This window comes from Miscanthus floridulus, chromosome 2 (assembly GCF_019320115.1).
Source record: "Miscanthus floridulus cultivar M001 chromosome 2, ASM1932011v1, whole genome shotgun sequence".
In the NCBI taxonomy this organism is placed as follows: domain Eukaryota; kingdom Viridiplantae; phylum Streptophyta; class Magnoliopsida; order Poales; family Poaceae; genus Miscanthus; species Miscanthus floridulus.
Window position 1 is genome coordinate 20,479,968 of NC_089581.1, and position 70,709 is coordinate 20,550,676.

Below are 70,709 nucleotides of genomic sequence, written 5' to 3' on the forward strand. Positions count from 1 at the left end.
GCGCGGCAGGCGCTGAAGGCCGAGCGGACCGGGGCTTGTGGTGCGGCTGACGCGGAGCGGGCCCTCCAGCGCGGAGCAGGCCGAGAAGAGCAGGCCGAGCGGTTGCGCAAGGCAGGCCGAAGCGGAGCGGTGGGCGCGAGGCAGGCCGAGCGGAGCCGGTCGCCTAGCAACGGGCCGAGCAGGCCGGGCGCGGGAAATGGGAAAGAGGGGAAAAGAGAGGCGGCTGGGCCGAATCCGGGAGTTGGGCTAAAAGAAGATGAAGTTTTTCAAATCAATTTCCTTTTTCAATTCTTTTTCTTCTCTTAATTCAAAACAATTTCAAATGTGATCCAAACAAGCATAAATATGATTTAAAATATACTTTCTAATTCCAACATAATTGAACCAATTTTTGGTAAGTTTCCAAAAATAAATTTTACAACTTTTGAAATACTTTTATTCTCTAATTTTCTTTTCTTTCTTTTCTTTTATTTCAAAGCCATTTTCAAACTCTTTTCGAAAACATTCCAATTTACTTTGGAGTTCTAGATCAACATCATTCATCACAATAAATAAGATGCAACAGCATGTATGCTCACACATGTTACTACCTTATGATGAATTTTAAATTAATGAAAATTTTTATTTTCCTATATTTCATGTGCACAAAATTCATAAATAAATCATTTTAGCTCTATTTCAAAAGAGGCATTTTTTTGGGTGTTACAAAAAGAGATGGATCAAAATTCTTGGACAAGAGAAGCACACAAATAGGGGGAGCAAGCTCGTGAACTTTGATTGATTGCATTTGATATGTGCATATTCATGTGCTTGCTTGCATTGCATAAGCTTTAAAATTCAATATGCATGCTTGTGTGGTGTATGCTAGTTGTAGAACTTGAATGATGATTTGATAACTAGCATGCATAGGATGATAGCTAGACACTTGGTATGCTTTTCAAAGTAATGCTAGTACCTTGTTCTTAATGTTGATCTCATGAGGTATCTAGTGCTTTTATGTCCAAGTGATATCTCACTAACCATGGTGCTAAGGATGAACTTAAAGGTGCAACTCCGATTGGTACACGCTTCAAAGGTTTATTCTATACACCTTAGCATCATTCTGTAGTAATTACTCTCCCACAATTTTAATCTATGCATATGTGCGACCTTGAAATCAAACACTCTAGCACATATGTAGGGGGAGCTAATACTACCATCTTGGGTTTGTGGTACTTGTCCAAAATCATTTTCAGATGGTAAAATTGCTTGGGCAAGCAACATGAATCCAAAAGACCTTAATTTCCATATCTTTATAGAGTTGTCATCAATTACCAAAAAGGGGGAGATTAAAAGGTCCTTGTGTGGTTTTGGTAATTGAGTGACAACCTAGGTGGACTAATTGTGTTTATGTGAGATACACAGGTGATTAGTCCACAGGTACATATGTGTGAGCAACATATGCCATGAAGGTGAAAATGGCTTGGAGATGTTGCAAAGCTCACACATGTGATGATAAAGGAGCTCATTACATATGAGACATGACATTGAGTCATGTGATCAAGGTGGAGAAGATCAAGACAAGACTTGGCTTAATAGACTTGGCGCCGATGGACGAAGGCAATGGTGAAAAGCAAGTGATGTCAAGATCGATGAACCAATATGATCACGTGATGATATGAAGTGGATCATATCATTGTTGATCATGTTGGTGCATGTGTTGCATCAACATTGGAGGAGATGGAATGGAATGTGCAAGGCAAAGGTATAACATAGGGCATTTCATTTCACCGGTCATAGGTGTGTAGAGAAGTTAATGACCGGGTTTAGGATAGATGGCCGTACTATCAAGAGGAGCAAACTTGTTTGCATATCGGTCATTTAGTGCCACTCGAGTGATCTAACTTTGCATCATCGCTAGGATTGAGTGGCGTGGCCAGTTGAGTGGCTAATCCTTTGAAAAATGATTATGAAAATGCTAACACACATACACATGGTGGTGTACACTTGGTGGTGTTGGCACATTTATAAAGGAGATGAAGTTGGAGTTGATGTGGATCAACTCGGCGATGGAAGGGAGGTGAGAAGGGTCTAAAACTCCACCGGCGGAGTGTCCGCCCATAGAGTGCGGATAGTCCGACGGTGCCACCGGCGCACTAGACAGAAAACATAGGGTCACATAAAGTGCACCGGACGCTGGTCATGCAGTGACCGGACGCTGGGGTCCTGCGTTCGGTCAATGGTGACAGACAGCGTGCAGGCGTCGGTCATCAACCGGACGCTGGCGCTAGAAGTGATCGGACGCTGGCCGTATGCGTCCGGTCAAGGTGACGTGTGATAACGTAGGCAGAGCAGTGTTGCTGGAGGTGACCAGACGCTGGTGCTACGTCCAATCGCGACCGACTGGACGCGTCCGGTCATGTCCGATACCTTACTAGAAATGACCAGACGCTGGGGTTGCTGCGTCTAGTCAGTTCAAGCTAGGGCGTCCGATCATCAGATGACCGTTGAGATCGGATGAACATCGTTTAAAGAAGGGGACACGTGGCATGCATCGCACGACCGGACGCTGAGGTCCAGCGTCCGGTCGATTGGACCGGAGCGTCCGGTCGTCCCGACTTTTGCCCAGTGAAGGGGTAACAGCTCTATTTGTTCGTGGGGTTATAAATAGAAGCCATGGTCGGCCTTGGGCCTGGAGTTGAGCACACTAGAGCCTTGGTGGCTTGTGTAGTAGTGCGTGGGAGCCCTCCATCTCACATATACTTGATAGTGATCATTCGATTGTGTGAGAGAGCGATTCTAGTGCGATTGCATCGTGAGGTTGCATCGAGTGGCACTAGGTGATCGAGTTGCAAGCTAGTGGTGCTTGTTACTCTTGGAGGTTGCCACCTCCTAGACGGCTTGGTGGTGGTCTCTGTCGAAACCCGCAAGAAGCTTGTGCGGTGCTCCGGAGAAGAGCTTTGTGAGGGGCATTGTGCTCGCCCCGCGGGAGCCGCGAAGAGCAACTCTAGTTGAGCGTGTCATTGAGCTACCCTCACTTTCAGGGTAGGTTCTTGCAGTGCCCGATGTGCGGGCTTGGCAGGTGATGCCAATTAGTCACCGAACCACCAAGTGAGCGATCGACACAACGGGGACTAGCGTGTTGGCAAGCATGTGAGCCTCGGGAGAAAAATCATCGTGTCAACCTTGTTCTTCCCGTTGGTTTGCATCCTCGTTACACAAGCTTGTAATTACTTTCATATACATTATGCTTATGTAGTTGCTCTTGTAATTAGTTAGCTTGTGTAGCTTACTAGTTACCTTCTTGCTTGTGTAGCATACAAGTAGCTCCCTTGCGTGGCTAATTTGGTTTGTGTAACCTTGTTAGTCACTTTGCTTAGTTTGTGTAGCTAAGTATTTGCGCTCTCTAATTTGGCATTGGTTGCCTTGTTATTGAGCATTGCTAGTGAGCATTAGGTGGCTTTGTGCTTTTGCTATCTAGCATGTGTAGGAGCTCCCTTGTTGCTTAAAGTACTAGTGGCATAGGTTTGTGTGACCTTGCTCCTGAATTGGTTAGGTGAGCTCTAGCTAGCCCGGCACCTTTGTTGCTTGATTAGTATCTTTAGAAGGTGCTAGAGAACATAGATAGAGGGGTGTAGTCTTGGCTAGACTAGTCGTTTTAATTCCACACTTGTTCCGGTTAGCTGACGCGATTAATTTTAGAAAAGACTATTCACCCCCCTCTAGTCCGTCATCTCGACCCTACAGCCGTGCGCGTGCATAGGCACGGCGGTGGGGCACAGTTGGCATGGCAGCGTGTGTGGCCTGCGCGGCAGTGCGCGCTGGCAAGCCAGCAGCGTGCCAGGCCAAGTGGTGACCGCGCCCAGGGCTAAGCCATGTGTCGTGCACGCTTTCTAAGGCAATTAGAAAACTTGTACGCAATGCTCCAAACACTAAACTAATTTTTGATGCGCACGAAGGTACTTAGGGCTATCGATCGGAGTCAAGATATCGTACCACTTCCTAAGCTGATCACTCCACAAATATTGCCAAAGGTGGCTTCATCGACCTCTTCTAAAACTTACGCGAACGACGTCAATTCAAACGATTTCGCGTCGAATTCCAAATCCGACCTACGGGATGTACTAGCTAGCTATCCTTGTCCTCGAGCGCATATGTTTATTGCCGTTCACAAAATGTTTTATAACATTTTTGTTTTGACCAAAAATTCAATTAGAATACTAAACAACGTTATGTGACACGAAACATAATATTCGCTTTCTTGTTTCATATAAAGTTTTCAAATGCCGAACATTGATTTATAATTCCTGTTATACACATATGCACATAAATGTGATGCTCATGCGATGTTTTAACAAAGCAGTACAACATAACACCGAGGGTGTTACAGACTGCCTCGCTGAAGAGACGCGGTGGAGTGAGGGGCTAGCCGCACAGCTTGCTGCCGCCCGTTAGGAGGTTGCTGGGCTTGCCCCCGTCGCTCGGGAGTTGGATGACCTCCAAGTTAGGGAGAAGGACACTCGCGATGATGCCCGTGAGACCAGGGAGAAGCTCATGGCCCTGATCGAGATGGCACGCACGGACACCGTGGAGGCCGAGTGGCTACAGAAGGAGCAGGATGGTTTGCTCTGGGCCATAGATGGGCTCCGCACGGAGTGTGACTTGGCTTGCTAGGAATGCACTGATGCCCAACAGCGAATCGACCTCCTCAAGGGTGAGCTTGAGGGGGAGAGGGATCTGAAGGTTGCGGCCAAGGGCGTGTTCGTCAAGCTCACCATGGAGGTCGGTCAGCCCTAGGAAGATGTCCAGCGCTTGGAGGCTGAGGTGACCCAACAGCGCAATGAGGTGCACAAGCTTCGGGTAGACTGGACGGTAAGCCTCTGGTTTCCCTTATTGTCGTTCTCCCTATAATCCATGGTAGGACTTTTGACATGGTCGGTATGTGACTTGGATAGGTCTCGATGACAAGCTTGGGGCTGAGGTGACGAAGAGCAATGGCCTAGAGAAGGAGCTCCGTGAGGTGAAGGCCTCCCTCCTGAAGGAGAGCAATGAGCAGGATACCCTATGTGTCATCGTCTAGCTAGTCTGCGATGACCTCGAGCTGCCCCCCAAAGTAGGAGATGAGCTCACTCATGGTCTGTGCCATCCAGATTATGGATGGAGCACATGAGATCACAAAGCACGTGCTTCACTTCGGCGTTGATCAGTCATTTGCGATCGCTCGTTCTCATTATGAGAACATTGATCTGTCGATGATGAGTCAAGGCTTCGCGCCTGGCTACACCAAGGCCAAGCTGGAGGAGATTGCGGAGATGGTGGCCCCCTGGCGCAGGATCTAGCTGTAAAGACCGAGGACAAAGCCATCCTCCTGAGGGGTTAGTTAGTTGGATGAGTGGGGCGGTGAACTTGTAATAAATGGACAAGTTTTTAACTTTTGTTTTGGCCACAAAGACTTTTGACCCTTCTCTTTTTTTATGTGTAAAAAGGTTGATGAGATCTGACCCCTTTTGACATTAAGGTTGTAAGCCTCGAGGTGTAGGCGAGAAAACTCTGATCACGCTAGTGAGCAGAATTGCCATAGCCACTGGGGCGTAGGTTTCTTGTGGTCTGACCAATTTTACTCAGCGTTTGTTTCTGCAACTCTTGCTTCTAGATCTTAAATCGTACTATCGGTGCAGAAAGTGACCAACAAGTAAATATTTGTAGTTTTGCCATATGTTGTGATCGAAGATGGCCTAGCACTCAATGACATAGTGTTTATACTGGTTCAGGCAACGTGCCCTACATCCAGTTTGAGTAGGTCGGTGACTTTATTCCTGAGCCTAGGTGCTCCAAGTTTGCAGTGGGGTTACAAACGAGAAGAAGAAAGATGGAGGTACAAGAGGTCCGGTCGGAAGGGCCGAGAGTGACGTGAACCCCGCTATGAGCTAAGTGTTCAAGCATGTGCTTGAGGTTCAAACCTGGCGGTTCTATGCTTAAGCCTTCAAATCTCTCTATTTGAAGACAACGCATCCTCTTTTATAGATGAAGAGGATGGCCTTATAAGTGAGAGGGAGAGAATACGCATGCTTCTAAGCCTTGTTGCCCATGCCGGTGGGTACAGGACGATGGTAGGCGCCCACAACACTGTTGGATGTCAGATGCATGTGGGAGGTTGTTGTTATCTTAGGGTATGGCAGACGTTGGCGCCTGCCACACTTTTAATACCTAGAGGCATGCAAGGGTGTTCACCATGTTCGCCTAGGACAGTAAATGCCGACACCCACAACACTGTTGATACCCAGAGGCATGTGGGGGGAGCCTTACCATATGGGAGTTAATGGCGCCCACAACACTGTAGGAGAAAATGTCAGCGCCTACAACACTGCTTGGGCTCTACCATGCCTAGGAGGTTGCAGAGTACTGTTTCCACAGGTGTACAGGGTACGAACCCTGGCATTGCGGTTTGACTTGTATGCCCTGCCTTACTTCCTCCATCCATTTCCTGGTCCTTACCGAGCGGGCATCCCTGGTCGGTTGGTCCTAGTCGGCTCTGATCGTGCCAGTCGGAGAAGAGCAGTGAGTAGGGTTTTGGCGCATCCCTGATCGGAGACGTCGGGTCAAAGTCGGAAGTAGTGCTTTGGCCAGGCCTTTCGGTCGGAGAGTTCGTCCGGAGGCGGGCTAGAGACCGAAGCGAGTGCTCCGGTCAGAATGGTGGGCCGGGGTCGAAAAACGGGCGTCGCTCCTCCTCGGCCAGACCTTCCGGTCGGTGATTGGATCACCCTTCTGGCATGTTGCTTAGATACTAGGGTTGGCTCATGAGTTGCGTGTTGTCTGCTTGGGCCGAGCCTTTGTCACAAAGCCAGTCCATGAGGGACCCTAGGTTTATGAACCCGACAAGAGCCCCCGATCCCCCGGGTGATTCGGGTAGAATTATCTGGAGGATTTTTGTCTTGACGGCGGGTGTGCGTGAGCGCACCCACGGGTGTAGTTCCCGAGCCCCTGGGTGATTCGGACAGAATCGTCTGGGGGGTTTTACATGTTGCCAGTGGGGGAGGTTTTTGTTTTGTTAGTGGGTGCGCATGAGCGCACCCACGGGTGTAGCCCCTGAGCCCCCGAGCGATTCGGGCAGAATCATCTGGGGGTGTTTTAGTGGGCATGCATGCGTGTGTTTTTTAGTCGAGGCGGAGTTGTCAACCAAGGCATCATTGCACAGCCGAGGCATTTTAGTTTTGAGGGATTGGGCGAGCTAGAGCTCATGGATCTTGGCGTCGGTGCGCGCCATGGGATCGAGAGAGGTAGTTAGTTTAGGGATTAGACGAGACGGAGCTCATGGGTCCTAGCATTAGTGCGCACCATGGGATCAGGCGAGTTGAAGTCATGGATCTCGGCCTTGGTGTAGCCCACGCAGCCGAGGCAATTAGTTAGTTAGTTTAGGGATCGGGCGAGGCGGAGCTCACGGATCCTAATGGGGAGAGTTTGGGGTCATAGACCCGGGCGTTTGGTATGCAATCAAAGCGTAGCTGAGGGATGGGGCGAGTTCAGGGTCATAGACCTAGGCGTTTGGTGTGCAGTCGATGCGTAGCCGAGGGACGAGTTCGAGGTCGCAGACCCAGGTTTTTTGGGTGTCTTGAGCCCCTGAGCCTTGTTGGGCTTTGGTCGGGTCGATTTGAGTTGTGTGCATTACCCCATCCTTGGTTTCTCACAACCGGAGGGGCTAAGCTTTGTCGCTTGCCTTGATCGCTCGGGCTTGAGGGACGCGCTCGGTGAGTTTGCTAACGGGTATGATCGAGTGGAATCTAGGTCCATCGTTCGTGATGGGGTTGGCATATCCCTCTTGCGACATTCCACTGCTCCTTTACCTACAACCCGGTAGATGCCTAGATCATTCTGGAGACCGACCTAGGTGGCCTACTGGCCTTCCCTCGATGGAGATTCTGTGGGCTTGGCAAGAGGTTTAGGATCAAACGAGAAGGTTGCGATGACCCTATCTGCTTTGGGGCAGACGGGGCGAGGGCCACATGGGGCTCATCTGCATTTTCTCCCCTGGCTCTATTTGATGTGGGGCGGTGTAACACCTCTGGTGTTTTGACCTAATACTAAAATTTGACATGTCATCATGTGCATTGCAAAGCATTCATATAGTATAAAGTTTGGAATGCATTCACTAAATAAGGTTTATTTCATAATGTTGTTATTTCATGTGAAGTGTTTCAAAAACCCTAAATAAAGATCATGACCACAAGGGTCAAAATTCATGTGATCATGTGAGATCATATGTCATTTGACTCAAATAACCCTAGTGAGCCAAGTTACTGGTCAAAATTCAAATTTAAGACAATAGGAAAATAAATCAAATTTGAATTCAACTTTAAATTATAAAAGTCCTTTTTGCCCCTTTTGGATATTTCAAAATCCATTTGGAATTTGGGGTTGTCACAAAAAGCAAAGTTGGAGCTTATTTTATAAGGATCAACTTTGGTATACAAAGTTTTTAAAGTTTACATATAAAGTTTGGAGTAATTTTGAAATGATTCAAATCTTTAAATGTACCCCAAATTTGAATTTCAAAATGGGGGCAGAATTTGAAAATGTTTCTTAAACCAAAGTTGTAGTACTTGAAAAGTTCAGTAACTTGTATTTTTGGAGATTTTCAACTTCTATAGAAAGTTTGAGAGTAATTTGTTAAATGAACTCAGTGGCAAAACTATAAATAAATTGAAATTCCACCGGAGCAGCTTGCCACCTCTTGCTTGCCGCCGCCGATCAGTCCTCGCCGCTTTCCCGCGCGCAGGCACGTCACCGTCGCCGTGGCGCCTCCATCGTGCGCTGTCGCAGCCGGGCGAGTGCATCCCGGCTATAAATAGCCTCATTGCCACCATCGTTCCTCCCATTTCCCCTTCTGCTCTGCTCCGCCGCCAGCTTGCTCCGCCGCTCGCCGTAGCCTCCGTCGAGCAGCATCCGTCGTGCCCAGCTACGCCTACGTGATCGCCTCGGCCTTGCGCCTCTCTGCGGCCTGCCTACGCCACTTGGGTTGGCCGGAGTCGCCCGGCGCAACTGTTTCTTCCCCGAGCCCGGCCGGAGCTCCGCCACCGTCAAGCTCGCCGTGGCCAGGACGTTCCTGAGTGTCTCCGACTCCACCGAGCACATCAACATGTTCGTGGTGAGTTCCTGATCGTGTTTCACCCTTCGCTTTAGACTCTACTGTGTTGTTGCCGGTGATACGCCGTGTGCCACCGCGTTTATCGCCGCCGTGGCCGCCATGGCCGTTGTAGTGTCATCTCCGGTGTGCCTGCTGCTTGTCCAAGGGTCGGGATAGGTCCGCCGTGAGGTGGTGATCACGTTGGTACCAGTCCCCTCACCGGAGCCTCGCCGACGGCGCGTTTTGCCGATCGGAGTCGGCAGCGCCGCCGCGCCCTGTCTCTGTGACGCTGACACGCGGGGTCGACCAGTCAGAGAGAGAGAACAGTGAGCTTTTTCTAATTTCTGAATTTTGAATAGTGCAGCAATTTTGCAATTTTGTAGGAATTTATTTACACATCCAAAAATTCTGAAAATTTGTGGGTAGCTTCTGTACATGATCTAGTATGGTTTAAAAATTTGAAACTTGAAATTTGAATAAATTTTTAATGTTCAAATATTCAGTCCATTAATTGAAAAATGCAATTTCCATGATTTTTGTAGGTCACTGTATAATTCCAAAAATTATGAACATTGTTTTGGTACACTAATTTGTCATGAGGAATCTTACATAAAATTTTCAGGTCATTTGGCACAAGTTCATTTTTGGGCTTAATTCCAAATTAATTCAAAAATAGATAAAAGCAAACCCTAAGTGTTTGATTAGGGTTGGATCTTGTTTTGGTCATGTTTTGTGACTAGTAGGGTTTCAAGATCCATTTGGTCAAGTCACATGTGTGGTTCTTAATGGTAGGATTGCAAGTTGGTTTTGTTGGCTTGCAACTGTACCGTGAAATAAAATCATTTGCGGGTGTTTTTACATTTCATGTACCGTGAAAGCATCATGTTTACATTATCATCATGTTAAAGCATATGTTATCATTTCGTGTAGAACTCGAGAGTGAAACGATCTTAGTTGAGCAAGTTCTGGAAGAATCCCCGGTTGTCACGGGATTCGATAATTGTGGTACTAATCCGGCACCTGAGATCGTCAACGAAGGCAAGCCCCGGTTTATGCATTAAACCCTTACCTTGTTTACTTTGAAAAGTTTATCACCTATGTTACCTATTGCATTAAGTTGATTAATTCAAATGTTACCTATTTGATGCATTGTCTACCTTGTTAATTGTTTACCATCCTTGAAGATGATTTCTTTTACAAAGGCGTAGAATGCTTAGTATGCTTTATGGTAGGCTTTCAAAGTAAAAGTTTTGATGCAATCAAAGATGGCATTCTGGCCAAGGAAAGAAAGAAGATAGAATGAACTAGAGACTAGTCAGGTGACTTATCTTAAATGTTGGGTAATGTTGCCGACTATGTCGCTTAAAGGCCACTCATTGTGGATCTTCTGAACAAGACACTTTGTAGTACTGGTCACATACCCCGGTAAGCCTACTTCGGCTAATCCGATACTAAGACGAATGCCCACGCACTGGGAGTGGAGAGATGGCGGGAGTAGCGTGTACCCTCGTGGCTAGAATGTGGCCGGATTTGAGGTGTGCTGTGCACTCGGGTGACGTGGAGACGGCTTAGTATAGGAGGATCCGGTAGCGAGGTTGATATATGCAAGATTAAGTTCTACATATGTCGTGTGATAAGGAATCCCCAGCTGGGACTTGAATCAATTCGAATTGCCGGTGCTCCGCGGATATGGAGACTCGATTCATTACAGAAGCAATGCAGGACTGGTGAATTACTAAAATATGAGAAAGAATGGAATGAGAAGGAATGGAATATGGGAAATGTACATTTAGTTGAGATAATGAACTAAGAGAACTTAGGGGTAAAACTTGGAAATAGAATCAAGAATAGTAAGCTTTTGGCAAAGAACTTTTGAATCTTGCTACATCCTTACCTTGACCCAACACTTGCATCTCTAAAGTCTTTCACTCCCTTTTACGTCGGGTTAGTCTTGTTGAGTACCTTTGTACTCAGGGTTTGTTAACCCTTGTTGCAGGTGAGTCGCATGCGCAGGCTTGTTTTGGTCCCTGCTGCATGTCGGTGTTTGAAGTCAACGACGATGAGGAGTAATGAATGGCCTTTGGACAAGGCACTAGTTTGTATGATAAATAAAGTTAACGTAATATTATCCCGCTACTATGGTTGTATGACACTAATGGTATTGTAAGTTTGAAAACAACTGGTTTGTAACTATGTTATCTTAAGACTTCCGCTATCTTTTACTCTGATGTATATATTTGAATAAACTGTTGTAATCTGCAATGACTATGATTGGGATCCTATTTGAAAAGAGAATCGTGGATGATTCGGGTTTTCCGAGGACACCCGATAGACCTGTTGAGTTGTTGGGAACTCGTGTATGCTATCAAAGGTCTGTTGAGACAACGATAGGTGCACGTGGGCCCGATTCCTTAGGAGGTTTTGCCACAGCTGGTATCAGAGCAGTTCCCATCTAAGATCATTGTAGGTTACTTTGGAAAACCTTCAAAATTGATTTGGACCAAAGAAAGTAAACTTGATATTTTAAAGTTCAAATTTCTTTCTTCTTACCTTTGATCTAGCCTCAATCCTGTCTTAATTGAAAGTTTGTGGCGGATAATATGTTTAGGTTTGTCCTATGTATTAAAAATCTAGTACTTATGATTATATAAATCTTTTGTACTTAGATTCATAAGATCGATTCATGCATCATACTTGAGCACCTTGCATAATAATTCCCCTTAATAGTGGTTGGGTAAGTAATGTCAATCCCATTCTTGCTAACCTCCATTATCCTCAAGCTATTCTTATAGTCCTACCCTAAATTCTACAGGCTATGGCAAAGACCAAGGTAACCGCACGCAAGTCCACGGGACCTCATGGAGTCCCTCGTCACTAGTTGGCACCACAAAACCATGAGCTTGGTGAAGGAAGTTCCAAGAACCTAGGAGATGAAGGATCTTCAAGCAACCCCGCCAACATCGAGAACCTTAACAAGGAGCTCAACACTCTTCGTCGAGCTCATGCCAAAGATCAAGAGGAGTTGGCGGAAATGCAAAGGGGTATCACCATGACCATGGAGCTGCGGAATGAAGCCTAGACATGAGAGGATGCGGCCAATGAACGCGTCCATGAGTTGGAGTTCTACATAGAAGACCTAGAGATGGACAATGCCATTCTTCATGAGAATGTCCACCTGTTGTACGCACAACTTCATCCTCCTCATGGGGATGGTGAAGTTACTGATGAAGAAATGATTGTAGCTCCAGGAGAAGTCGAGAATGAAGAAGAGGAGGAGGATCCTGAGGAGTTAGTTTACTTCTCAGATGAAGATGAGGTTTCGTCCGATATGGGCACGGATGCCGAAGACTGAGAGCTCGGAGTAGAAATAGTTCCTTTACTGCTTTCCTAGAAAACCAGGGTTGTCTTGTGGGATACAAGACATGTAATATAAATAAGGACCCTTTGTAGTATGAAACCTTTTAAATGCTTTCAATAAAGAATAATGTAAGTAAACATATTTCTCTAACAGATGCCTCGTCCTATCACCCGAACTGGTGCTAGTGGCTCGCATGACGATGATGAGTGCCCAAATCCTCCACCAATGCCCTCGACTATGGCAGATGCCATAGCTGCACTCGTCAACGCAACGGCAGAGAATGCCAGGTTGTTAAGGGAGTTGGCGCAGAACCAGCAGGCACCATACCCTAATCGTGGCCGTCGTAATAATGGAAACGACGAGTCAACCTATGTGGATTTTACTGACACACGTCCGCCTGTATTCTCTAAGGTAGATGAACCTTTAGAAGCTGATGATTGGCTTAGGACAATAGAGCAAAAGTTTGAGCTGATTCACTGTACCGAGGTTCAGAAACCAAGGTTTGCGGCACAGCAACTCCGAGGAGCTGCTGGTGCCTAGTGGGCAAATTTGGTAGCAGTACAGCCCGCTGGTCACCAAATCAACTGGAGGGAATTCAAGGATGCCTTCAGGGCACATTATATTCCAGACGGTGTGATGACCATGAAGTTAGAAGGGTTTTTGGCTCTTAAGCAAGGAGAGCACCCGGTGATGCATTATGTTGGGCGTTTCAATCACCTGTCGCAGTATGCTATTGAGTATGTGAATACAGACAGGAAGAAAAAGAATCATTTTCTTAGAGGCCTGAACACTAAACTTCAGACCATGATGGCAACTTGTGGTAACGCAACTTACCACGAGACAATCAACATTGCTATCGCTTCAGAGGAAAATTACTGCCGACACAAGGAGGCGAAGAAGAAGAAAATATTTGCTTCCGGATCGTCGAGTGGAAAGCGTCAGAAGATCGTATACCATCCTCAGAATCATGGCCGTGCACCATTCCGCCCACAACAAGGCCAAAGCAGGCAGCAAATCTTCATTCGCCCTGCAACTAATACGCCTTATACTCATCAAGCACCGCAGCAGCAAAATACTACAAATAATGCAAACCGCAATGCTACTCCCCAAAATCATAATTTTCCATGTTATAATTGTGGTAAACCCGGACACTTTTCCCGAGAATGTCCGTATCCTAGGAAGAACAATCCTGATGCACCCAAAGCCCCTGTTAATCATGCTCAGAATCAGTACAAGGGCAATGCTCAGAACAATCAGAAGGGTCAGGCGGAGAAGAAAACTAGAAGGGTATTCTATACTCAAGTGGAATCTATTCTAGAAGGAGAACCAGTTATAATGGGTATGTTTCCCATTGCTAAGCATCCTGCAATTACCTTATTTGATTCTGGTGCATCCCATACATTCATCAATCGTACATTTGTTGTGAAGCATGGGATAGCTATTGGGGAAACAAAAGAACCCTATCATATACAGTCGCCTAGGGGACTAATCTGTACAAGGGAGGTAGTTCAGCATGTACCTATTGATTTGGGAGGATATGAGTTCCCTACCAATATGCTGATATTAAAGGATCAAGGTATAGATGTGATCCTAGGTATGAACTGGTTAACTCAACACGTGGCTATCATAGATGTCCTACGTAGAACCATAAGGGTAAATGCACCTGGCAGCAAAACCCAACTTCTCATCCAACTTCCCTTTCCTAAGAGTACAGTGGAAACAGTCTGTGCAACTATTGTTAAAGGAGCCGAGGAAATTTCAGTGGTATGTGAGTTTACGGATGTCTTTCCCGATGATCTGCCTGGTCTGCCACCAGACCGAGACGTAGAGTTCAGAATTGATCTAAAACCAGGGACAACACCAGTGTCCAGAAGAGCATATAGGATGCCACCAAAAGAATTAGCAGAATTAAAAATGCAACTACAAGAGTTGTTAGACAAGGGTTTCATTCAACCCAGTTCATCACCTTGGGGATGTCCGGCTATTTTCGTGAAGAAGGACCAAACCTTAAGTTTATGTGTTGACTATCGGCCATTAAATGAAGTCACCGTTAAGAACAAATACCCCTTACCCCAAATTGATTTGCTTTTTGATCAACTTGCGGGAGCTAAGGTATTTTCGAAGATAGACCTAAGATTAGGCTACCACCAGATTAAGATCAGACGTGAAGATGTGCCAAAGACAGCGTTTATTACCCGATATGGACTATATGAGTATCTAGTCATGTCTTTTGGGCTGACCAATGCCCCGGCTCATTTCATGTACATGATGAACTCAGTTTTCATGCCTGAGTTAGATAAGTTTGTAGTGGTGTTCATAGACGATATTCTTATCTATTCTAAGAGCAAAGAGAAATATGCGGAACATCTCCGTATTGTTCTACAAAGATTAAGAGATCACCAACTATATGCCAAATTCAGCAAATGTGCATTTTGGATAGAGGAAGTACAATTTCTGGGTCATGTGCTATCTGCTGAAGGTATAGCTGTTGATCCGAGCAAGGTAGAAGAAGTCCTTAATTGGAAAGCACCTACAACTGTTCATCAAGTTCGTAGTTTTCTGGGGTTGGCAGGGTATTATCGTCGGTTCATCCCTGACTTCTCCAGAATTGCGAAGCCAATTACTGGATTGCTGAAAAATCAAACAAAGTTTGTATGGTCAACAGAATGTGAGAAGGCCTTTCAGACATTGAAGAAGTTGCTGACCACTGCACCAGTATTAGCACAACCTGATATCGAGATGCCATTTGATATCTATTGTGATGCATCTGGAGTTGGTATTGGCTGTGTTCTTATGCAAGAAGGTAGAGTCATAGCATACGCTTCCAGACAACTCAAGAAGCATGAGGAACATTATCCCACCCATGATCTTGAATTAGCTGCTGTTGTCCATTCACTAAAGATTTGGCGACATTATTTATTGGGTAATATCTGTCATATTTATACAGATCACAAAAGTTTGAAATACATCTTCACTCAGTCAGAGTTGAATATGAGGCAAAGAAGATGGTTAGAACTTATCAAAGATTATGATTTAGAAGTGCATTATCATCCGGGCAAGGCTAATGTGGTTGCCGATGCCCTGAGTCGCAAGCGTCATTGTCATTGCCTAATTGTAGAACCTATGCAGCGAACATTGTGTCAAGAGATGGAGCATCTGAATTTACAAATCATAGAACAAGGTTATCTATCCAATATTGTAGTTGAGTCCACTATCAAAGATCATATCATTGCTGCTCAACAAAAAAGTAAGGGCATAACCCATATTAAGGATAAAGTCAGATCTGGGAGACCAACATGTTTCAAGATTGATGAATCAGATGTCGTATGGTTCAATGATAGATTAGTAGTACCCAAAAATCTGGAGCTGCGAAAGCAGATTCTTGATGAAGCTCATTCTATAAGATACTCCATTCATCCGGGTAGCAACAAAATGTATCATGATCTAAGAAAGAGATATTGGTGGACCAAAATGAAAATAGAAATAGCTCAATATGTGGCCAAGTGTGATATTTGCCAGAGAGTGAAAGCAGTTCATATGAAGACTGCAGGTCCATTACATTCTTTGCCAGTTCCATCTTGGAAGTGGGAAGATATCTGTATGGACTTCATAGTAGGGTTGCCTAGGACATCTGCAGGCTACAATTCAATATGGGTTATTGTTGATCGTCTAACCAAGATAGCTCATTTCCTACCAGTCAGAGATAAATATCGAGCAGAGCAGTATGCAAAGATTTATCTTGATAGAATCTTCAGTCTGCATGGGGCACCCAAGACCATTGTCTCTGACAGAGGGTCATTGTTCATATCCAAGTTTTGGAAAAGTCTACATGAGTCGTTAGGAACTAAACTTATCCGTAGTTCTGCTTATCATCCGCAAACAGATGGACAGACTGAAAGGGTAAATCAAATTCTTGAAGATATGTTAAGAGCATGTGTTCTTTCTTTTGGTGCTAAATGGGATGAATGCCTTCCCTTAGCTGAATTCTCGTATAACAATAGCCATCAAGAGAGCATTAAAATGGCACCATTCGAAGCACTGTATGGCCGTAGGTGCCAAACACCTTTAAATTGGTCAGAAGCTGGAGAACGTTGGTTCTTTGGACCGGATGTGGTCAAGGAAGCTGAAGAGAAAGTTAAACTCATACAAGCCAATATGAAGGTAGCTTAATCTCGATAGAAAAGCTATGCTGATAAGAGGAGACGACCGCTAGAATTCAAAGTGGGAGATTATGTCTATCTCAAGGTATCACCGATGAAAGGAGTTCATCGTTTTGGGATTCGGGGAAAGTTGGCGCCCCGTTATGTCGGTCCTTTTCAGATCCAACAACGATGTGGACCAGTCGCCTATCGCGTCAAGCTACCAGATCACATGTCAGCGGTACATGATATCTTTCATGTATCTCAGTTAAAGAAGTGTCTTCAAGTACCTGACCAAGAGATTGACTTTGGTGATGTAGAACTGGAACCTGATTTGACTTATGCCGAGTACCCCATTAGAGTCTTAGATCAGAAAGATCGGGTCACTCGGAGACGTACGATCAAGTTTTACAAAGTATAATGGAAATCAACACACTGAAGATGAAGCTACTTGGGAGTCCGAGGATTACTTAGAAGAGAATTTTCCTGACTTCTTCGCTTCTATCTAGTTGCAATACCTTGTCTATATTGTAACTTGTCTCGTTTGTCAACAGAATGGAAAACCCCTCACTAGCCTTTTGAATAAAGTTATGATGTGTTAGCTTGACACATTTCCTTTTCCATTACTTAGCCTTAAGTTTTAAATCTCGGGACGAGATTTCTTTAAGGGGGAAGGGTTGTAACACCTCTGGTGTTTTGACCTAATACTAAAATTTGACATGTCATCATGTGCATTGCAAAGCATTCATATAGTATAAAGTTTGGAATGCATTCACTAAATAAGGTTTATTTCATAATGTTGTTATTTCATGTGAAGTGTTTCAAAAACCCTAAATAAAGATCATGACCACAAGGGTCAAAATTCATGTGATCATGTGAGATAATATGTCATTTGACTCAAATAACCCTAGTGGGCCAAGTTACTGGTCAAAATTCAAATTTAAGACAATAGGAAAATAAATCAAATTTCAATTCAACTTTAAATTATAAAAGTTTTTTTTGCCCCTTTTGGATATTTCAAAATCCATTTGGAATTTGGGGTTGTCACAAAAAGCAAAGTTGGAGCTTATTTTATAAGGATCAACTTTGGTATACAAAGTTTTTAAAGTTTACATATAAAGTTTGGAGTAATTTTGAAATGATTCAAATCTTTAAATGTACCCCAAATTTGAATTTCAAAATGGGGGCAGAATTTGAAAATGTTTCTTAAACCAAAGTTGTAGTACTTGAAAAGTTCAGCAACTTGTATTTTTGGAGATTTTCAACTTCTATAGAAAGTTTGAGAGTAATTTGTTAAATGAACTCAGTGGCAAAACTGTAAATAAATTGAAATTCCACCGGAGCAGCTTGCCACCTCCTGCTTGCCGCCACCGATCAGTCCTCGTCGCTTTCCCACGCGCAGGCACGTCACCGTCGCCGTGGCGCCTCCGTCGTGCGCTGTCGCAGCCGGGCGAGCGCATCCCGGCTATAAATAGCCTCATTGCCACCGTCGTTCCTCCCATTTCCCCTTCTGCTCTGCTCCGCCGCCAGCTTGCTCCGCCGCTCGCCGTAGCCTCCGTCGAGCAGCATCCGTCGTGCCCTGCTACGCCTACGTGATCGCCTCGGCCTTGCGCCTCTCTGCGGCTTGCCTACGCCACTTGGGTTGGCCGGAGTCGCCCGACGCAACTGTTTCTTCCCCGAGCCCGGCCGGAGCTCCGCCACCGTCAAGCTCGCCATGGCCAGGACGTTCCTGAGTGTCTCCGACTCCACCGAGCACATCAACGTGTTCGTGGTGAGTTCCTGATCGTGTTTCACCCTTCACTTTAGACTGTACTGTGTTGTTGCCGGTGATACGCCGTGTGCCGCCGCGTTTATCGCCACCGTGGCCGCCATGGCCGTCGTAGTGTCATCTCCGATGTGCCTGCTGCTTGTCCAAGGGTCGGGATAGGTCCGCCGTGAGGTGGTGATCACGTTGGTACCAGTCCCCTCGCCGGAGCCTCGCCGACGGCGCGTTTTGCCGATCGGAGTCGGCAGCGCCGCCGCGCCCTGTCTCTGTGACGCTGACACGCGGGGTCGACCTGTCAGAGAGAGAGAGAGAACAGTGAGCTTTTTCTAATTTCTGAATTTTGAATAGTGCAGCAATTTTGCAATTTTGTAGGAATTTATTTACACATCCAAAAATTCTGAAAATTTGTGGTTAGCTTCTGTACATGATCTAGTATGGTTTAAAAATTTAAAACTTGAAATTTGAATAAATTTTTAATGTTCAAATATTCAGTCCATTAATTGAAAAATGCAATTTCCATGATTTTTGTAGGTCACTGTATAATTCCAAAAATTATGAAAATTGTTTTGGTACACTAATTTGTCATGAGGAATCTTACATAAAATTGTCAGGTCATTTGGCACAAGTTCATTTTTGGGCTTAATTCCAAATTAATTCAAAAATAGATAAAAGCAAACCCTAAGTGTTTGATTAGGGTTGGATCTTGTTTTGGTCATGTTTTGTGACTAGTAGGGTTTCAAGATCCATTTGGTCAAGTCACATGTGTGGTTCTTAATGGTAGGATTGCAAGTTGGTTTTGTTGGCTTGCAACTGTACCGTGAAATAAAATCATTTGCGGGTGTTTTTACATTTCATGTACCGTGAAAGCATCATGTTTACATTATCATCATGTTAAAGCATATGTTATCATTTCGTGTAGAACTCGAGAGTGAAACGATCTTAGTTGAGCAAGTTCTGGAAGAATCCCCGGTTGTCACGGGATTCGATAATTGTGGTACTGATCCGGCACCTGAGATCGTCAACGAAGGCAAGCCCCGGTTTATGCATTAAACCCTTACCTTGTTTACTTTGAAAAGTTTATCACCTATGTTACCTATTGCATTAAGTTGATTAATTCAAATGTTACCTACTTGATGCATTGTCTACCTTGTTAATTGTTTACCATCCTTGAAGATGATTTCTTTTACAAAGGCGTAGAATGCTTAGTATGCTTTATGGTAGGCTTTCAAAGTAAAAGTTTTGATGCAATCAAAGATGGCATTCTGGCCAAGGAAAGAAAGAAGATAGAATGAACTAGAGACTAGTCAGGTGACTTATCTTGAATGTTGGGTAATGTTGCCGACTATGTCGCTTAAAGGCCACTCATTGTGGATCTTCTGAACGAGACACTTTGTAGTACTGGTCACATACCCCGGTAAGCCTACTTCGGCTAATCCGATACTAAGATGAATGCCCACGCACTGGGAGTGGAGAGATGGCGGGAGTAGCGTGTACCCTCGTGGCTAGAATGTGGCCGGATTTGAGGTGTGCTGTGCACTCGGGTGGCGTGGAGACGGCTTAGTATAGGAGGATCCGGTAGCGAGGTTGATATATGCAAGATTAAGTTCTACATATGTCGTGTGATAAGGAATCCCCAGCTGGGACTTGAATCAATTCGAATTGCTGGTGCTCCGCGGATATGGAGACTCGATTCATTACAGAAGCAATGCAGGACTGGTGAATTACTAAAATATGAGAAAGAATGGAATGAGAAGGAATGGAATATGGGAAATGTACATTTAGTTGAGATAATGAACTAAGAGAACTTAGGGGTAAAACTTGAAAATAGAATCAAGAATAGTAAGCTTTTGGCAAAGAACTTTTGAATCTTGCTACATCCTTACCTTGACCCAACACTTGCATCTCTAAAGTCTTTCACTCCCTTTTACGTTGGGTTAGTCTTGTTGAGTACCTTTGTACTCAGGGTTTGTTAACCCTTGTTGCAGGTGAGTCGCATGCGCAGGCTTGTTTTGGTCCCTGCTGCATGTCGGTGTTTGAAGTCAACGATGATGAGGAGTAATGAATGGCCTTTGGACAAGGCACTAGTTTGTATGATAAATAAAGTTAACGTAATATTATCCCGCTACTATGGTTGTATGACACTTATGGTATTGTAAGTTTGAAAACAACTGGTTTGTAACTATGTTATCTTAAGACTTCCGCTATCTTTTACTCTGATGTATATATTTGAATAAACTGTTGTAATCTGCAATGACTGTGATTGGGATCCTGTTTGAAAAGAGAATCGTGGATGATTCGGGTTTCCCGAGGACACCCGACAGACCTGTTGAGTTGTTGGGAACTCGTGTACGCTATCAAAGGTCTGTTGAGACAATGATAGGTGCACGTGGGCCCGATTCCTTAGGAGGTTCTGCCACAGGCGGCCTCGAGCCCTTCATGGGCCAGCCTTTGAACCTCGATCGATCGTTGCTCATGTCGAATGAGGCAACTACCGCTCCGTGATGCAACACAAAGCATTGTGATGCATTTCGCTGCACGTGTGATGGCTCAGTTCCCGATCCCCAGGGGCGGTTTAGGGCCCGAATTGTCCAGGGGGCATGGGCGTATGGAATGAATGCATGTATGGATGTATGAAATGATTATAAAGAAATAGTGGGGGTCGATAGAATTACCTTGATGACTCGAGTGACGGGGTTTGAAGAGCTCCAATCAGAAATGTCCGGCCAGGACCCATGCTCGTCGTTCGTGATGGAGTCAGCATGGCCTACATGGGGCATCCCTTTGCTCCTTACTTGTCTCTTGGTGTTATCCTAAGTCATTTGATTGACTTAGGAAGCCTGATGGTCTCTCCCAGCGGAGATCCCGTTTCGTGTTTTTCCAAGTCTCGCCTGGGGATGCAGAGAGCTACCCGTGTGTGGTGGCGCTTTGGTTCTTCTGCCCAACGTGCGGTAGTGGTTGACGTGCGGTAGTGGTGGGCCATGTCCAGGCCACGTCCCGTCTGATTAGACACCTTTCCATTGGGCAGGGCACGTCTCATCGGTCAGGGTGCGTCCCATCTGCATTAAATGGGAAAGAGAGAGGGTTTTTCGCCCGTCGTTTTGCCTTTCCCCGATCGGCGTGCCTTCCCCGACTGTTGTGCCCATTTCCTCAAGTAGGAGAAGGGAGAAGTCTTTTCACTCCATTCCTCTGCCTTTTCCTCATACGTTGCCTCTTCTCACCTTCCTTCTTGCCGAGAGTGTTTGAGAGCCACGGCGGTTCCTAGGAAAGAAAAGGGAGAGAGCGAGGGAGAGGAAAAACTCACAAATCCTTTCATGAACCTAGAGCAAGATGTCGGACTGGAGGTCATCCACAGTGAGGGAGTCGGTGTTGAAGGCCTTTGCCATGAAGGGGTTCCTGCCGCCGAAGGAGGTGGTGCACTAGAGGGCTCCTGGGAGGGAGGAGTTTTCGCAACCTTGGCCCGGAGAGATGGTTTCCTTTCTTGCCTTCCATGAGCGAGGGTTAGGATACACCATGCACTGGTTCCTACATGGACTCCTTAATGACTAGGGTCTAGAGCTACAGCACCTTAATCCAATGTGGGTGCTGCACATCACCGGCTTCGTCACCGTCTGCAAGGCCTTCCTCAGGATAGAGCCACACGCGGAGTTCTTCTGGCGGCTATTCTCTGGGCGAGCTTTGCCAGTGGGGAATCCGCCCGAGGTCGCGCCGGTGGGGGTGTCGCCTTGTAGGGAAAACCGAGCGTGGGGGGCTCGTATACCACGTACATCCCCTGTGACTCCAACCGAGGGTGGCACGGGGAGTGGTTTTATATTAGGAATCTAGTGGAGGCGTCGTTCCCAGCGTTCACCGATGGAAGGCCAGATAAGCAGGATAGTTGGTCATGGGGCTGTTCCCGTCGGGAGAAGAAGAATGTGGAGATCATTGAGGTGGAGCTCCAGAAGCTCATGCGGCGTAGCCTTGACAGGGTGCGGGTGTTCCACACCCTCTACCGCCGCTGGGTTACTCTATTGGTGGGGAGGGCACGGCCGATGTGGGACCCCGATCGTGCATCGCTGAAGGAGCTACCGGATGACGAGGTCTGGAGTCGCCTTGACCGAGTGCTGTAGCTAAAACCCAAAGAGAAGGTCAATGGGAAGCCTAGACCTCTCAATGCCTCGGTGGTGTCCAAACTGGTACGTTCCTCTCTCTTTACTTTGTGTTCTTTTCCCCTTTGCTTTCCTGCTTTTTTATCTTGAGTCACCTGTTGCATAGGGGCTTGATGCTTACAGGTCCCGACCGCACCTTCTAAAGGGGCCAGAGGGCGTAGCTCGGTAGGCCGCCTAGAACGAGGTGGCGGATGCCAGGAAGAAAAAGAAAGCCGAGGTGGCTCAGCAGAAGTATAAGGAGAAGGAGTTTGCCCAACACATGAAGGTCAGGGAAAATAAGAGCGACGTCGAGTCTGAGCTCGAGTCGAAGGATCCCATAGATGTAAATGACATGGTTTTCTCCGAGGAGGAGGAAAACCAAGAGGTCGTTATGACCTCAGTGGAGCATCATGACCCTACGGTGATGTCTGCTGGAGATGAGTGGAAGACGAAGAGCCATGCCATGGTTCCTGTGCCGAGGAAGCATGCGGCGAGCGCAGACGCCGCCGACGAACGAGAGGCGAAGCCAGCACGATCACCGTGCCCCTCAGTGGCGTCGCTGGTCTCATCCCCGCCTACCATGGGCATGACCGAGCAAGCCAGGTGGTCTGAGGAGCGGGATTCCATCCATGCATCGCTGGCATCAATGCTAGCGTGTGACTCACAGCGGGAGGATGCCCCACCTGCTGCTCCGGTCGGAGCATCCCGAGCCGAAGGTCGTGGTGACCAGTTGGTCAGGCAGGAGCTGGTTGGGGTGACTCCACCCCTAGTTGAAGTGAGGGGGCGTGGGTCGCAGCCTGGGAGCGATCCTCACCCTACGGGCCCATCGACGCCGGGTCTTGGCTTCAGAGTCATGCCGCTTACCTCCTGGTATGTTTTTCTTTGTTTCTTTTTTATCTTGTTGTTGAGTCTTTTTGGAGTGTGACTAACCTATACTTTTTGTCAGTGGCCAGATAATGATGGGGTTGAGCATCGCCCCAACTCCTATGCAGGAGGTTTGGAGGCCCACCCTACAGCGCGCCGCGGTGAGCGGCGGGAGGAACAGGGTGGTGGCGGTGAGCACTTCCCTTCCAGGGGAGGTGCTCCCCGGGTCAGTTGCTAGTATGGCGACGACGATGCTGGTGGCAATCCCGGTGGTGATGACAGAGGCTTCGCCGGTGGTGTCCCTCGTGGCCCCTCCTCCACCAGCTACGGTGGAAGAGGAGAAGGAGACCGAGCCTCCTGCCTCTTCGAGCAGAGGGCTGCATGGCTCACCCTCATGGTCAGAGCTGAAGGCACCAGGGGGAGATGCAGCTAGGATGGAGTCAGAACGCCTGTCGGTGGCCCGTGCAACTGAGGTGGTGGAGATGCCATTCGACGACGAAGCGGATGAGGTGGCGGAGCTGCTGGTGCCGTCGCGGGAGGTGGCGGTGGTTCAGTCGAAGGCTGGGCCCTCTGACAGGCTGCCGGACGGTGATATGGAGTGGCCCTACCCCAAGGACCCATCAAAGGTGTGGTTCGTCCTTCAGGATTCCCAGGAGTGTCTACTCTAGGACATCCTTAGGGAGAAAGGACTTGCCATGGAGTCCGATCTCGCCAAGCTATCGGTGAAGCTCGAACACGCCCTGGAGCAGGTTAAGTCCGCTCAGCAATTGGTCAAGGTCGACCTGCAGCTCACCGTGGAGGTGAGTTTCCCATGTTTGTCCTTGATCTCTTTGTTTCTTGTTGGTTACCTCAGCATGCTTGTTTTTCATTTTCGTAGGGTCTCAAGGAGATGTTATCCCACAAGTCCTATTTCCTCCGGATGGAGCATGCCTAGATGGCCAAGCTTGAGCATCAGCTGGAGTCCGCCAGCTGCAAGTCCCAGGATTGGGCAACTGAGGTGATTGCAGAGCAGGCGGAGGAGCAGCGTGCAGTGGAGCGGGCGACCGAGGTCAAGCGGGGGCTTGAGGCGATGAAGGCCCACTAGGCGAAGGCCGAGGCGGGGCTACCAAAATCCCTAGCGAAGACCGATGCAGTGCTCCAAAAATCCCTAGAGGCCCTTGAGTTAGAGCGGAACACCCTAGAGTTAGAGCGGAACGCCCTGGAGTCGGCCCGAAAGGCCCTAGAGTCAGAGCAAAAGGCTCGGTCGGAGGCAGACCAGGAAGTGCTCGTGCTTCTGGGCCAGGTGATGGGGACGGAGGAGGCGAATGCCCGACTACGTGAACAGGTGGCCCGACAGGCAGAGGACTTCTCCACCCTATAGAACTTCCGCCTCGGTACGTACCTTTTTTGTTTTTCGTCGTGTTGGTTTCTTCCTTTAGCTTGTTTCTAAGCTTGTTGCCCTTCTTCTAGAGCTGGGCAGAAAGGTGAAATTGTTGGAGCAGGGCCCGGAGACAGTCAAGGCGACGTTTGGCCAAAATGCGGAGGCGCTAGCCAAGTCCCTTGAGGAGCGACGTGCCCTCAAGGGGGAACTTGACCAGATCCGCAATGTCGCTTAGCTCATCGTCTCAGAGGTCTTCGGGTTGGCGCCAAGTATCAGTGCGCTTGCCATCCAGCTAGTGGAGGTTTCGGATGAGGTTTGGGCCCTTATCACACACGGGCTATTCTACGGAGCATCGGGGGTGTTGACCTTAGTGGCGACGTACCACCAGAACCTAGATTTCACCACTATCTGTAGCGGGTATGCCAATGGCTTGAGCATGGAGGACATCCAATCGCTTGGGGAGAGCTTGCTACGCATGCAAGGATGATGGCAGAGCAAGTCTCTGCACAGTGGGTGATGGATGCCCGCCATGAGGACGTGGCCGGAAGCATATGTCGGGGGGACATCGCCCAGCCTACGGATGGCATGGAGCCTAGGTCGGAGGTGGACATCACCCTGGCTTCAACCGAGCTGAATGTTGTCCCATCGGGGAGTGAGCAACCCATGACTTCACCGGTCGCACCGACAGCAAATGCCATCGAGCCGCCCCAATCGCTTGTAAAGTATAAGTAGTTTAGTAGATGTAAAAAAATTAAGCTTGTGGGGGAGCCCCCGTGTAAACATTCTTGTATACTCAATGAGTACATTCTGTTTCATTTTTTGTGATGGAGTCACCCCGTTCGGGGAAGCTTGTCCCTTCCGTTCCTAAGTTTTCCCTAAGCATAATTTTGTTTTTTATTCTTTGTTTCTCATACTTGCATGTTCATCCCATAGGCTGCAACCTTAGGAGCTCGGGGCGCGGCCCGTGAGGCTCAGCTGCTCGTAACCGTAGGTAGAGGCGGGGTGTGATCGGTCAGAATATTTTAAAGCAAAGTTACGTAAGGCAAATTAAAGGAACGAACTACCCTTTTGTTCGGGTAGAAAGGAGTTTCACCATATGATAGTAAACAAAAAAGGGAGGTAGTAGTGCACCCTCGTGGAGCCCTCGATCGACCCGAGCCAAAAAGTGTTCGGGTCGGGGTGCTCTTATAGGTGCAAACGCTAAGTAAACAATGGTAAGACTGAATTTTAGGGGAAGAAAAAATGACATAGCTATTCCAAGCGTTTGGTGAGAATGTCGTCATTGTCGTCCTTTAGTCAGTAGGCGTTCGGTCGGATCACTTCAACCTTCAGTCGTCCGGATCCTTGTTCGTTACGCCGCCTTTCTTGGCCACTGTTTCTTTGCCTTTTTCTTCCTTTGGCCCGCCGACCTGTCGCAGAAGGCGCTTGAGGAGCTCGTAGTCCTTGTAGAGGTGTTTGATGGGGTAGGCGTGGTTGGTACATGGGCTCTCCATGAGCTCATGGAAGTGGCCCGGAAGGTCCTGCTGGGGCTGCTTGCCCGTGTGATTAGCCATGGCGGCCAACGGGGAGTTGGCCGGTCGGCGGCGATCTTTTCTACTCTTTTTCCCCCTCTGCGTGGAGGGGCCATTGTCCTGATCCTGGAGCTTGGCCTTGCCTTTGCCTCGGCCTCCGTTGGAGCACGGCGGGAGCGGCGCTCGCTGGACGTGTTGGTCAAAGGCCCATGGTCCCACGCCATCTGGGTTGGGACTCCAGTCGCTGCTACGAGCGTCTCGGTTCGACCCGAGCCACTCGTGTATAGGCGGTCAGTGCGGAGCGGTCGCCAAGTCAAGATGAGGCGCAGATGCAGCCTCTTATGCCGCGCTTGGTGGCTGTAGCGGTGAGCAGGTGGAGCAATTCGTCTGGTGCGTCCCCACTCCCCTGGTGGGGAGAGGGGCCACAAGTCAGTGTCGCGATGTAGAGCTCTCCGCCTATTGAACGGCGGTGGTGTCCACTAGTTCTCGGAGGTTCCGATGGATCGCCTATTCCTAGGGGTCATTCGGCTTAGGACGGCCGCACAGAAGCATTGCCGCAGCGGTGATGTTCTGATTGGCCTGAGCGAACTATGGAGGATCGTTCCCCCTATCCATGGTGTTGCGCTAGACCCGACGGGCGTGACCTCGGGCGCCGCTCGCTGGTTTATGCACATGGGGTGTAGTGTGGTGTGCCGAGCGTACTGGCGCAGTTGGTGGCTAGATCAGCCGCTATTGTCGTAGCTCCTCACCATGCTCCCATGTGAGCTTGGGGGTCTCCGCACGATGGTCCGGAGGGGCGTGAGTCTACAAGAACTCTGTTACCACCGGTGGCTGTCCCGGAGCGTTCGCCATAGCGCACTCCAGGGACGGACGGTGGCTTGGCGCCATGTCGCCGATGCTAGAGCCGTCACTCTCAATATTGTCATCCATGAGGTCGAGGAAACAGGTGGGCGCATAGCTCGCCATCCCCACGAATTTGGATGTGAGAGGGGGTGGCATCGGCATCCTTCAGAGCCCCTGGGCATACGCGTCTTGGGGAAACGCGAGGCCGTAGGGGAACCGGTTGTATGACGGTCACGGCAGGGACAACGATGTCCCTATGGGTAATCGGTGGAAGATAGAGAATAGTAAGTAGATAACATCATGTACATTACTTACAATAGGGTTTAAGCAGAGAGTTTGCTCGGAATGAAGCGCAGATGCCTCATCGTTGAAGTCATCGTGCGTCCCAGAGCCAATGAAGGGCGTCCCTCCGATGGGCGCTGGAACAAGAGCCTCCTCGTGGAGGTGAAGTACGCTGAGCCGGTCAATGACGAAGTCTAGGCTTCTAAAGAGGAAGGCCTGGGACGGCTCGAAGATGGGTGGAACCTGCATCCCAACAGGTGGGAGTGCGGGAAACTCTAGTGAGCTGAAGCGAGTCGTATCGCCTGAGCCCGCCATGGCGAAGGTGGCAGAAAAGTGGGCCATCCAATGACTAAAAAGTGTTGAATGTACAACATCTTCCCCACGAACGGCGCCAACTGTTGGTGCAGAAAGTGACCAACAAGTAAATATTTGTAGTTTTGCCATATGTTGTGATCAGAGGTGGCCTAGCACTCAATGACATAGGGTTTATACTGGTTTAGGCAACGTGCCCTACGTCTAGTTTGAGTCGGTCAGTGACTTTATTCTAGAGCCTAAGTGCTCGAAGTTTGCAGTGGGGTTACAAACGGGAAGGAAAAAGATGGGGGGTACAAGAGGTCCGGTCGGAAGGGTCAAGAGTGACGGGTGCCACGCTATGAGCTAAGTGTTCAAGCGTGTGCTTGAGGTTCAAACCTAGCGGTTCTATGGTTGTGAACTAGTGAACTTGATCAATCTAATGAATCTATCTATTTGAAGAGAACACATCCCCTTTTATAGATGAAGGGGATGGCCTTACAAGTGAGAGGGACAGAATACGTATGCTTCTAAGCCTTGTTGCCCACGTCGATGGGTACAGGACGATGGTAGGCGCCCACAACACTGTTGGATGTCAGATGCACATGGGAGGTTGTTGTTTTCTTTGGGTATGGCAGACGTCGGCGCCTGCCACACTGTTGATACCTGGAGGCATGCAAGGGGTTTCACCATGTTCGCCTGGTACGGTAAATGCCAGCGCCCACAACACTGTTGATGCCCAGAGGCATGTGGGGGGAGCCTTACCGTATGGGAATTAATGACGCCTACAACACTGCTTGGGCTCTGCCATGCTAGGGAGGTTGCTAAGTACTATTTTTGTAGGTGTACAGGGTACAAACCCTGGCATTGCGGTTTAACTTGTGCGCCCTGCCTTACTTTCTCTGTACGTTTCCTGGTCCTTACCGAGCGGGCGTCCCCGGTCGGTTGGTCCCAGTCGGCTCTGATCGCGCCAGTCAGAGAAGAGCAGCGAGTAGGGTTTTGGCGCATCCCCGGTCAAAGACATGGGGTTGGAGTCGAAAGTAGTGCTTTGGCCAGGCTTTCTAGTCAGAGAGGCTGTCCGAAGGTGGGTTGGAGACCGAAGTGAGTGCTCCAGTCGGAATGGTGGGCCGGAGTTAGAAAACAGGCGCTGCTCCTCCTCGGCCAGACCTTCTGGCCTGTTGCTTAGATACTTGGGCCAGCCCATAAGTTGCGTGTTGTCTGCTTGGGCCGAGCCTTTGTTGGGAAGCCGGTCCATGAGGGACCCCGGGTTTATGAACCCGGTAGGTACACTCAATCATGGGTACGCCTAGATCATCCTTCTTAGCAAGGAATGGTGAAGTGAGGAGGTTGTCATACTCTGATTAAAGTGTGTTGATCATATTGACTATTCTTCTTGTGGCTGCTTAGCTTTATTCTTTCTCCTTCTCCTGTTATTCTTCTTCTTGGTCACTGTTGTCTCTTTAGGCAGGTATGGTGTCTGTGGATGTCCAGGAGATTGCATGATACAATTCTTCAAAGAAAACTTTTCCTTTCTATCCTTGATTGTGAAACAGATCTTGACACTGTCTGCGTAGATGATGGCTTTTGCGGAGCTTAGGAAAGGTCAGCCCAAAATAATAGGTGCCCTTACATCTCCACCTATTTCTAAAACAACAAAGTCTACAGGAATATATGATTGTCCCACTCGAATAATAGCGTCTTCAAGAACTCCCTTGGGGTAACAGAGTAACTAATCTGTAAGCAGAAACGCATATTTGTATACAACAAAGTATCTTCATTAATTTCATCATAAATTATCTTAGGCATGATGTTGACACTTGCTCCGAAGTCATAGATAGCTTCTTGAAAAATGTGAGGTCTAATGGCGATGGGAATGACAGGTCTTCTTTTCTAGCAAGATATAATCTATCCACCTTCCCATCGATAGTTGTATATAATAATATGTTGCATTGTGAATGTCGATAAGATTTGCACTTTCTAGATCTTCTGGTTGCCTCGGAATTTTACCTTTGTTGGACGGAGGAACAGCAGCAGCTAGCTGAGCTATTTGTGATTCTATTATTTTATTAAAGCTATGCTGGCTTTTAATGGCAGAAGCAAAGCTATCCATTCTATTATTTATGTTCTCTAAAATTTTATCATTGGTAGCTACCTTTCTAGATAATCCATCCATAAGTTTGGATTGGCCAACAATTAATACTATCAAGGGTGGTTGATTAAAATTATTAAAATTATTTTCTTGATAGTTACCTCGGTAATTACCTTGGCAGTTCGGCCTTTGTTGTTGATTCCATCCTTGATTCTACTGAGAACGAACGTAGTTGTTGTTGATAAAGTTCACATCCTCTAGGGTTTCAAGACAGCTATTTCCTGAATGCCCAATGTTGCCACACACTTCATATGTCATGCGAGAATCATGACTATGCATGACTTCTTGCTTCTCATTGGCTCGATCTTCAAGCTTCTTCATCAACAGGTCCATCTTGGCAGATAGCATGTCTACCTCCTTGAGTTGATGCATACCTCCACCCCTCTTGCGGGTTTGAACACGTTCTTCATTCCAACCTTGACTGGAGGCCATTTTTTCCACAAAAGCTGTTTGTAGCTAGTATGGTGAGTGACAGGAATGCGTATCCAGCAGCAACGTCCATAGTCTCACGGGTACTGTTGATCAACCCATGGTAGAAAGTCTGCATGAGTAGCCAATTCTCCATCCCATGATGAGGACATTCCACAGTGTACTCTTGAAAGTGTTCCCATGCCTCAGGGACAGATTTATCATGTTGTTGCTAAAAGCTTGAAATTCTCCCACGCAGAGCATTAGTCTTGCCTATGGGAAATAATTTTGCTAGGAAAGCAGTGTAGCAGTTATCCCATGTAGTATTTCTATCTTTGTTAGCATAGAACCATTGCTTTGCCTTCCCTAAGAGTGAGAATGGGAACAGGCGAAGTAATATGGCATCCTGGGTTACTCCTCTGATGGTGAAAGTGCTATAAATCTCTAGGAAGTATTGGAGATGTGCACTCGCATCTTCATGTGCCTTTCCATAAAACAAATTTGTTTGCACCATGTTGATGAGAGCTGGCTTGAGATCGAATCCATTGTCTCCAACATTGACTGTTGGTCCAGTACGGATGTTAGCCATAGTTGGAGCAGAGAAATCATGGAGAGTCATGTTAGCCATGGCTTCAAATTCTGGTGTTAAGCTTCGCCTTATATGGTTGTCTTCCGATTTTAAAGCTAGAACTTTCATGAGTTTAGTTCTAGTCCTTCTGATTAATGTTTCTGGATCTTCAACGTAGTTTGTCGAAAGATCAAAACCGATCATACATTACCCTGCATAAGATACACAAGTAGACAAAAAAAGGGTAAGCCTGTTTGAGCAGAGATCAATGGTTATCTTCAATCATATCAATAAGTATAAGTCTATCAATACTTTCTTTGCCTAGCTACCTTCCCCAACAATGACGTCAAAAATGCTTATTAGCATTTCTTAGCGGCGCTACTAAGAATAAGATTTTAAATCTAGTCCCTAGCAATAGCGCTAGAAATGTATGTTGGTATTTATTAATGTGTCACTTGTTTTTAAATAGCCACCTACTATAAATCTATACCTCCTAATTTTACTAGGTTGTCATCCCTAGTGATGATATTAGAGATACTTGTTGGTACTACGTAGCATTACTACTAGAATAATACTAAGCAGTTCTTTATTAATTATGTGACTATGAAGAATAAATAAATATATGAATGAAAAGGATATGCAAGCGCATAGATAATATACCATTGTAGAATTTTACCCGAGAGTATTTCAGGTATCGTATTTATATTTTTACCATAGGAAAGGTCTAGCATGGACATGTATTGATAACTTATACTATTGAAGAAGAAATAAACCATAACCAATATTCTACTCATAACAGGAGTAAGTTATAGGATAATATATATGTGTGTGTGTGATGAGTATTGATCAATGATAATGATAAATCACTCAGAGTACTCCTTTCTATAGCATTAGCAAGGTCAGGTAGAATATTAGAGGAATAATTTCTAAGTCATTCTTAATTACAAGTCAAAGAATACATTGATTAGTGTAATTATACCTAGTAATCATTGCTAAGATCATCGTCATATCTACACATAAGGGATATTACTAAGGAAGATTAAGAAGATAGCTTGCTCTTCCTTCGTAACCGAACCCTACGTGCGCCTATATTCATGGAGTGGACTACAAAGGACTCAACGGGAGTGTCACATCCGCGATCTATCATATGACCCAGAATATATGATGTGTCCGCAGGTAAACAATGTATAAGCACCACGCTACACAATATCGACCACCTATCCATGAATCCTTAGAGTGAGAGCTATACGAACTTATGCATTAACATAATGATAATCCAACTATATGAAGTATATAATCAATGTAGACCATGAACATTATAACAAAGAACATGAATAAGATGAATGCTGATATTGTCATAACAATTATAACTAGCATATAAAAGTAATGGAGATATAAAAGAGAGATGGGTACAAAGATTATACCAAACCACGCTCTTGACAAGATCGGGAATCCAAGTGAAGCCTGCTTGCCTCTCTGTAGACCTAGCCTAACTAGTTATGCCCTAAAATATGGTGGAACTCTGAGGATGATTAGGGTTTCTGTCTTCTTAAATGACTTATGCCTTTTTCAGGGGGTGTAAGGGCTGATATATATAGGTCGGAGCGTCCAACGTGAGCCCTTGATTAAACCGACTTAAAGGATGACGTAGATGCAACCTAGGAAGCGATGAAAAACCGATATAACAACGAGGGGCTGACAGATGGGCCCCAGGGGCCGGGCGGCTTACAGGTGGGGCCGGGCGGCGTCTCGCCCTCCGCTTCGGTGTGGAGTCCTCTTGAGTCTTCTGGTGTCCGTTTCGCTGCGGATAAGCGCAATTAAATCTGACACGTAGGTTTATCTTGACGGTTTTCTGGATAAACCCTACAGAAAATACAGATCCACCAAAACTCGTGGAATTTATTAGTTTAAGCCCATAAACCTTTATTGGTGATTATATTTATACCCTTATACATATTATATTAATAGTTTATAATGCTTGTTAACCATGTGCGTGACGCCAAGGATCTGCTGGGGATCAGGCCGGCGCCGCCGGGGCGGGCGATGTGTGGACGACGACGTCTAGCGTCGCGCGCGTGCCGCAAGGACACGGACCGGAGTCCGCGGATCACGAGCGAGGCGCGCCGCGGCCCGAACCACGCGCCCGGGACGCTAGGGGAGCGAGCGCGAACGGGAACGGGATCATAACATGCAGCCGCGTGGCCGCGGCCGTGACCTCCCGCCCGGTGTCCCCGACCCTCCATGACCAACAGCGCTGACAGCAGGTAATTAAGGCCGTCGGAGCAAAAACTGCGTGCTTGCATGCATGCGCGCGCCGGCAATGCGGCTGGTTAATTTGCACTTTATTGATGCCACATCCACCTAGTATTTGTGTCGTCGCTGTTCCGGTCCGTGTGGAAGAAGAAATCCAAATCACATTAATAGAAAAAAAAAACGCAGAAATAATGTATGATGAAAAGTGAAAAATTATGGGATTTCAAAACACAGAAACAGAAAATTTATGTTGTTTAGAACACAGAAATTTATAACATAGGAATCGTAGCATGTTAGACAAATATGGGTACTAATTACATTTTAGTGGTAAAAAGTTAAGATGAAAATACTAAAGGTGATCCTCTCTTACATTCGACATTCATGTGTTTACTAAATCTATTAGGCACTGATATGACCCCACAAGCTATGGGTCCCATAACTGTTACAGTACCTCAATTGTTATCCGGTCCTCCTCTCTTTCTTTTTCTTGAACGAAGACTCTCTCTGGTTCTTATCTAATCCTCGTTCTTTTTTGCTCATCTCGTTCCTCAACGCTGAGTGCAGGGGAGCGGGCATGCGCTCACCGCAAGCGCCAGGGGAGGGCGGCGCGTTCCTCCGTTCACTGTAGAGAAGCTAAGCAACCGACGAGGAGCCATGGTAGGAGACTGACGAGCGAGCCATGGCGGCAGTGATGGTCCAAGCAGACCAGGACACCAAGTTCTTCTCGCCTTAACTACTCTTTTTTCCCTCCACTTGACACACGCTACCTTGGGCTTCAGTGAAGAAAAACAAAACAATGGATCAGACTGACTGAATTCTTTCATTCCCATGAAATTGCTTGGCAGCTATAGTATTCTGGAGGAACGGTTTGGGCGATTCCTTAATTCCAAACGTTCACGTGAGTTTCCTTTCCTTCGATCTGATTCCTGCGATTTTTCTACGGTATTCCTTCAATCCAAACACCCTGGGCCTGTTTGGAACGTAGGAATCAAAAATACGGGAATAGGAAAAAATATAGGAATGGGGTGAATGTGTAGTGGTAAAACAGAGGAAAGAAAAAATACAGGAAATAACTAGAAGGGGTGTTTAGAACGCAGGAATATATAAGACAGGAAAAACGCAGGAAGTAACAAAGAAAAAAAAATAGCAACATGCTTCACTTGCATTAGCTGAAATGTTTGGGTCACCGACAACCTGACAGACTACGGTACGCTCCCTTTTTTCCTGTTTTCTTCATAGGCAGTGCATCGGGCATACGCAAAGGAAAGGAAACCAAGAGATCCCGGTAGATTTTTTATTTCCTGTGAAACGAGCATCCAACTACAGTAAAATGGAGGAAAGAAATCGATTCTTTCTGTGTTCCAAACACTCCAATCAACTTCCTTTCCTCTGGTTTTAGTTCCTACGATTTTCCTTCAAAAATCCTTTGAAACGCCGGGCCTGTTTGGAATGCGGGATTTTTTCTCTATTCCTACGTTTTTCCTGTGAAATTAAACTGATTGAAATTCCGACACGCGCCCATGTGATGTGACGTGTGTCGTGTGCGAGAGACCAACGTACCAAGTACATTACATGCCCAGAAACAAGTAAACAACTACAAGTGTCCGCGTCATCTACAAACGCAAGCGTAGAGACAGGCAAACTTCTGGTTTCTGGGCTGGTTTGGACTGATTGATACTCGTTTATTGTGAGAGAAAAATATTGTTGGTTGACTGGTTTAGACTGGTTGAAACTATCAAGCGAAAAGGCTGTTTGATTCCATCTGAAACGCTCTCGTCAGGTGACGCGATGCAATTGGCCCGGGCCCGGAGCAGAGCTTGGAGCGAAGAAGACTTGGGTTTCCCAACCGACGATTGGGGAGCTGGATGCGATTGCGGTCGGAATCATGGACATGGATCCATGACGTCCACGACAATTTTTAAACTTATGCTAAATTCGCAAGCAAGGATTTCCCCGCTAGAATACGACCGGGGCCTTGTTTAGATCACCGAATTCTAAGTTTTTTCGCTCTCTCTCCATTACATCAATTTTTAGTCACTTGTATGGAGCATTAAATGTAGATAAAAAAATAACTAATTGTACAGTTTAGTTGGAAATCACGAGATGAATCTTTTGAGCTTAGTTGATCCACGATTAGATAATATTTATCAAATAAGATAAAAGTACTACTATTTATCGGGTTGAAATTTTTTGCAATCTAAACGTGGCCCGGGGATGGTGAGGTGAGATGGCGCTCGGCCCTCCACTCTGTCGGCCCACGCGGGACGTGGATAGGCTGGATAGGCACGTCGACCGGGTGGCGTAATGTGCTAGGCACGGCGGGGGCCGGTGGCGGCGTCACGGGAGGACGGGACAGCCTGTACTGATGTCTACAGAGGAGAAATCGAATATGGTGTCTGGCTTGCTCGGCTAGTGGTATACGGAGCGATATCCATTAGCGTGGAATATCCAGAATGATAAAACGGTACCACTACTATTTTCTCTAGAAATTTTTTGAAAGCTCTTGATGGATACTGCCATACTGGATCAGGTAGTTGCGCAATGTAGTTGAGGCTGTGTTTAGTCATAGGAATTTGGATTTTGGGGTTACTGTAGCACGTTCGTTTTTATTTGGTAAATAGTGTTTAAATATGGACTAATTAGACTCAAAACGTTTGTCTCGCAATTTCCCACCAAACTATGTAATTAGTTTTTCTTTTTGTCTATATTTAATGCTTTATGCACGGGCCATAAACATTCGATGTGACAGGTAGTAACTTTTTGGAAGTTGAGGTGGAACAAGGGCTGAGCAAGCTGGCATACTATAGAAATTTTCACGTCAGCCTGTCAGAGATCACACCTTGCTGCACTTCCCTTTTGACTGTCGATAAAGAATCCGAAGTACTCCCTCCGTCCGCTCCACGGAACAATACAATTACGGTATCCGTCCAGAATAGGTCCCATTCTTCTATCTTTTTCGAGCTACTACCTTAACACCAAAGAAGACTTCAATCCAATGCTTTATTTCTATCTTAGTGAATCTCGATTCGACATTAAAAATATATTGATTCTTTCCCAATAAACGAAGACTATTTTCTGTAAATATTATGTATTTGATTCCATTATCGTACAACAATACTATATTTTTATTTATATTTGTTTATTGTTGATCCATCGAGCTCTAAGTTTAACCAAATTTATAGTAAATAATATTAATATTTATGTTCCCAAATAAATTTGATACGGAAATATACTCTATAAGCAATCTAGTGGTACTTATTTTATATCATGAACGTTTATACCTTTTATATAAATTTAATCAAATTTTAAATTATTTGGCTTCTCGAAATCCGAGAATTGCATTTTTTTTTTTTTGTGTGGATAGAGGTAGCAAGAGAGTGTGTGGGCCTTGCTGCGTCGGCGTGAGCAATCAGGCGCTCGGCCAGGCAGCTGAGCCAATTTGGCTCTTTCATGGGAGCAAGCTAAAATCCTGCTCGTGTAGTCACCGAAGTGCCAAATTCAAAGAACTAAATAGACACTGTCGCTTGCTATCCTCGCTCGATAAGACGTCACAGTCCTCAGGGAAGAAACTTATTAGCAGGCCCTACGAGTACTTCAGCTTACAGCATGATTCGTGACAGAACGTTAGCATGACAATAATAACACGCGACCTATATTCATTCAATCCCTGTCGCTCGCCTACAATCATTTACCGACGAGCTTCCGATTAACTATGCGACACATTGGCCACGCCCTATTCTTCGTGTGGCAAACAAATGTTTGGAGGGATGGATCGGATCGACGTCACCTATGACGATAATTCTTTTTTTTTTTGGATCAAGTGATTTCTTCCTGCATAACCTCTGACAAATGTATTTTTTTTGGATCACGAGTATTAGAATAAATGATTCGAACTTTGATTAAATTGATATAAAAATATATTGATGTTTATCATACTAAAGAAGTATTAGATCCGATAAAATATATTTATACATACTTTGACTCATAATTAAAAAGTGCACGACGGAGTTTACATAAGCGACAAACACGGGGACTTCTTATTTTAGTTGGGGCGAGAATGTGATTGTATTGTTTGTTTTGTGGTTGTCCGTGCATCATCAATGCCTGATATTTCTTTCAGACTATCGGGATCCTAGCAATCTGATCTTGACGTAGCTTGCCTATTGACTTAGGCTTGGTTTACTCGAAATTTGGGAATTTGACTACCGTAGCAATTTCGTTTTTATTTGACAATTAGTATTCAATCATTGACTAATTAGGCTCAAAACGTTAGTCTCGCGATTTCCAACTAAACTGTGTAATTAGTTTTTTTTTTGTCTACATTTAATGCTCTACGTATCGCAAAATTTGATGTAATAGCTACTGTAGCACTTTTTGGGAAAATTTTTTGGAACTAAACAAGACCTTAGCACAATTGTAGAAAGAAATCAAACTTGATGAATAAAAAAAGGAAGAAATCAAACCGAATCGTAGGTTTCGCCCGAGCGCGGCGGAACATGGGGCAGGGCTCAGGGATGCGCATGTCATCTGGATCTGGCACTCGACACGTTACCGTTTCCAAAACGAACGACACAAAGCGATAACGAGACATGCGGCTGCGATGCAGGCACGAAATTAGGGTCTGTTTCGTCTAGTAGCCACTAAATTTAGTAGCTTTTAGTCATTTTAGTAACTTTTAACCAAACGCTATAACTAAAAGCTACTAAAAGAATTTTAGTCATCTCCTCTGGAGTTACTAAAAATAACTAAACCGTTTAATAACTCCTAAAGTTTCGTAGCTCAAACTAAACACCCTTGCTCGCAGTTACACTCTTGCCGGAAAGGATAATGGCAACCACGTGCGAAATCACCGTGCTGTGATTTTTTACAGATCCACATGCGACTATCTACTGACCGGTTGGTTGATTGGCTGCTGCCAGACAAGCGGGCGAGCAGGGCCATTACTGCGCCGGGGCCGGTTTCCAACCCTCTTCCCATCATTCCATATAAAAAAACCCCGTTCGGTCCCACATTACATGACTCGCTTCGCTCGACGCTGCGGTTGCGGGGCGATGCCAAAATCGAAACACGCCTCCGCTTCCCCGTCTGGCTCGTTCGCCCTCTCCAAATCTTGTACCACCACCACGGACCGCGATCGATCTCGCTCGTATTCTCGCCCGCACCCGCCTCGCCCGCCTGTCTGGCTACCCTCCTCCTGGCCGGGCCGCCGCCTATAAAAGAGAGAGGCGGAGGCAGGCGCCTCTCTCCTCCTTCCTTGGTCCTCTCCAACCCCGCATTTCGTCCACTCGTGGCGGCGTAACTAGCATTCTGCTGCTGCCTGCATGGTGATGGAGGGGCGCACGGGCTCACTCTACGGCCGCCTCAACAGGAGCAGCACGCGGGGGTTCCTCGCCTACGTCGCCGCCGGGGCCGCCTGCGCGGCCGTCCTCGCCTGCTTCGTCCTCTCCGCCGCGGACCCGCCGCCGGCATCTGCGGCGCGCAACGATGGCGCGCGCCTCCGCCTGTCCTCGCGCTCGCCGCGCGTCTGGCCCGTAAGCTGTTCGCTCTTTTGCCTCCTCTCCTGCTCACGGTTCGTATGCTCTCTCTGCGTACCTGACGCTGTGCTCACGTCGCGGATCGGGATTGTGTTTTTTTTTCTCCCTCGCAGGACCTCGTGTTCAACTGGCGGGTAGTGGTCGCCACCGTTGTCGGGTTCCTCGGTTCCGCGTTCGGCACCGTCGGCGGTGTCGGCGGAGGCGGGATCTTCGTGCCCATGCTCAACCTCGTTGTCGGTTTCGACACCAAATCCGCCGCCGCGCTCTCCAAATGTAAGCTAGTAATGGCCTTTTGCCGATGCATGCATCTGCCGATTTACTCCCTGACACGCGTGCGTGCTCGCCTGGTTCGGTTTGGGCGCAGGCATGATTATGGGGGCTTCGGCGTCGTCGGTTTGGTACAACCTCCAGGTGTCACACCCGACCAAGGAGGCGCCCGTCATCGACTACAAGCTCGCGCTGCTCTTCCAGCCCATGCTTATGCTCGGCATAACCATAGGCGTAGAGCTCAGCGTCATCTTCCCGTACTGGCTAATCACTGTCCTCATCATAATCCTCTTCGTAGGTAATCATCGCTTGCCTTTAGCTTGCCGCTGTAAGCCTGTAGGCTACTGTTATGTGCGGCCCTGCTACTTTTATCTGTCCTGTGTACTGTGTAGTCGCTGAGATGGAAGCCTGTGCTCGTGTGACCGATTCATTGCAGGCACTTCGTCGAGATCGTTCTACAAGGGAATTCTGATGTGGAGGGAGGAGACCAGGATTCTGGTTGGTTCCTGTCACATTTCAGATGTCTGCTGTTAAATTACTGTGTATACTGACATCTCCTTTTGTTTACCCTCTATGTTGAATGATTGCAGATGGAGACACGCGAGCGAGAAGAGCAATCCAAGTCTACCTGCGCTGCAGGTGATGGTGAGAACTATACATCATTGCATGATACTTTGGCATCTTTGTTGATAGCGATTGGCATCAGTTACTTGTACGGCTGTACTTTGAGCTGATATTCATATTATGGAGTAACATGTTGTGGTCAAATATGAACTTGTTGCAGTGGTAATTGGTCCGAGTTATGAGGAGCCCCTCCTGACTCAGCCTCAGCCCAAGAAGAAGTCTGCATTGGTAAGCTACAAGCACTACAAATACCTATCATTGACGTTCGTGGCTTCCTAAGCAATTGTGGTTCTTAACGTAATCATATATTATGAATGTGCTTTCAGATCCACCTTTGCAACTTTGCCATGATTGGTTGACAGATATTATTCATATCTATTCAGTGATTCTTCGTGTATATATTAACATAGTTGGGGCCTAGGGTGACACTAATAAATGCTCTGAACATGCAAGAAAGCAAGAAGAAACAAAAGACAGTGTCACATGTCATCTAATCACTGGATTTTGCCCCCCTTTTTTATTTCAGGAGACTTTCCTGTTCAATTTGAGGTGGAAGAATATCCTTGTTTTAATGTCTGTCTGGTCATCCTTCTTGGTGCTGCAAGTTCTCAAGGTCTCCCTTCTACGTTGAACTATTTTTTATAATTCCTATTTAAATACAGTCCATCTTCATAGCAATGATTGATGCCTCTGAAGGATAATGACCTCATTTTCCCCATAAAAGTACAATCACTTTGGGATCAGTTACCTATGTTGACTGTCCATACCTAAGTTATTCTAGCACACATGTGCATACAAGACCTTTCAGTGGTCTTTCTTCTCCTTTGTCTCCTTTAGATGGAAATTGTTATTAACTGCCGTAAGTTTTCGAATACTTGCAGAATAATGCGAAATCATGCAGCACTTTCTACTGGGTGTTCAACGTTCTACAGGTAATGATTAGCTCAGCTTTGTGCTTCTATTTTTATGTCTGCCTGCCAGGCTGTCTTTCCAGTTGCAATAGTAACCATTTGTTCTGTTGCGTTTGGGCAATCATCTTTTTAAAACATAAGCCACGTTAGGCCTAGAGTTTTGGCATATCCATCAGCCACCTTTTGAGCATATCTCAACTCTCCATTGAGCATTAGACTTTAATTTGTTTCAAACTGAAAGCTGGGCGTTGATTCTGTTATACATCACATTAATCAGACATGAAATCCTTATCATTGATACTTTTTAACATTCTGCTAAATTATTTTAGGTTCCAGTTGCGTTGAGTGTATTCTTGTGGGAGGCCGTGCAGCTATGTAGGGAGAGTCGTGCACGGCGTATGAATGGGAACCTGGAATGTGTGTGTGAGGCCTCTATTGAGTGGTCACCAGCACAACTGATCTTCTGTGCCTTTTGTGGCCTTCTCGGTGGGACTGTTGGTGGCCTTCTTGGATCTGGTGGTGGGTTCATCCTCGGCCCACTTCTTCTTGAGCTTGGGTGCATACCACAGGTATTTAAGTTGCCTTGATTCCATGCTATTTTTGCAGTTCATTTTCAAATGCTATCAAGCATAACTGTATGTTTTGGTAGGTATGAAAGCAACTGTACTGAAAAGATCAATCCAGATACAGCTTTGCTACTTAAGCGCTTTCTCCACATGGGACATGAGCAAAAACATATTTGCAATATTTAAATTGAATAGCCAATCTTGAGCGTATTCTAATCTGTTAAATTGGTAAATGTGGTATAAGCTTAGAATCAACAAAAATAATTGTAACATTTACAGTAAATCCCTTTTTTGTTTGGCTAAATAGATTACTTCTGATATTGCATCGGGATTTTGGGGATTTTAACCTTTTCCTGTTGTGGCTGCCACTTTCATGCAGTAGTGTCTAAAATGTTTTGTTTTTGCTGATTTTTTTTACCACAATTGTAACCTTTTATTCTAAGAAGCATCCTGCCATCATAAACTAAGCTAATCATAGACATAAGATATATATCATTATTTTATACTGTCTGTCATAAATTATTGGTTACCTAGTCACAGGATTGTTGACTCATCAATTGGATTACACAGTAGTAAATAGTGTTTTCAAGTGTAAGATGCTGATCTAAGACACGCATTAGGTGCACCGTACTGACATAACAGATTGGACTATAATTTGGATTCTTGGATCTATGCCTAGGTTTGTTCTGTGAGTGTTACAATCAGGCCATCAAGTATAGTCTCTTTCATTGTTATTGTAGCCCTTGATAATTTTTTTTTATGAAAACCCATCTGGTTCTGTCCCCATATCATCTTGAATATAATCCAGGAAGCTCTCCTGTTGGCTGTTGTTGTCGTTGGAATGCAAAATGCCCTTTGGTATAATGATAAATTTGCCCAACTCTCTGGCATGGCCTACAACGCACCCCCTATAATTTGCCTGATTCAATAGATCATCAGAAAAGAAAGGGAGCAGGTAGCATCTGCTATTCTTCCTGGGGTCAGCTAGCTAGGACTTGGTATTAAACCCCATGTGATCTTTTATAGTTTGCTGGCCTACATGGCTTGGTGGCTACATGTTACGCCTTTACGGAAGAATGGTGTGAATGACTGAATCGGTTATTTCTGATGCTATCTTTTTTTTTCTAACACAGCTGCATCCAAATTCTCATTCATATAGTAGTGTTTGGATGTTGAATGCAATGTACAATGGTCAGAACCTGGACAGTGAATGCACAATATAGAGTAGCAGTATAGTTATCTCTACAATTTTCAAATGCTTAATGGGCCAATTAGTATTTTCTTTTCCATTGGGCAATCCAAGATTTTGGAACGAATACCTTTCTTGCATCGTGTAATTTGAGCAAACCGTGCATTTACTGTGTGAGAGTTTGCTCAGTCTGATAAAAGCCCAGTTGATTTGTCAGTGGTAACTATTCACACGTTATGGCTCTGTGTAATATGTAATTTTATAAGAACCGTGATGTCACAACTCTATGTTATCTTTGCGTCCATACACTTCTTTCATTGGCAAATAATGCTAACAACATGTTGAATTGTCTGGCAGGTCGCAAGTGCAACAGCAACATTCGTGATGATGTTCTCCTCCTCCCTCTCTGTGGTGGAGTTTTACTTCCTGCACAGATTCCCCCTCCCTTTTGGTAAATCCATGTTAGAAATCTCTAAATAGTTTCAAAAATGTGATTGTTGTATAGTATTGACACACACTGTTTCTCTATCTGCAGCTGGCTACCTCATTTTCATTTCCATATTGGCTGGATTCTGGGGCCAGTGTTTGGTTAGGAAGATCGTGCATGTGCTCAAGAGAGCATCAGTTATTGTCTTCATCCTCTCCTCTGTTATCTTCGCCAGTGCTCTTACGATGGGTATGGATCTATTGACAACTCATTGACTTGCAACTTTGCTTTAACTTGACGAATTGCTAACCTCATACCTGTCCAAGTTGAATTCCACTGAAAGTATTAGTGTTATTGTTCCAAAAAAAGTATTAGTGTTACTTAAATTCCTTTTGCAATTATAACATGCATCCTTGGGGAAAAATAAGCTTCAAGAATCTTATACTATTTCTTTTACTTGTTTCGTCTAAACTAAGCTGGTTTGATTTTTAACTTCTTTTCTAAGACCTGTTGTTTTGGTGGATTTCAGGTGTCGTTGGAACCCAGAAGAGCATTTCAATGATTAACAACCACGAATACATGGGGTTCCTCGACTTCTGCGAGTAACCCTGTCGATGCCTAATTGACCTTATCTCCCTCAAAATCTAGAACAATAAAGTCGCCAAGTGTGTGCACAGGTTAGCTCCTCGCTAACCCGCGCGCATCTTGCCCGACAGAGTCGCTTTAGTGAATTCAGCTCGTTAGCTCCTCGCTAACCGGCAGATCATATGGCTTTGGATTTGTGGAAGTGGGCGAGATTTCGTCGTGTCATGCATGTGTTAGCTCCTTGGCAACCTGCAAATGTGTGTGTTGATGCAGGTTTTTGTCACGTCTGCGTCAGCTCCTGGCTGACCAGCAAGTATTTGTCGTTCATTCTTGCGCTGGCTCCAGGCTAGCCTGCAAAAGTGAGTATTTGTTGCATGGAACATTGTAAATATCAGTCAATTTCCATTCTGTTTGTGCAGAGCCGAGTGCGTTTCAAGCCGTGTCGATCCGTGATATCTGCACGTAGAATTTGAATCGTCTGTAGCTCTGCAGTGTTTGAGAGAAGTTGCTATTTTGGACCTAAATGTGATGGATCGAAACCATGACATATGTAGTGTGTAGACCACTGCGTTACAAACCCTTGGAAAAGAGTTAATTATGAACAGTCCTAAAGATTGACGATGGCGGAGGTGAGGAGTAGCATGGGTGACGCTCCATCCTTCGTAGAGGCTGTGAGACGCCGGGCCGGAGTGGCTTCGCTTTGAGGCCCAGAGGTGTCAGGGTGGGCCTCTGTCTCCTTCGTGGAGTAGCATTTTCAGCGAAGACTGATGTTTTGAGATCGAAACGCCAGAACATATAGAAGACTAAGAGGACGATGAAGTTCCGGGGAAGGCGGCCGAGCTCTCAGCAACCAAAACGCAGACGTTGACAAAGTGGTGGGAGCCCGGAAATGGCGAACCTGGAACACTGCTTGATGAAGAGCCGATGTGGGGTGGTGTCCCGGGAACCACTGTTTAGTTACGGACTGCTTGAATGAGGCTGAAGACTGTTACGCCTTGCTTGAATGCAGCCAGAAAAGAATTTAGGAGGGGCTGAATAAAAGAATAGAGTTTTTTTTATTTTTTCTTAACCTTAGCCCCACTATCTAATACATATATACATAAAATTTTAAGAAAAAGCTGAAGGGCTCCAGAATCGGTAGAGCCCCACGGCTGCCTCCGTCGCTGCTTGAATGTCTGTTTGGGTCTCTTGTTTGGGCGCTTCGAACCGGCGCAGCAAGGTCAGGCGAGCGACACTACGCCAGAAACCAAGCAGTTCCTACTTCGTAGTGTCCACACCTTGTCACGCCAGAAATTAGATGTGCTAGTGTGCCACAATTTTTTAAGCATATATTTTGTTCACGTTACAATTGTAGTTTGTTCACGTTACAATTGTAGAGCGTGCCAAACTTCCTTAACAGTATATGCCGTACTTATAGGGACTTATATATGTCAGTCCGTTACAACTGTGGCCACAGTCAGGTTTGAATTAACTAGCAAATATGCACATGCGACACGCACGTGTTTCTAAGAACTATTTCAAATGCAATGTAAATGTTAATTGAATTATCGATATACAATGAAGGTAGATGACAAGTGATTGATTGATTTGATTGGGTCATGTACAACAGGTTTAAATCATTTGTTCGTTAGGATGCCTTAGCTGCGTATATCGATGCACTTTGACTTAGACACATTTTGAAACGGCTCCTGTTATCCCTATCTTACCCTATTTCCATATTTCTGTCGATCCATTCTCGTATGGGTGGAGACCCCATCCTTGTATGGTTGGAGAATCCGTCGTAGTCTCAATTGTGCTACCGGAGACTCTAGGGAGGTCGGAGAAGAAAGCACTCATCTTGACTACTTATATATTTTCAACGGTTATCCTTTTCGTACCTGGCTACCCAATGTTACTGTAGACATGTACAATCAATGTGAGGGGTTATGGCCCTGTTCGCTTCGCTGAAAAAATAAGCCGAAATACTGTTCCGGCTGAAAAAACTAAGCTGAAAAGTACGAATTATAAGAGAAACGAACATGACCTATGACTTTATTAATGATGTAATAAGATTGTGCCTAAATGAACTATATAAATTAATGTGATATAAATAAACAAGCATCTTTAGATGCAAAAGAATTATGACTTAAATAATGTAGTATTAATTTATTTAGCAGGTCCATCTAAACATAACTTTATGTTTTTTTTCTTTTTGGCCCCGTAAACAGCGTAACTTTATTTATTTTTCCTTTTTGTCCACATAAAGTTCAGGATAAAGTACATGTTTTTTTTCATCATTTCTTACAAACATGTTTAGATTTTTGTTTTTCACCTTTTTTGTAATACATTATTTGTCACGTGTGCCCTAAGACACTTGTGGTCACTGGCAGCGCGCCTTTCGTATTTCATGCTTTGCTTTCCCCTTTTTGTGTCATGTTTGCAGTAATTTGATCAAAACAGATCGTTTATTAAGAGCCTAGTTTATGGGTTATATTATTTTTATTTATTTCGTGCAGTGCAAACATTTTATTCACGTCTTTATTTTTTTTTGTTTGAAGCTTTCACCAAATAATAGTAAAATAATTAAAATGTTAACCTAAGCTACACAGCCCAATGAGCCCATTGACAAAGAAGCCTGGCTTCGGAACGGCCCAAACCCACTTTCAGGTGGGACGACCCTCGCCCTCGCCACCGGCGGGCGTGGACATGCTCCGGTCAAAACAAGTCCGATCCGTTCAGCCCGTGCGCTGTAACGTGAGAAAAAATTTATCGAATATTTATAGGAAACAATGACGAGAAAATGGTATGGTGTTTTCATTTTTTCCTGGCCATGTGTGCATGTTTATCCACTCGGATAGTTTTTGTTTTTTTCATAACAAATAAACCAAAAATGAATAAACATGTCATTATGGGCGTTTTAACCCTTGGCTCTTTCTCCAAATTCTTCTTGTATTTTTTGTTGAAAAAAATTATTGTTGGTGGACGTCTGTGTTTTTTAACATAAATAAAATAGTTCTAGTTATTGAAGCACGAAAACCTCTTTAATCATGCAATTCGGAAAACCGTGGGCTCCTGTTCTCCTTTGATCCGTTTGTGTGCATCTTTTTTTTTTGTTATTGTTGAACAGAAATGTGAATAAGAAAAAAAAACAAACGAAAATTGTAATGGACATGGAAAAAGTAAAACTATTTGGATTAGATTCCTACTCATGTTACTCAAAAATCTTGCATTGCGCAGGTGTACGTGACCGAGATTCCTTTTTGCTGACGTGTTGCCGCATTGCCGCGCTTTGACTGAGGGGGAGTCGAACTGCATTGCGTAGGCGTACGAGACCGAGACTCCGAGAGGGATTTGAGGGGGGTGTGGGGTAACGTAAGATCTCGGACAACGGAAGGATCATATGTCACGGCGTTTAGATCGAACGGTTATTAATGAGGAAGGATAAGATCTTGGACGACAGAAGGCTGATATAAAACGGTGTTAAGATCAAACGGCTATGAAAGAGGGATAGCCTAAAAAAAAACCTTCCTCTTTTATAGTGTGACTATCATCTTCAATTTTTCGCCATATATTATAGCTAACGGCTATACAGCCAAAATATTTTGTATCCTTATCCATTTTACTATAGCTTTGCCCCTACCCACATGGCATACAGGCTATGTTCGCTTCTCTTATAATCCGTCTTTTTCAACTTGTTTTTTTAGCTGGAACAGTGTTTTTCTCTCACAACAAATCAGCCAGAACAATGTTTCAGTTTGTTTTTTCAGCGAAGCGAACAGGGCCATAGACTAATTGATGCTAAATTTTGCCACAAATGTGGCACTGGATTAATGGTCGCACTTTTTTTTGGCTGCTAAACTTTGACTAACTTATATTGGCCACATTGTACCAATGCTCAAACCAGTTAGAAAAGCATTTTTTATTCGTTCGGTACTGAGGAATGAACAAGCTTCGAGGATAGTGTTTTTTTCTCCAGCACTGACCTCTACAATGGCATGCATCAATGCCTAATCTCTCTGAAACATTCTCTCTCCTACTCTCTCTGCTTCAAGCATCGTACACCGGGTAGTCTTAGTTGTGGCAAAGATCAATCAAATATGCCCATAAAATAAAATTGAAAGAAAAAAATTTATAAACTGCCTGTCAGTGCTCGCTTCTATTTGTACATTCTGGTCAATACGCCAAGTTGTTGATACTCTTGCTTGTTAGGTAGTCTATGTCAAAGCCAACACATCTAGTTTTCTATCATCTCTCGTAAATGTTTTTTAATCATTTAGGGCTCATTTGATAGAGGAGCCAAAGCTAGTCAAGCTACGACTCCTGGTCAATGTCAGAGGGGGGGGGGGGGGGGGGGGGGGTGCACCACCAATAGTCCGGTGCCTCCAGCAGTATCCTCTATTAGCTAGTTAATCGCTAATAATTTATTACTAATTAACTATAGTAATTAGTGTATTCATTGCTTGTTTTTTTACCATATTAATATTTAATTTAATAGTATCTATATAATCTAGGATTAGTCCTTTTATTAAGTACCGGATGGTCTCTATAGTACACCCCAAATTAGCTAGTTAATAAATGTAATTAGTATTTTGCTCGTTTATTCTCCCTCTATATTTATCTCCAACATCTATTTTATTTAGGATTAGTTTTCCTTTTATCTTCTCATCTCATCTCCTTTATTTCTATTATTACTATGATTCTTTTTTGGCCTAAGAATTAGAGTCGGTGGTGGAGGTTGGAGACCTAGGGCTAATAAAATTGTCCAATTTTCTTTGTAACATTTAATGTTTTTTTAGTTTTTAGCTTTCGTTTATGTTGTAAAATAAATGATTATTTGCTTGTTATCTACACTCTTAGCGTGTATATATTTCATCATGTATGATTGTTGTCATATGGAGAAACGCTTCTTACAGTCCTACTACCGTTGTGATAGCCTGTTAGAGCAAAGCTAATAGTTACGGCCGACTGCTGGCTGTAAGATTTTTTGCAGCCTTCTACCAGGAGAGTGTTCGGCCGAACTGAATTATTTACTGTTCATACTGAAAAATACTGTTCATGCTGGAATGTTGTGAGAAAAAAAACACTACTCCGGTTGAAAAAAAAAACAGAACAAACCGGCTGACCAGCCAGCCAAATATGCTCTAGAGGAGAAGCCCCCTGAACAACAACAACTACTACCAGGCTACCACTACCAGACGGCGCCCAGCCCACCTATATAATAGTAAGGTCTACAATATTAATATATGGCTCATGTGTCTATCTCACAGATTTTTTTTTAGTTTTTATGCCTAAACGGGCTATGTTTTTCATATCTCTTATCTCCTCTCCGCTCCACCTCAGCATTTAGCCAGTTATTATACTTGCTCTTTGTTATGCCATCATGCCAACGAGGCCTTAGTTTCTGTATTTCAGTCGAGGCAGCGTATGGTCACGGACTCACGGTCGTGTGGTATTGAGTATTGACTTGCGGCGAAATCAAGATAAACCCCTTTCGTTTCGCAAAAAAAATAAATTGAAATACTTTCCAGCTGATTTGTTGTGAGAGAAAAATACTGTTTCAACTAAAAAATAAGTCGAAAAAGACGGATTATAAAAAAAACGAACTAGACCAAAGAGTTTTTAACGTTCAGGTTTCAGCAGCCCTCGCTTTGAATGATCTCACATGTCTGAATGAATCTTCAAAGTGGACAGGACCACACGATACAACCTACTAGTACATTGTACTACATATCTCTAACATTACGTCACATCACATAACTTTGGGCTGTAGTACTACAATTTGCCAACTCCGTGATTTCAGATGACATTTTGGGGGAAAGGAAACAAATTGATATTATTAACAGTTTCGAAGGGGAGAACAAGCATTGCAGCAAGCAGCATGATAATTGGTTTGGTTCGTACTCCCGCTCTTGGAGATTGGATCCAGCACGATCTCTCGTATAAGTAGATGATCATGAGCTCTATTCGGCTGGTATTAAAGTCGGCTAATAAACCGACCAATGTTGTTTCGTTGTGAGAGAAAAACACTGTAGATTCTGGCTGATAAGTTCAAGCGAACAGGCTTCACCAGAGAGAAAACAGTTGAACTATGATGTCCGAAGCACCCAATCAGCCTGTTCGTTGGTTGGTTTTTAGGCTGATAAACCTAACTGATGCTGATTTATTATAAGAGAAAAACACTATATCATAACTGATAAACCCTGACTAAACCCAACAAACGAACAAGCATGTAAACCTCGCAACACATTGGCTTTAAACTTGAAAAGTGCACAAAGGTGGGCTGCGATGGACATTTCATTCATAGCTGCCTAGTTGGCATTTGATTCCAGCAGCAAAGCTTCAGAGCTGCAGAATCGCTATATTTCTTTGTGGGTACATGCATCTTGTTCTTCACTTGACCCAGATCATTATGATGGGCTACTAATTAGGCAATACAAAGCAGACATCTATCAAACTTATACAAAAAGGGTTGCAACAAGATAGCCTGCTTGCATTGCATCTCCAAGTCTAGGAGATAAACCAAGTCCTACAAACTTACAGGTTACACCAGAAGCGGACGAGAGATCTCCTTATCACTCTGGAACAACTTCATCTTCGCTCATTGCCCTGTTCATTATTTTAGTGGACACATCCACGTCTTCTTTGGGATCATCTCCACCGTCCGTCTTCTTGTCCACAGGGGTGGAGGATGAGGTGTTGCTGCTGCCATCATCTCCAGCTCCAGATGTGGACTTTTGGACATCTGTTACCAGAGCCAAGGTGCCATTTGGAGGTGAATCCAACTCAAGCGACGTGTGGTTAGTCAAAGGCTGTATTTGGTTGCCAAGCACTGCCGTTGAATTCACTTGTTGATCTGGATGACCTTTCAAAGTTGAATTAGTTTGCTCAGGGTTGCTGGTCAAATTTGCTGGAGATGGATGGGTCTTGCTTTCTATGTCATTGCTAGGAATGTCTGAGTTTTTCTGGGAAGATGAATTAGTTGGTGTAGCCGCATTGTCCACGGTGGCATATGATCCATTTATTCCAGGAGCTCGAAATGAAATTCCATTAGATAAATTTGTGGTGCCTTCAAATATCCTATCCATGCTGTTCAATTGTTCCTCTGGGAGAGGTTTTGCCACCTTGGCGTCATGATCCACAGAGCTTGACACATCATCACCTCTGAAACTCCTTTCCCTAGCCCTGCGCACTTCCTCCTCCTTGCTTCCAGCCTCATGATTTTCGTTAGGCACTGCAGTTGAAGCATCATCCACAAATAAGACCTTCTCTTGGGCATGGTGGAACAGCTCATCTTGCTCAGACGATGGAGGGTCATGAGTAACAGCACTAGAAACATTGTCACCATGGAAGCTCTTCTCTTGATCCTCCTGTGACCGCTCCTTCCGCTCTTCATCCTCAAACACACCCACATCTCCATCCTTCTCAGAAGAATGCTCACCAGGCTCAGGAAGATCCTCATCCTTCTCCAGGTCCTGCTCATCGATGGGATCCTCATCGTTCTCATCATGCTTCATTTCTTGCTCCATTTCATCATTCTCTTCATCCTCAACCCGTTCATCCAATGTTGAAGAATCAGCCTCCATCTTTGGTGGCAGATCCTTCCTGCCTAATCTGACTGCCTCTGGCTGGTCTTTGTCATCTTTATGCAAATCACTCACTTCATCTTCACTATACGCCTTCTTCTCATAAGAATGCTCAACTTGGTAGAGCAACCAAACAGAAACCAGAAGCAGGAGACTGATCTGAAGAGCTTTCTTCAGCTTCAGACCTTTGGATCTCTGATTTCTACTAGAGCTCTGCCTCAACATTGTTAGGAAAACGAGGTAAAACAACCTCTACAATCCTTTTTTTTTCCACCACTCCCAATACCTCCACTGGAACACTTTGCTGGTTCCTGAAATAAAACGTCACCAACATATAAGCATCCTTGTAGATATAGTTCACAAAGGGTACGGGAAACAATGAAGTACTTGAAAGAACACTATAGTACTAATTTCATTTACTTCAATTTACTTGTGCAAGCCATACAGGGGGAACCAAAAAAAAAAGAAGATTCCTCAGGTGTAGCAATCCCACCAATCATATAAATACAAACTATGCATTTGATATCTGAGCAACCTCCAACACTTGCAACGTCTCTACTAGGTACTAGTAGGTACATCTATTGAAGTTATGTGTAGACTGTAGTTGTGTAGGATACAAATATCTAGGGTGACTTACTGACTTGCCTAGGATAACTGAAAACGGAACAAGAGCAAGCGCGCGGCTACATTTCTACACCCAAGTAGCTTAATTTAAGGCCAAAGCATCCTAACCAACGAGCAAAAATCCACCAGTCAATTGAAGAAAAGGACGCATAGCCTCCAACGAATTACCTAAATCACAGAAAACGCCATTCTTGAACGTGAAATAGGCCTAATGAGATGAAAACTCCAATCTCCCGACGGCCAACATCGAAACCACCTAATCTCTGCTCCTATAATAACACACGATTATATATCAAATAAAAACAAAAATACACCAGTTTTGCAGGGTATGTTCGCTTGAACTTATCAGCCGGCTTATCAGAATCTACAGTATTTTCCTCTCACAATGAAACAGCTTCGGTACCAGCCGAACAGGTAAGGGTTACCAACGATCACCATACACCACAAATCCATTATCCGACACCTGAGTAGCACAAACATCGGATATTTCGCCCCCAATAAACCCAGAGGGCTTCAAGGAGCTCAAGAACAAACACAGCAAGGCCACAGCCCACAAGACGCCAAAAAAGATTCAAGCTTTAGAACAGAACAGGGCACAGCAATCTCACCTTCGGACGCCGGCAGCTGGATACTTGAAACGACCGTTCTTGCTTTCGGCTTTGCCTCGTCCGTCTTCCCACCTCCAGACGATTTAAAGGCGAAGACCGCAACGTGGGTAGAGCAAAGATTGGTCAAAAAATCAAGATGCTTGTTCACCTAAATCCGCTCCCCCACTACCGCAAGGCAGGGGCGGATCTAAATACAGGTGCCTAGAGTAGACCCCCTCTCTGAAACGGAAAGGGTAGCGGGAGCTGGAGACCGCCAACAAATGCGACGGTGGATTCGGGGCTCGTGCACAAGTCGGATTGGGGACTGGAATGGGCGGATGGCGGGGGTAGGTGCTAGGTCGGGGCTCGGGAAGGGGGGATTTTATGACGCGACGTGGACGGAGACGGAGAGGCAGGCGGCAGCTTCAGAGTCACACAGCTCGCCGAATTTTTTATTTTTCAGCTTTTTTTTTTTTTTTAAGAATGGCCCGTTCACTTCTCTCCTCGTCCGTTTTTTCAACTTATTTTTTTTTGGCGAACAGTATTTTTTTCTCACGACAAATTAGTCGGGAACGATGTTTCAGCTTGTATTTTTAGCGAAACGAATGGGACCAATATTCACAAATAAATCCCTGATGGTTTGATTTTCGTTTATGGACACTGACCTCGGCGCCATGGCTTTTGGCGTCGAGGAAACACGTCTCGGCGCCATGGACAACAACGTCGAGGTCTTGGTGAGGCATCGGACATAGCGGTGGCCTGGCGCCGACATAGACAAGGCATCGACGCCATAGATGTTGATGTCCTAGATTACCCTATAGATCTTGACGTTTGAAATGAAATAAGTATAATTGTTTCAAAAAATATGTAATAATGTCATTGTGGTTCAGCTGGTTAGGACGTTCGTGGCTTAGTTGAAAGGAAAGGCCTGGGTTCGAACCCAACGCTGAATTTTTTCAGCATTTTTCGGCAAGTTAAGTTGCAAGATCTTCCCTCTGTTCTTCCGTCTCCAGCCAGCCCGCGGAAATCCTTGGAGGAGTTGCAGAAATTTGTAGCGTGGATTTCCCTTCTCTTCCCGTTTGACCAGTTCGTCATCGCCGTGTCCCAAAAAATCTCACTTTTTATCCGGGTTTTCCAGTTTCTTGTCCAAGAACAGGCTTCCGTTTCCTGCGGCGGCGGCCTCCGTGCGGGGACGCCGGCAATGCGAAGGCGAAGCTGCCGCTGCCACAGCCGGTGACGGCGTCGGCACCGTCGTCGGGGCGGCCGGCGTCCGTGCTGCCGTACAAGACGGCGAACGTGCGGGACCACTACCGCATCGGCAAGAAGCTCGGGCAGGGGCAGTTCGGCACCACGTACCAGTGCGTGGGCAAGATCTATGGCGCCGAGCTCGATGCCAAAATCTATGGCGCCGATGCCTTATCCACGTCGGTGTCAGGTCACCGTCACATCCGACGCCTCGCCAAGACCTCGGCGCCATTGGTCATGGCGCCGAGACGTGTTTCCTCGGTGCCAAAAGTCATGGCGCCGAGATCAGAGTCCATAAACGAAAATCAAACCATCATAGGTCTATTTGTGAATATTTTTTAAAAAAAAGCTGAAAAATAAAAAATTCTGCACAGCTCGCAAGGGCCAAGAGGAGGGGAAGAAGAGGAGGAAGAGGAAACGGTGAGGATTTTTATCTGTTCCTTTCTTCAGACTTTTCTGTTCTACTACTGCTATTTTTTTTCGCCTCTGAGAAGTGAGAAGTGAGAAGTGAGAAGTCGAGCTTCCTTGTGTTTGGGGTTGGGGGCTTTGGCACCGTGTGGTTGGAGGTTGGGAGCAGCGAGCATTGGAGGGTTCGCCCCAGCGTCAGGCCGGTTTGCCACTCAGGCTGGCACTGACCTCACTGTAGCCTGAATTTGTTGCCTAGCGTTGCGTTTTTTTGTTATACAAAGGGTAAAAATGTGAAATGTATACTCTATTTTTTTTTCCTGAAAACCATCTCTATATCTTTGACTTTAGATTAGAAACTATTTCTTGTCTTTTTTGCGACCCTATACGGTGCGTTTTCGCCGAGGCGCGAGATCAGATCACAGGTGGTGGTGTGGTGTTGACAACATCTATCGGCCCTGATCAATCAAAGAAGAAAGTTGCTACGAATTTTTTTTTTGAAGGATACGAAGACAGGTGTGGAGACTTGAACTTATCAGTTATTGTATAATATTTTTCTCTCACAACAAATCAGCGAACATTACTTTTCAGTCTGACTTATCAGCCAAACGAACAGGGCCGACAACATCAATCGGCCCTGATCAATCAAACTATTTTCGTTGGTAACATTACTGTAACACAGAATGACACTTTTCGCTAGCAATTTTAGAGGAAAAAAAGAGAGTTAGGGCATCTCTAGTCTTTCTTAAACTCCCTCTCTAAATCATAATTTTGAAAGCTAATTTTTAAAATAAAAAACCCATTTTGTATAATTTTAGAATGACTTTTTTATATCTTATGCGCATTCTAGAGAGTCAATCTCACTATCCAAAATAGAGAATGGCAATATACAGAGATCTAATTAAACAAGTTGCTCGATAACTTTTTTTTTTTACAAAAACTTCTATTCCTACCGATAAGAAATGACATAGGAAAGCCCTTGGAGTTGCTCTTCACACACATTACCCCTCCGATCACAAAACATGTAATTTAGGAGTTGGCCAAACTTTACAAATTACAAACATTAATATTAATAATTTCACAACTTATATGCGTAGATTTGTATTCGAAAATACTTGTGAAAGTTCAGAAATTGATAAATTTCAGTAATATATTCTACTAAAAAATTAGTGGTCAAGGATATCGATAGAAAATCTTGCAAAGTTAAATGTGACAAGTACTTGTGACTATGAGGAGTATTATCTTTTCCCATGATCCAATCTCATGTTCGTTGATCTATGCAAAGTTCTAAATACCTAATAAGACTTATATTTCTCTCATCCACAGTATAAGTAAGTACTAGTAACTCGTGTGAAATTCCTGTATATAGAAGAGGCGAAAAAGGAAAAAAATCATTTTTTTTTGAATTAAAAAAATCCTTTCCCCCTTCAAACAAAGATGGAAGTTTAACCGTGCTTAACAGCTAAGCAAGTGAGACGTGCAGAGCAGGCGCGAGACATAAAAGGCCTTGGCCTCTCCTTTTGTTGATGGCGTCCTTTTTGTCGTCAGTCCTAGAAACGGAAAAGGGGGCAAAGTACATACGTGTCTCGCGTGGGGTTTGTGCAGTGAGTGCACGGGTTCGCGTTGGGTGCAACTCCCATTGACATCCCTTTGATTGCCGGTTTGCCGCCAACGCCAACACATGCTCTCGCGTTTAGTCCGAAGCCGTTGCACTTGCAACGAGGTGGTGGTGCTGGTGCGGTACACGCTCACATACTAGTCACATGCACAGTGATAGGCGCAGCGCAGGGGTAGGACGGTAGGTCCGACCTGATTGACTGTTCCAGTGAGGATCTAGTACTGGTATTCCGGTAAGATGCCATCAATATTACGCCTTGTTTAGTGGACCTCAAAGTCTAAAAAGTTACTACAGTACCTGTCACATCGAATGTTTGCGGCCCGTGTATGGAGCATTAAATGTAGACGAAAATAAAAACTAATTGCACAGTTTGGTGGGAAATTGCGAGACGAACGTTTTGAGCCTAATTAGTCATTGAACACTATTTGCCAAATAAAAACGAACGTGCTAGCCCCAAAATCCAAATTCACCCAACTAAACAAGGGCTTAATACATTTAGGCTTTGTTTGATGAGCATGTATTCATCTTAATCTATACATGTGTTGAAGTAGATTTAAGTAAAATTAGACTAAGTTGTATTTCAATCCACTACAACACATGTAGATCGAACTGGATATACATGCATCCAAACAAGGCCTCAAGGGTTTGTTGGATGCTCCATGTGTTTTGAAGTTGATGAGTGTGAAATTTAATTTAAATTCCACATAAATCCACCTCAACACATATGGATCGATAATGTTGTGGGAACAACGTCCGATCGTCCGGAGGCCCACGTCCGCCTGAACGGCCCAACTATCAATCGCACGGTCGCTCACATTGCTAAAAAAATAAAAATCTCCGCTCACTTTCTTCTTGAATCGCTACTGTGACCGCACCTATTCTCGAATCACCGTTGCGCCCACACTCTGCCTTGCTGTTGTCACCTTTCCCCGCCGCTCACTCCCTACCACGACGCGTGCCCCCACCTGCGACGCTTGGATCCCAATTGTGGGGTCGTGCTCCTTCCCGCGCCGCGCGCGTGCGCCTCATCTCCCCCCACCCACCCACCCACACACTACCGCGTCCGTCCCTCACCCCATTGTAGCCCGGCCCGCCAGCTCCAATGCGGTACATGACGTTAGCGGTGGCGAGGGTGCTAGAGCAGCCCACGGTGTCAGGGATGGCCTGGGAGACGACACTCCTCGCGGGGCCTCTCTAGGCGGCGGCCCTCCTCGGGCCCTGCTCGGCTGGGCCTCGCCATTGCCACTCCAGCGCCTCCGCTAGGACGGCCTCCATCCACTCCTTGTCGTCCTCGCCGATCTACCGTAGTTCACCACCAGGTAAGTCATGGCCGTGCGGCGATGCTATGTTTGAAGTGTTTTTGGACGATTTTCAGACATGTTGCAAGCCTATGTTTCAAATGTTTGAGTTGTTTCATATGTATGTTTCAATTATTTCATGTGAATGTTGCAAAGGTAGATCGGGATGTTACATATGTTGCAATAGTTGTACGCATATCTTGCAAGCTTCCATCCCTAATGTTTTATATGTTTTTTTGTACACGTATGTTGCCCAATGTTTTATCGGTTTTTTACACGTATGTTGCAAGTGTTTCAAATACATGTCTCAAGTGTTTCATTTGTTTTCTTTTATACGTTGCAAGTGTTGCATCTGGATATGTTAAATGTAGATTTGGACATAGAACATGTTGTAATGGTGTTTCAACTATATGTCTCAAATGTTTTATCTGTTTTAGACGTATATTTTAAAGGTTTTTATCTAGATGTTGTAATAGTAGATCTGGTGTTTTGAATGTTGTAGTTAGACCCACCTGCCACAGCTACCTGCTTGCAGCTGTTGGCTCCGCGTGCATGCGTGTGGGAGGGGAGCTGAGGGGTGCGAAAGGTAGGCATGGGAAACGAGAGCGGGCGCAGATCGAGACACGGCCCCGTGTGGACGCACACATATGCAGGAAACAAAGCGGCATGGACCCCCACGTGACGTTGGTGCAGGTGTGCGGGGTGCGCGGGCATGTGTAGCTAGCACGAGCATTTAGACGTCTGGATCAAACGTCCGAACACTATCAGTTCTCCATATAGATTAAGGTGGATACATGAACATCTAAACTAGCTCTGATACATGCTTACCAAAAAGCACATTTCTCGAATACATATTGTCGGTGTTTTGGAACCGGGGGTCCCTCAACCAACGAGTGAATTTGTGCTGCGTGCCCCTAATCCCAGATGGTGATGCAAAGAGACACAAGGTTTATACTGGTTCAGGCAATCGAAGCCCTACGTCCAGTCTGGGAGATCAATCTTGTATTCCTTGCACCGGAGTGCTCGTAGTAGGGGGTTACAAGCTGGGTGAGAGAGGGAGCTAGCCCCAGGTCTCGGCGGAGGTGGTGCGGGCTGCTTAAGGCCTTGTTCTCAAGTAGCGTGGAAGCGTGTAGTTCTATTGGGGTGTTCGTCTTTCCGTTCGTTGTCCTCCCCCGTAGAAATGGCACCGGCTACCTCCTTTTATAGCCACAAGAAGGAAGCCAGAAGTACATGAGAAGTTTACTATTTGCTAATGTGTTCTGCTCCCCGGAGCAGCATGGCGTCGTGGGAGTTCCCGTCGGTGTCTAGTCGGTATGGTCTCCAGGCCGGCGACCTGCAGCGCTCCTGTACATTGGTTGACTTGGTGAAGTGCCGAGGCCTAGGGACTGCTGTGGTCAGTTGTGCCGAGACCTGCTGTGCTGAGGCCGAGACCCGCTGTGCCGAGGCTCGCTGTACCGAGGCCTTTGCAGACGGCAATGCGGGGTCTTGGCGGCCATCGTCGTAGTTGATTTAGGCAGAATCAGTGCGGAACGTGCGTCTACAGGATATGGTACCCTATATTGTCAGCAAGGGATGGTAAAAAGGTGATTTGACCATTGTCCCGTCGCTCCTGTCGCGGTGCATTGCCAATCGTGGCTTACGTAGCGGGTGCAGCTGGACGCATTGATTGGATGCGACAGCTTGCTAGAGCGACTTTTGAGGCGGAGGCGACGAGGTTGCGGGACGAGCCCAGCCTCGGACGAGGCGAAGCATGGCCAGCTCGCCTGAGGCCCTATCGGGAGTCTCGGGCGAGGCGGAACTCGGTCAGTTTGCTGGTCCCGAGGTCACAGGAACCCAGTTCTGACTCCCCACGTCGTGTTCATCCTTGGTGCAGGAGTTTAGGCAGCACAGTAGCCGGTAACCCCTGCACAGTCCCGTCGTGGATGGCAGGGCGCTGACGTGCTGGTCTGTTACTTCGCCGTACTGTGCCATCGTGTGGTTGTCGGAGCGGCTGAGCGCCTTGATTAGATGTGATGTCTAGCCGGGGTAGTCTAGTCAGAGCGGTGGTCGCGGGGCTGGTGGTGAGTCGGCCTCGCGCAAAATAGGGGGATCGCAGACCTTGGCGAGGAGGCCTCGGGCGAATCGGACAATCGGTACTTCTTCTGAGGCCTCGGCGAGAGGGCCTTGGGCGAAGGGGCCTCGGCGAGGGGGCCTCGGGCGAATCGGAGATTTCTGGCTGAGACCTCGTTTGTCTTATTGGTCCTTATTACTGATTCCGAGGCCACAGTATCCCAGACATGGCTCCTCATGCTGCGTTGTTCTCGGAGCAGGAGTTGGCAGCACAGTGAGGCATGGGCGTCAACCATGTGCATAGTGGTTGGCATAGTGGCGGGTAACCCCTGCCCAGTCCTGTCTCCTGTCCCGTCGGCCATTCCTCTGTACTGTGTTGAGCATGCGGCCGACGTCAAGGGCTGCAGTTGGCTGAGGTAATGCGACACGACGTTTTGTCAGAGGGACGAGTGAAGGAAGAGGCAGCAGAGTGCTGCCGAGCCTGCCTCGCGCGAGACGGAGGGTCGGCGGCCCGGCCAAGGCCTGTGACGAGAGGGGGGCGGCCGAGGCCTTCGGTGGGGGATCGCCCGAGGTCAGCGGTAAGGGGGCCTCGGGCGAGTCGGAGAATTGGCCGAGGCCAGCGGTGTTTAACTGGTTTCGATCTTTTACAAAGTCTGAGCAATCGTTTTTTGGTTCTTGCTTAGGGTACCCCTTCTCGCGGTATCCAACAGTAGCCCCCGGGCCTTGGGGGGAGTGGAGGCACTCCCCCTGAGGTTCTGACGAGAATTGGCTCTTGATAGTTCCTGCCGGGATGGCGTTTTGTACTCGAGGTTTCGGTGGGTGCGCGCGAGCGCACCCGCCGGGTGTAGCCCCCGAGGCCATGGAGGAGTGATTTTACTTCTCCAGGGGCTTTTTTCTCTTTCGAGTGAGGGGTTTTTATTGTGTTTGCCGGGCCCGTGGGTGCGAGTTCGGATCACAGGGTCTCGACGATGCTGCGGAAAGAGCCCCTTAGCCTCCGCCTGGAGCGAGAGGGCCGTCAGGGGTTCCTCCGGCTTTTTGTACGACCCTCATGCTTCCTTTTCGCTCGGAAGGAGGGGTGGAAGATGCCATGCTACCCTCGGTGGGCGCGAGCAACGGCATTTCCTGTGAGCTGTTATCGGGTAAGTCCGAGTGGAGGCCCGTACCCCGTTCGCTGGGGGTCGGCTAGCGGTCCGGAGACGCGCTCCAAAAATACCGGCGGGTTTCTCTAATGGGTGCCGAGGCCGTTCGCTGGGCCTCGGTGGCTCGGTGCCTCCCTACGGTGGGATCCCATTCGGAGACCTCCCTGCCAGTCTCAGACACGACATAGGGCGCGCTCATACAGGCTCGCCCGTAGTCGTCCCTGACTCTTTTGCCCTGGGGCAGCTGTCGAAACCCCTGGGGGCCCAGCCTTCGAACCCCTGGACCATAACGGGCTCGGGTCGCTTGTCTTTATCTTGGGTGCAGGAAGAGCCCCCGAGCCTCCGCACGGAGCGAGAGGGCGGTCAGGGGTCCTCCCGACTTTTTTGTCCGTCTCCCGCACGTCCTTTTCGCTCGGATGGGGGGCTGTTTGCCGAGCCCACTCGTGTGCGAGCCTGAGCCGCTGGGTCTTAGCAAAGTTGCAGGAGGAGCCCCCGAGTCTCTCGCACGGAGCGAGAGAGCGGTCAGAGGTCCCCTGGCTTTTGGTTTGCCCTTCGCGCGTGAGGGTCTGTCCGCCGAGCCCCCCTCGGGTGCGAGCCTAGGTCGCGGGGTCTTGGCGTCTTTTTGCAGAAGGAGCTCCCTAGCCTCTGCACGGAGCAAGAGGGCCATCAGGAGTTCTTCTGGCTTTTTAAACGACCCTCGCGCTTCCTTTTTGCTCGGAAGGAGGGTTTGTTTTGCCGAGCCCCCTCGTGTGCGAGCCCAAGTCGCTGGGACTCGGCAATGTTTCGCAGGAAGAGTCCCTTAGCCTCTACGCGGAGCAAGAGGGCCGTCAGGGATTCTCCTGACTTTTTGTTCGACCCTCGCGCTTCCTTTTCGCTCGGAAGGAGGGGTGGAAGATGCCACGCTACCCTCGGTGGGCGCGAGCGATGGCATTTCCGGTGAGCTGTTATCGGGTGAGTCTGAGTGGAGGCCCGTACCCCGTTCGCTGGGGGTCGGCTAGCGGTCCGGAGACGCGCTCTAAGAGTACCGGAGGGTTTCTCTAGTGGGTGCCGAGGCCGTTCACTGGGCCTCGGTGGCTCGGTGCCTCCCTACGTTGGGATCCCATTCGGAGACCTCCCTGCCGGTCTCAGACGCAACACAGGGCGTCCCAAGCGTTTCGCTTGCTTGGGCCTCGGCCTCGCATAGGCTCGCCCGTAGTCGCCCCTGACTCTGTTGCCCTAGGGCGGCTGTCGAAACCCCTAAGGACCCAGCCTTCGAACCCCTAGACCGTAGCGGGCTCGGTGCCTAGTTCATTTGCCTGAAAGGAATCGGGTGGGGGCTATCTCTCTCCCTGCGGCTAACAACGGCAGGCGCGTCTTTTGAGGTGGCTTTTTCGGGGAGGTGAAACGGCGCCTGCTGCTGCTGCGGTTGGACGTGACGTGGCGTCAGCCGACAGGACGTAACTGCACATGCAATTAATGAGGAGGGAGTGGGCGCGTGGGCGGTAAGACCGGATCTGGGTAACCGCAGCGGATTTTTTGGGAAAACTTCCCTGATTTCGTCGCCCGGCGGTTTCGTCTCGTCCCTGTATAAATACGCAAAGAGCCTCGCCCTCCCCCTCCTTACCTTTTCCGCGTTCGCTTTCGCTGCCTCCGTGCCGTCATTGAGAGCATAGAGCGGGGAGGAGAAGGGCGAGAGAGAGAGACCGAACGAAAGAGAGAGAGATTACCGTCGTAGCAGCGTCCTCCACTGCGCAATGGCAGGTGGTCCCGTCCTCCTCCCGGCGGATCCCTGGGAGCGGTCTGACGTCACCGAGGGGAAGTTGCAGTCGCTCATGGAGGCCGGTCTTCTTCGCCCGATCACCGACCCTGACGAGCCGGAGTGGATCGCTCTGGGAACGAGTCGGAGCCGAGGCCGCGCGACGGCTACGTGGTGAGCTTCATCGTCTTCCACGAGCGAGGCCTCGGGTCGCCGGTGGATAACTTCCTGCGGGCGCTCCCGCACTACTATGGTGTGGAGCTTCACAATTTCAGCCCCAACTCCATCGCGCAGGCGGCCATCTTCGTCGCCGTCTGTGAGGGGTACTTGGGGATCGCTCCCCACTGGGAGTTGTGGCTCCACTTGTTCCGGGCGATGTTCACCACCAAGCCGGGGGGAACGAGGGGGGCCCGGAAGGTGCAGAGGGCCGGCGGCTGCACCCTTCACGTGCGCCAAGACCGGCAGTCCCTCTACATCCCGGCCCAGCTGTCGTCGTCCAACCGTCGTTGGTACGACGGCTGGTTCTACCTCCGCAACGACGATGGAGGACTTCCTCCTTATACCGGGCGGGTTGTAGAGAGTCAACCAGAGAAATGGGGATACGGCGTTATCAAGGCTGATTAGCCTAGGTTGAAGCCGCTCTTGCAGGCCTTGGGGAAGCTGCGTGACCGCGGCCTTTCGGCGGCCGTGGTCGTGGCGGCCTTTCACCGTCGGAGGGTGTTGCCGCTAATGGCCCGACGGCGGTGGCTGTTCGAGATGACGCTGAGCGACCCGATCGCCGGTATCAAGATGTCCGCCTTCGCCCTCACCGACGACGAGACCCTGCGTCGGGTGAGAGAGGCGGTAGACGGGAAGCCGAGGCTCGATGACTTGATGCCGTTCCCGATGCGCCCATCGCGGGGGCACATTTCACTGGTAAGTTGGATGTTGCCGAGGCTTTCGCGGCCTTCTTATTTTCCGCCTTTTTTGTCTGTTGTCTTACTTCGTCGTTCCCGCAGGGGATAAGAGACGTGCGAGGCTCGCCGCCGCCCGTTCCCGAGGACGCCCGGTGGCGAGCCGTGAACAGGGCGCGCGCCGAGGAGGAGAAGAAGAAAGACGCCAAGGAGGCGAAGCGCACGAAGAAGCTCCTCACGCGCGAAAAACTGGACGCCCGTCGCCGGCGTCAAAAGCTCGACGGTCTCCCGTTGGAGCCGTCTCCCTCGCCGTCGGTGTCGGAGTCTTCGGGTGACGGCGGCGGGCGCGAGGCGGGGACGGCCTGCCTGGAACACCTCCCCGACATTAGGGAGATGGTGCTCGGGGCGCCGGCAAGGAGCCTGACGCCTCGAGGAGGAGGTGTCCCGAGGCTGGTGGCGGCCCGTCCCGGGGCCGAGGCCGACACGCCCGAGGCGCGGGTGTCGGAGGAGCGTGCCGTCAGCCCGATGGGCTCGATGGTGGAGGTGGAGCGAGCGACGGTGGGGGTGACCCCATTGTCTCCGCGAGGGGTCGAGGAGGTGCCGGGGTCCGACGGAGGCCAGCTGGCACCGATGGACACCGAGGCCGCACTGCTGCCACCACCGCCGCCGTTGCAGAGGAGGCTGGCGGTGTCGAAGCGGCTGCATCCACGTTCGCGGTAAGCGTCTTTTCTGGTGGAGTCCGTATTACTTCTTGTTTGCCCCTTGGTCGCATGCTGACCTTGGGAGTGTCTTTGCTTCTAGCCAGACGCATCTGGTGGAAGATCCTGCCTTGGCGCCCCGTAAGGCGCTCAAGGTGAACGTTAGCTCCTCCGCCCATCAGGCAGCGGAGGCGCAGGCTGGCGCGCAGCGTGGCGCGGCGTCGGGTGGGGCCGTTTCGGAGGAGGCGGCTGCCCAAGAAAAGGGTGCCGAGGCGGCCGTGGAGCGAGTGGAGGAGGAGCCCACGCCCTATGATGTCGTGGGTCTTGGGGCGAATGAGGCTGGGGCGTCCACCATTGCCGAGGCCATTGAGGGTGACGCCGGAGCCCCCAAGGCCTCCGAAGTCAGGGCGGTGGACGCCGGGGCCGACGAGGTAGAGACGGCGGAGGCCAGAGCCCCCGGGTCCGTCGAGGCCGAGGCGATGGAGATGGAGCAAGTTTTGGCGCCGCCCCTGGTTTAGGCAATCTCGTCTGATGATTCCTCCCATGGGAAGGAGGCGACGGACGTCGAGGCGGCTAGTACCGTGGAGCAGCCAGTCCTAGATCCCGCCGAGGGGAGTTCGGCTCTTGTCCGGCTACGGCCTGAGCCCCGTGGGTGGAACTTCCCGTGTGTTTTCTGGCGGAACCGGGCTGACCCCGAGGGGGAGCCCGTGTTCGCCCTTGAAGATACCGTAGAGGGGGGGCATTGGGACACCCTCGAGCAGTACCGCCAACTAGCAGTGCAGTCGCTGCAGACAGCGATGACTATCATGGGGCGAGACTTGCCCGGCGTCACACGGGTAAGTACTTTCCTCTCTCGTGCCACGTTGTTTTCTCTCCGAGCCCCCTCGCAGTGTTTGACGTGCGTTTTTTGTTTTGCCTCCTTAGGAGCTCGAGACCCGATCCCTTGGGAAATCGGTGTTCCTGCGAAATGAGAGGGATATCTGGGACCAGCTCCGGCGGCAAAAGGGCCTGCTTGCCGATGCCCAGGGGCTATTGTCGGCGCAGAGTGCGGAAGTGGAGGACCTCCGCCTTCGTTGTGCTGACATTCAGGCCGAGTTGGCCACGGCTAAGGAGCAGTCCGCCCCTCTGGTGGAGAAGATCAAGGAACTGGAGGAGGAGCGAGACTCCTTCAGGTCTCGGGCCCAAGAAGCGACGGCCTCTGCCAAGGTCACAGCCGGGCAGCTGGGTGCGGAGCAGAGCGAGCATCAGGCGACGAAAATCGCCTTGGCAGAGGCTACCAAGGCGGCCGAGGCCTCTCGGGTCGAGGCCTTAGACTGGAAGAGCAAGGCCGAGGGTAAGTTCTGCTTGAACCGTGCTCCTCGTTCTTTTTGTCCTGGTTTGCGTTTGACTCCTAACCCCTTATCGCGACGTAGATCTAGAGAAAGAAGCCTCCCAGGCGGCTGAGGCCTCCGTCGCAGCGCAAGCGGCGCTGGATGTTGAGGTCCGGGAGCACGAGGCGCTGCGCAGCGCTGTCCGTACCGCCTGCAAGGCCCTAGACGTCGAGGAGGTCCAATCAGCTAGCTCCCTTGGGAGCCGCCTGATTGCGTTGAGCGGCCGCGTCCACGAGAGGCTCCATGGGGCGTTGCACACGGGTGTCAAGCGCGCCCTGGCCGTCGTCTCCTCGCACTACGCCATCAACCTCAAGGCTGTCAGCGACGGCTACGTGTTGCCAGAAGATGACGAGGAGGCTAATGCAGAGGTCGTGAGGCTGTTGGAGGCGGCCGAGGCACCTGGCACAGCGTTGGCCGGTCTATTTGAAGAAGAGGTGGTCCCTCCCGCGCCGGCCGCCGATCCTTAAGCTTTGACCTGGGCCAAAAGGGGCCATGTAACCGGATTGAGTTAGTTGCCGTATCGTGACGTTTTTGTGGTCGTCGAGGCCTTTAAAGTATTTGCGTATGTGGGTCTTTTAACCGTTTCTGTTCTACTTCGAGCCTGTGCCCTCTGTCTCAATCTTGGGAACCCGTAAAGAAATTCCTCGGAACCTTAAGCCGTCCTTTGGCAAAGGTTGGTGAGGGAGCTGCCGTAGCCCAGAGGCGTAGGCCGTTCTCACGACTCGACCGGCCCTTTGGCCTCGAGACAAGCTTTTGGTCTTTGGGTTTCTTGTGAGGGCCCCGTCGGAGCGCGAGAGAGTTTGGCGTAGAAATTTTTTGAAAGACCATTAACAAACGGTGTTCGAGACTTAGGGGGTTCCCCCTTTCTAGCCCCCAAGGGAGGCCCGGCTTTGCAGAGGCAGAGCCGAGTCTCCCTTATAGCGCTATTGTGACGTCGAGCCCCTATTGATAGACAAGCTCTCTGCACAGAACTTCCTCGGAGCCTACGCTGTCCTTTGGGTGAAAAGGTGGTGAGGGAGCTGCCATAGCCCGGAGGCGTAGGCCGTTCTCACGGCTCGGCCGACCTTTTCGCCTTTGAGACGATCGTACGGTCCTTAGGTTCTATACAATCGACTTGTCTATAGGGGGGTTCCTCGAAAGATTATAACAACTAAGAACGCTTCTTTATTGCATTTCGAGAAACAATGTAAACAACGTTTGGAAATTTAAGGGTAGAAACGACGTAGCTGTTCTATGTTCCAAGCGTTGGTGAAGATTTCGCCCTTCTCGTTGGCTAACTTGTAGGTCCCGGGCTTCAGCACTTGAGCGACGATGTATGGCCCTTCCCAGGGTGGGGTCAGCTTGTGGCGGCCCTTGTTGCTCTGCCTCAGTCTCAGCACCAGGTCACCCACCTTTAGGTCTCGGCTTTGGACGCGCCGGGCTTGGTAGCATCGTAGGGCTTGCTGGTACCTGGCTGAGTGTAGCAGCGCGACATCTCGGGCTTCCTCCAGTTGGTCGAGGGCGTCTTCGCGGGCAGTGCGGTTACTTTGCTCGTTGTACGCCTGTAGCCTCGGGGAACCGTATTCTAAGTCAGTGGGGAGGATGGCCTTGGCTCCATAGACCAGGAAGAACGGTGTGAATCCCGTGGCTCGGCTCGGGGTATTTCTTAGGCTCCAGATGACTGACGGGAGTTCGGCAAGCCATTTCTTGCCAAACTTCTTCAACTGGTTGAATATCCTTGGCTTAAGGCCTTGTAGCATCATGCCGTTGGCATGCTCTACTTGGCCATTCGTCCTTGGGTGTCCTACGGCCGACCAGGCCACCCGGATGTGGTGGTCGTCGCAGAACGTTAGGAACTTGCGACCGGTGAATTGTGTCCCATTGTCAGTGATGATGGTGTTAGGAACCCCGAACCTGTGGATGATATCCGTAAAGAACAGCACCGCTTGCTCGGATTTGATCTGAGTGATCGGACGAGCCTCGATCCATTTGGAGAATTTGTCGATAGCTACCAGCAGATGGGTATAGCCCCCGGGTGCCTTCTGCAGAGGCCCAACCATGTCCAGCCCCCACACAGCGAATGGCCATGTGATGGGGATGGTTTGGAGGGCTTGGGCCGGGAGGTGCGTCTGTCGAGCGTAGTACTAGCATCCCTCGCAGGAGCGTACTAGCTTCGTGGCGTCGGCCACCGCCGTTGGCCAATAGAAACCTTGGCGGAAGGCGTTACCCACGAGCGTCCGAGGCGCCGCGTGGTGCCCGCAGACTCCCGCGTGCAAGTCCCAAAGTAAGGATTGGCCAGCCTTGGTGGTGATGCATCGTTGGAGAATACCAGATGGGCTACGCCTATACAACTCGCTGTCGCAGAGGACGTAAGTCTTGGCGCATCGCGCAAGCCGTCGGGCCTCGGCTCTGTCCGCAGGAAGCTCTCCCCGAACGAGGCGATCAAGGAAAGGGACTCGCCAGTCCATTCCTTGGTCGGCCTTGGGAGGCTCTGCGTCAATCGCCATGGCCTCGGGCTTGGCTGGCGGGGTCTCGGTGGCAGAGGGGGCCTCGGGCCCTGCGGTGGGCTCGGCCGATGGGCCCTCTTCTATCGTCGAGGCGTAGTCGACGGATGGCTTGTGGAGGTCTCTGGCGAAGACGTTCGGGGGAACCGGGGTCCGTGCCGACGCCATCTTTGCTAGTTCGTCTGCGGCCTCGTTGAACTTTCACGCGACGTGGTTGAGTTCGAGGCCATCGAACTTGTCCTCCAGGCGACGTACTATCATGCAGTACGCCTTCATTTTGGGGTCATGGCAGCTTGACTCTTTCATCACCTGATCGACGACGAGCTGCGAATCACCCCGTACGTCGAGACGTCGCACTCCAAGTTCGATGGCGATTTGCAGGCCGTTGACGAGGGCCTCGTATTCGGCCACATTGTTGGAGGTGGCGAAGTGAAGCCGGATCATGTAGCGCATGTGTACTCCAAGGGGCGAGACCAGGAGCAGGCCCGCGCCAGCTCCAGTCTTCATCAGAGACCCGTCGAAGTACATGGTCCAGCATTCTGATTGGATTTGAACGGGTGGCAGCTGTGTGTCGGTCCACTCGGCTACAAAGTCGGCCAGGACCTGTGATTTGATCGCTTTCCGAGGCGCGAAAGACAAGGTTTCCCCCATGAGTTCAACAGCCCACTTGGCTATTCTACCCGAGGCCTCCCGGTTTTGGATTATCTCTCCCAGAGGAAAAGACGACACCACAGTCACCGGGTGGGACTCGAAGTAGTGACGCAGCTTGCGTCGAGCCAGGACTACGGTGTAAACCAGCTTCTGGATGTGGGGGTAACGCGTCTTAGTCTCGGAGAGCACCTCGCTGATGAAGTAGACAGGTCGCTGGACGGGTAGAGCATGTCCCTTCTCCTGCCTCTCGACTACTACGGCCGCGCTGACCACTTGGGTTGTCGCGGTGACGTAGAGTAAGAGGTGCTCGCCCTCGGTGGGCGGAACCAGGACGGGGGGGTTGGTGAGCAGTGCTTTGAGCCTGGCGAGGGCTTCCTCGGCCTCGGTGGTCCAAGAAAAGCGCTCGGACTTTCTCAAGAGGCGGTACAGGGGCAGGCCTTTTTCGCCGAGGCGCGAGATGAAGCGGCTTAGGGCCGCAAGGCATCCCATGACCCTCTGCACCCCTTTGAGGTCTCGGATCGGGCCCATGTTGGTCACGGCCGAGACCTTCTCCGGGTTGGCCTCGATTCCACGTTCCGAGACTATGAATCCCAAGAGCATGCCTCGGGGAACCCCGAAGACGCACTTCTCGGGGTTGAGCTTGATGCCCTTCTCTCTGAGACATGTGAAGGCAACCTCCAAGTCACCGACGAGATCACCGGCCTTCCTGGACTTGACTATGATGTCATCCACGTAGGCCTCGACGGTTCGCCCGATGTGTTCGCCAAAGACTTGGATCATGCACCGCTGGTAAGTAGCCCCTACGTTTCTGAGGCCAAACGGCATGGTTACGTAGCAGTACATGCCGAATGGAGTGATGAAAGAAGTCGCGAGCTGGTCGGACTCTTTCATCTTGATTTGGTGGTAACCGGAATACGCATCGAGGAAGGAGAGGGTTTCGCATCCTGCAGTGGAGTCGACGATTTGGTCAATTCGTGGTAGTGGGAACGGGACCTTCGGGCATGCTTTATTTAGACCAGTGTAGTCCACGCACATCCTCCACTTGCCACTTTTCTTCCTGACTAATACGGGGTTAGCCAACCACTCTGGATGGAATACTTCCTTGATGAACCCGGCTGCTACGAGCTTCTGCACTTCTTCGCCGATGGCCCTGCGCTTCTCCTCGTCGAACCGGCGCAGGCGCTGCCTTGCCAGCCTGGAGCCCGCCCGGATATCTAAGGCGTGCTCGGTGACCTCCCTTGGTATGCCCGGCATGTCCGAGGGGCTCCATGCGAACATATCGACGTTCGCACGGAGAAAGTCGACGAGCACGGCCTCCTATTTGCTGTCGAGGGTGGCGCTGACCTTCAGTCCTCGGCCGTCGGGGACGGTGGGATCGACGGGGATGAGCTTGACGTCCTCCGCAGGCTCGAAGGTCCCGACGCGCCGCTTGGCGTCGGGAACCTCGTTATCAAGCTGGTCGAGATCGGCGATGAGGGCCTCGGCCTCCGCGATGGCCTCGACGTACTCGATGCACTCGACGTCGCAGTCGTATGCATGTTCGTACGTGGACTTGACGGTGATGATGCCGTTGGGGCCTGGCATCTTGAGCTTGAGGTAGGTGTAGTTGGGGACCGCCATGAACTTGGCGTAGCACGGGCGCCCCAAGATGGCGTGGTAAGCCCCCCTGAATCCAACCACCTCGAAGGTGAGGACCTCCTTGCGGTAGTTGGAGGGAGTGCCAAAGCAGACGAGTAAGTCGATGCGCCCGAGGGGTCGTGTGCGCTTTCCTGGCATGATGCCGTGGAAGGGCGCGGAACCGCCTCGAAGCCATGACTGGCCAAGCTCCAGGAGCTCCAGAGTGTTGACGTAGAGGATATTGAGGCCGCTGCCTCCGTCCATGAGCACTTTGGTGAGCCGGGTGTTGCCGATGATCGGGTCGACGACAAGCGGGTACTGCCCGGGGTTCGGAATATAATCGGGGTGGTCATCCCGATCAAAGGTGACTGCTTCCCGAGACCAATCGAGGTACCGGGGGGTGGCCACCTTGACCGAGAAGACCTCCCGGCGTTACCTCTTTCGCTGGCACGCCGTGAGGCATGCCGAGGGTCCGCCAAAGATCATGAAGGCGTTGCGTACCTCGGGGAACCCATCATCTTTATCGCCGTCCCTCTCGCCGGCGCCCCTTTTCCTGGCGTCATCGTCGTCGGGGAGCCCAAGCCTGGCGTAGTAACGCCGGAGCATGGTGCATTCCTCGAGAGCATGCTTCACCGGACCTTGATGGTAAGGACAGGGCTTCTTCAGCATGTCGTCAAATAACCCGGGGCCGCGGGGGCCTCGGGGATTATTGCGATCTGTTGTGGCGGCATTGACGGCCTCGAGGACCTCCTGCTTCCTTGGGCGGCCCCTCTTCTTTTTCTTGGGGACGCGGGTGGGCGAGGCCTCGAGGGCCTCGTCCTTCTGCTTCCCCTTGGCGTCGTTGTTGGGGAAGATGGCCCCAACCGCCTCTTCGCCCGAGGTGAAGTTGGTGGCGATGTCGAGGAGTGCGGCCGCTGTGGTTGGTACGTTCCGGCCCAATTCTCGAACCAGGTCTCGGCAGGAGGTGCCAGAGAGGAATGCTTGGACGATTTCCGAGTCACCGACGTGGGGCAACTCGGTGCATTTCTTGGAGAAGCGCCGGATGAAATCTCGAAGAGACTTGTCCGGCTTCTGGCGGCAACCTTTGAGGTCCCAGGAGTTCCCAGGGCGCACGTAGGTGCCCTGGAAATTCCCGACGAAGACCCTCACCAAGTCGTGCCAGTCGTGGATTTGTGCGGGGGGAAGGTGTTCGAGCCAGGCTCGCGCTGAGTCTGACAAGAACAAAGGGAGATTGCGGATGATGAGCAGGTCATCGTCCGCACCACCTAGCTGATAAGCCAGGCGATAATCGGCTAGCCATAGCTCGGGGTTCGTCTCGCCGCTATACTTTGTGAGGTTGGCAGGTTGAATGAACCGGGCTGGGAAGTGCGCGTTGCGGATGGCTCTACTAAAGACCCGAGGGCCAGGTGGCTCGGGAGAAGGACTGCGGTCCTCTTCACTGTCGTAGCGACCGCCTCGGTGCGGGTGGTAGCCCCGGGCGGCTCCGTCGTCGTGGCGCCGTCGCCTGCCGACTACTTCGTGGTCGCCTCGTGCCTCGCGTTGGTCTCCAGGTCGATCGCGTACCGAGGGGGCCCTGTTGACCGTCGGCGCGCGAGCAGCCTCAGGATGGACCGAGGC

General features: G+C 48.3%; 2 protein-coding genes and 1 non-coding gene across 6 annotated transcripts; 2 read left to right on the top strand and 1 right to left on the bottom strand.

The window, feature by feature from the left end:
• The first annotated feature begins 30,349 nt into the window (after window positions 1-30,349).
• LOC136540988 (small nucleolar RNA R71) lies at window positions 30,350-30,458 on the top strand. Its single transcript, XR_010780104.1, has one exon. It is a non-coding gene; the product is annotated as a small nucleolar RNA R71 (small nucleolar RNA).
• Window positions 30,459-38,248: 7,790 nt separating this feature from the next.
• LOC136519243 (sulfite exporter TauE/SafE family protein 4-like) lies at window positions 38,249-43,536 on the top strand. 2 transcript variants are annotated; one of them, XM_066512790.1, is made up of 12 exons: window positions 38,250-38,546; window positions 38,663-38,822; window positions 38,914-39,114; window positions 39,253-39,314; window positions 39,407-39,461; window positions 39,601-39,668; window positions 39,967-40,053; window positions 40,322-40,372; window positions 40,681-40,920; window positions 42,464-42,557; window positions 42,642-42,782; window positions 43,063-43,536. In XM_066512790.1, exons 1-12 carry the CDS (start codon window positions 38,337-38,339, stop codon window positions 43,137-43,139), a joined length of 1,446 nt encoding a protein of 481 aa, XP_066368887.1. In that variant the 5' UTR covers window positions 38,250-38,336; the 3' UTR covers window positions 43,140-43,536. The 2 variants fall into 2 exon arrangements, with proteins under 2 accessions (XP_066368888.1, XP_066368887.1); XM_066512791.1 differs by lacking the exon at window positions 39,967-40,053 and having other exon boundaries at window positions 38,249-38,546.
• Window positions 43,537-49,373: 5,837 nt separating this feature from the next.
• LOC136538146 (uncharacterized) lies at window positions 49,374-52,343 on the bottom strand. 3 transcript variants are annotated; one of them, XM_066530126.1, is made up of 3 exons: window positions 51,913-52,343; window positions 51,473-51,567; window positions 49,374-50,991 (listed from the first exon to the last, which is right to left on the bottom strand). In XM_066530126.1, the coding sequence occupies exon 3, from the start codon at window positions 50,903-50,905 to the stop codon at window positions 49,670-49,672; it is 1,236 nt and encodes a 411-aa protein (XP_066386223.1). In that variant the 5' UTR covers window positions 50,906-50,991; window positions 51,473-51,567; window positions 51,913-52,343; the 3' UTR covers window positions 49,374-49,669. The 3 variants fall into 3 exon arrangements, with proteins under 3 accessions (XP_066386223.1, XP_066386222.1, XP_066386221.1); XM_066530125.1 differs by having other exon boundaries at window positions 51,473-51,573; XM_066530124.1 differs by lacking the exon at window positions 51,473-51,567.
• Between the last annotated feature and the right edge of the window lie 18,366 nt (window positions 52,344-70,709).

Excerpts from the sequence above, each read along its gene's own strand:
- LOC136519243 (XM_066512790.1), top strand. The coding sequence starts at position 38,337 with ATGGTGATGGAGGGGCGCACGGGCTCACTCTACGGCCGCCTCAACAGG. Across the intron at positions 40,921-42,463 it reads AGCTTGGGTGCATACCACAG|GTCGCAAGTGCAACAGCAAC; the intron begins GTATTTAAGTTG and ends ATTGTCTGGCAG. Across the intron at positions 42,558-42,641 it reads CAGATTCCCCCTCCCTTTTG|CTGGCTACCTCATTTTCATT; the intron begins GTAAATCCATGT and ends CTCTATCTGCAG.
- LOC136538146 (XM_066530124.1), bottom strand. The coding sequence starts at position 50,905 with ATGTTGAGGCAGAGCTCTAGTAGAAATCAGAGATCCAAAGGTCTGAAG.